The sequence below is a fragment of the Chelmon rostratus genome, chromosome 1 (genome assembly GCF_017976325.1).
Source record: "Chelmon rostratus isolate fCheRos1 chromosome 1, fCheRos1.pri, whole genome shotgun sequence".
NCBI classification, from domain to species: Eukaryota; Metazoa; Chordata; class Actinopteri; order Chaetodontiformes; family Chaetodontidae; genus Chelmon; species Chelmon rostratus.
The window spans coordinates 31,158,101-31,228,088 of NC_055658.1; the positions used below are offsets into that span (position 1 = coordinate 31,158,101).

Below are 69,988 nucleotides of genomic sequence, written 5' to 3' on the forward strand. Positions count from 1 at the left end.
TTATGTAGCCATGGTGGTGTTACAGTGCTGATGTTTGTCCTCTGAGACTTTGGCTGCAGTCTAATGTTGATCACATTCCTGAAACCTTTCCTGGTAATCCAGGTGTGATAGTTTCAAAAACTGAGGAAACATCACTGCAGTTCTCTGTATGAAGCTCATCATCATCAAGCCTGTTTATGATCAGCTGTCTGTGGGTGTTTGTGTCTGCGTCAAATGAAGCCTTTTAATCAGGCCGTGCTCCGTCTTGTCTTTGTCTTGCAGTGTACATGAGGTGCACAGGAGGAGAAGTTGGAGCCACCTCAGCCCTGGCCCCCAAAATCGGACCTCTGGGTTTGGTGAGTATGAAAATGTCTCAGCACAAGCCGAACCAGCCTCCCGCCACTATGCCTGTCTGTCACAGTGACCGAGTATAATCCAGTGGAGGCTCAGATTGACCCGGCTTTAGGAAACAGGGCTGCCCCAAACTCATGGACAACTCTGTGCCGAAAAGCCCGGAACACAAACTGAGGCTCCTGTGTGCTGTTCACCTGCAGGTTTAACTCTCTAAACAATGATTATGGTATAAACAAAGATCGTAAATGATAACATATGGGATCTGTGAGTCGCAGCTTCGCTCTGAAGTCAGTCAAGTCTGTTTCCATCTAACTGCTGATCTCAACTGATCACTTTGTTTTCTCAACAGTCTCCCAAGAAAGTTGGTGACGACATCGCCAAGGCCACCGGTGACTGGAAGGGCCTGAGGATCACCGTGAAGCTGACCATCCAGAACAGACAGGCAGTGGTACGTTTCTGTCCAAACCCAGTCACCTGCACCACGAAGCCCTCTGAACTTTAGTTGGCTGTGAGGAGAAATACTCTGTGGAGGCGGGAGGATGACGTGACTTTGTTTTTCAGGTCGAGGTCGTTCCCTCTGCGTCCGCTCTGATCATCAAGGCTCTGAAGGAGCCTCCTCGTGACAGGAAGAAGGTCAAGAACAGTAAGTGACTGTGGCGTCGTGTGGAAACAATCACTTTTTCAGAAAGGAAGTTGAAGTTGTGTGCTGACTGTTTTTCACCTTCTTCAATCTTCAGTCAAGCACAGCGGGAGTGTGTCCTTCGATGAGATTGTGAACGTCGCTCGCATTATGAGGCCTCGCTCCATCGCCAGGGAGCTCTCTGGTAAGAGTCTAACATCAGTGTGTTGGCCTTCTCGTAGCTCTTCTCTCAATGGACAGATGGTCTTCATCGCTGCCGTCTTGTCCATTAATATTGTTCACTCACCGCTCAGCCTCCCGCCACTATGCCTGTCTGTCACAGTGACTGAGTATAATCCAGTGGAGGCTCAGATTGACCCGGCTTTAGGAAACAGGGCTGCTCCAAACTAATGGACAACTCTGTGCCGTAAAGTCTGGAACATGTCTTCAGTGATCAGATGTGATCCCACATAAAGTTGCAACGGGATTTTAGCCACATGGTCATTTTTTAATCAGACGTTAAACCGTCTCAAATAGAAATGATCTTAAACACGACTCATGAAACTGTCTAATTTTAGACTTTAAGTGTTTCTTTTGGACTGTAACTAAATCAGCATATGTTCTTTATTTTCCCCTTCAGGAACCATCAAAGAGATCCTGGGAACCGCTCAGTCTGTTGGCTGCACCGTCGACGGACGTCCTCCCCACGACGTCATCGATGACATCAACAGCGGCAAAATCGAGTGTCCATCTGAGTAAACTGAGGACGGAAATAAAATGTTCACAAAAAACGAGTACCTTGTTTTTCTAAATGTCCTTTTTGTTTTACACTCAGTAAACATTTAATACAAAGATCAGGACTGTATCATGAGAATGTTCAGTTAACAAAGTCGTTAATTAAAACTGGAATATTTGAACAATATGGGGTCAAAAGTAAAATACCGAACATTTTTCTTCTGTGTTTTTGCAGAAGTACCATATCTGAATGCAACATGCTTTATGTAATAGAGTATTGTCCAAGTCCAGACATCCAGACATTGTCCTAAATTGGCCATTTTTGGAAAATGTCTCATAATGTAGAACTGTTGATTCAGGCATAGTGGTCAGATGAAATGAGCTAAATGGCTCAGATGAAGTTTACAAACCCCTGGATGTTTGACCTGATGATATACACAAAGGAAAAAGCTAACTGAACTTTACAATCAGGAAAGGGACAAAAAGACGTCTGGAGATTTGAAAATCAGTGGCATCCAAGCTGATGCAGAAGTGGAAAAGTTGGGGCTCTATTGATGAATGATTGACTCGGTCAGGTGACCACAAAGATTTCAGCCACAGCTACCTGGAAAAATGATGAGGACGCCAACTAATACCCAGAAACAACTTCAGCTGAAATACAGGGTGCTGTGAAGCTGGTTTTCCTCAGGGTTTGCTGGATTGAGCAGTAATAGAAAAACTGCTGATCAATCATGATTTCTTAACAACGCACATTTTCCAGGAAACCATCAGAAAGGAAATACTATATACATCATAAAATTGTCTAAAAAAGTAGAACCAGTATATGAAAGGAGTGAATCCAGGGTTAGTTTGGGATATTATCCAGGACAGATTATTGGTAATTGAAGCACCAGAATCTATAAAGTGTATCAGAAGTATTAATTATATGCATTTTTTATGCGTTTCATAATTTAAAGTAAAAATCTTGAAGATTGTCATTGAAATAAATGTTAAGTGTTTCTCTCTGGATGAGGTAACACAGTGGTGACTGAGCCTGTGACCCACGAACGAAAGTATTGCAATATTTCTGTAGTTGCAGTATTCTGAACTGAGTATCTGTGACGTTCCCAGAAAAAAGTATAAATTTGCTGCTGATGCAAACAGACTAATTTCCCATTGCTGCAGCGTCATGTTAAAAGCATGTGAATGGCTCAACATGAGCTGACTCTTATTATGAAGTGGTCACAGGAAATGCCATGTGTTTGTCAGTGAGCTTTACACTGACTGCTCTCATTAGAGAACAATGGTCACTTTTCAAGAACAGGTCAGTTTGAAATATTCCAGGAAGTACCAGATTACAACTTCAAACGAGTCAGATTAGTTAATGAACACTGAAATCTGCTGGAAATGTATCAACCAGTTTACTTTCTATGGATTTATCTGCTTTAAGAGAGATTTTAGCAGGTTTGTTTTCAGAGTTTGAAAATGATTAATGTGGTTCACCTGTTTTAAATCACTGAGTGTGCAGCAGCAGTAAACCTGAGCTGTCGTGTTTGAAGGGTGGAGCCCTGATCAGCCGGAGTCAACCTCAGTGGTGTGACGAGTCTTTACATCAGTCAAGATCCAACAAAGTTCTTCTTTTTATACAAAATATTTATTGAAAATCTCAGCCAGTAATATACAATTCTACAAAAGTATAAATGGTTCAAAAACTCAGCAGATAAGGAACAAAAAGGCCTACGAGCTCTGGCAGCTTTGTTTTACTGGGTATGAAGTCATGTGGTCCAACAGTTCGTTACAGCCATCAGAGTCTTTTTAGGTGTGAAATCTGATCTGAGAGGATGACGCGTCCAACACAGTGTTTCTCACATCCAGTCGTTACACGTCTGGTATTTGTTTCTAGTATTTTGTCAAATATTATGTGTGTCACAGGAAGAAGCACAGAGGTTTCAGAACAATCCACAAACTCAACCATGATCCTCAAATCTTAACTATCGTGTGATTTCGTAGCATCAAGTTTCCTTCAAGAGCTTCCTGCTTTAAATCTGAACGTTTCTGATCTCAGACTCCATTCAAGCTCTTCTTGTGTTTAGACGACGCTTAACATTTGAAAATTCTGGTGTTAAATAAAAAAAAGGGTTTTTATAAACGTCACAGGGACTGTAAGTGTGCTTCTTTTCAAACGTTTCAAAGCCTTTTTAATAACTGGTCTCTGGTCAGATTGCTGCCTGTGTTCTCACTCCCTCCAGTGGTAAACTACTGCATGTATGCTCAATGAGGACAGATCAGTCAGAATCAGTGTCTCTGTATTTCACTTCCTGTCAATGAACACTAACTACTGAATATTATTTACTGTCAAGAAATGTTGGAGAAAAAACAGAACAGTGTTTGTATCAAAAATTATTTTAAAAAAAAAACAAGAAAAAAGAAGGGAGGTGCATGATGGAGCTGCACTCGTTCGTTGGCGGGTTGGAAAGCAGCAGCTGCACCTCACCGGCGCTGCTGCTCTGTAAACCTGGATGACCTGATTCATGGTGGTGTGATGACCGAGCGTCACCGAAACGCATCGCGTCCAGCCGGCAATGACCTCAGACGAGGCGATGGGAGTGCATTTCATTCATCAGTCATCAGAGCTTAATCAGTTCTCCACCTCCTCCTCCTCTGCTTCGTTCTCAGCTTCTGGCTCCTCCTCCATGCGCTCCTCCTCCTCCTCCTCTTCCTCCTCCCTGCTCTTATCATTCTCAGAGTCGGTCTTCTTCTCTTTATCTTTGCGCTTCTGCTCCGACACCTCCTTCTTTCCTTTCTGGCCCTTCTTGTACACTGTGGAGGAACAAACAGCCACCGTCAACGTCACATAACTGACCTGAAGGTCAAACTGAGCGAGTTGTGGTTTACAGCGCAAATGTCGGCACATAGATCGAGGAGGAATAACGTGAGGAGATTCACTGACCCTCCAAAGCTTCTCTCAGAGGCTCCAGGAACCGTTCAAACTCCATCTCCTCCATCGCAGCCAGAACGTCTCCTGCGTTCAGAGTTTTCCGCTTGGCTTTCATGGCAAAGTTGTTTGCACTGTGACAGGACAGAGAGAAAAAAGCCATCCCTTCATTCACAGAGTTTCTTCTGCGTTTGAAATGTGTTCAGTCGTGACGCAGCTTGAACCAAACAGAATTTTATGAATCAGGACTCGACTGTGAGATTTTTCTGGCTGGGTTTTTACTCTTACCACGACGTTGCGTACAACACAAACACGCTGGCAGCTTGGGATATGGCTCTCCGTGCTTCTTTCGACACGTTCACCCCATCTGGAAGCTGTTGAGAAAACAAACGGTGCGGAGGAGTTTATCTCAAAGCTGCAGTATAGAAGCACTTTATCACAAAACACAGGCAGGCTGAGAAAAGAGATTTAGATACTCAGGGAAAACAACATGAAAACACAAAGGAGAACATCAACAAATAAATGAGTACAGTCGTTTTTAAGAACAAGAGCCATTTATTAAGTCTCTTTAGGTTTTATTTATTTCTTTGATAGAAAGACTGAAGTTTGGTTTGCCTGGAACTCACTTAATTCTCCTTTTAGCTAAGAATGAGTTAAGTTTGAGATAAAGATTTACACTGACAGCTGTTTTCTGACAAAGACGCCAAATGTCTGTTTGAGAGAAAGAGGAGAAACACAGTGCGGCTGTATGAAGGCAGCTGCTGCAACACTGCAGCTGCCTTTAGAAGATCAATAAAGTACTCTCTCATATCTGTCTGTCTATTAGTCAGGCTGTCGAAACAATGAAACACAGAAATACTGAATCCAAGTATATGGACTGCAAATCAGAGAATATCATACTTGAGAATATGAATCAATGGTTTTGAAATATGAACTACAATATGATGACTGGGCAAAACGTATATTATATGAGGAAGTTAATGAAGACGCTGATGAAAAACTGAAAAGGCAGATGAAGTGATCCCTGACTTCCTGAAACCATTCAGTTTTCTCAGAAACAGTGTGATTATTATTATCTTTTTCATTTCAGTCTTTTCAAGGGAAATTTGTGGGGGATATCTGAGTTCTAGAGATTAAAAAAAGGAGGGGTTAGCATGTGTTTAGTGATGATGGAAGTAACTTCACACAAGTACTCGCAGGTAATCTTGTGGTACTTTTACTCTACTTAAGTATTTCCATTTCATTCTACTTCCACTCTACTACCTCTCAGAGGGAAATACTGTACTCTATACTTATATTCCAGATTACAATTTTACAAAAAAAAAAAAAAAAAAAGACATGATAATCTTAGAACATTGGTTTGTTAAAGGATTAAACTACGAGTTTAACGGTTTGACAGCCGGGGCCTGCCGCATTGTTTCAGATGTCAGAGTTTATCATCATTTACACCAAAGTAATGTTGAATTTTAACTTGGATACAATAATAATAATAGGAAAGAACAGTCGATAACAACCTGCACAGAGAGCTGGTACAGAAAAAAAATCACTTAACATACCAACACGTTTGAAATAATGGTAATAGTAATTAATATTATTTTGACTATTCTGAAATGTTTTCCCTATCATGTAGGCCCATTCGTTATGTGTTCATTAATTCAATGTGGATCTTCTTTTTAATTGCTTCAGTGCTTCCAATACTGCCAAAGGTATAACTAACGAGATTATATTGTTTTAAAAATGCAGTATCAAAAAAGGACCACAGTATCAATATTTTTGAGAACCTTACACCAAAGACACATTTTCTATACATTATTAATTGTGCCAACTACTCAGACTGTCTCATTTAAATAATTGTTCAAAGCTAAAAGAGATAAAAGATTTAACTATTTTACATAAAACCACAAGGAGAAGAAAAATGTCCAAAAACTACAACATATATCTGCTTTTTCTTCTTTCCCGTTAATCATCTCACGACCCCTCTCATTCATCTGCTGACCCTCTGGAGGGGCCTGAACCCTACGTTGGGACCCACTGGGCTAATCTAGCTAACTGTATATGAAGCAGTTGAAAGCAGCTCCACCTGCAGCAGCTCCACCTTCCTATTTTTAGTTTTAGTTAGATGATGAATGATGCTCTTCACTTGTAGTTAGTATTTGTACCCTGCTGTGCTGGTACTTCTACTTCAGTACCGGCTCGGGGCGTCTCTCCACACTCACCGCCTCCTTGATGATGCGGGTGATGACCGCGTTGGGAAGGTTCAGGTCTTCTGGCCTCTCTGCCATCTCACTTGTTCACCGAGTCCTCAAACCCCGTCCGAGGTGTGTTCCACGCCGTGTGTTCGCCGCCGGCCGCACGTCAGTCTCGGCTAACGGCGGTCTCTCTGTACCGCTAGAGAGCTACTCGGTGCTAGCTGATTAGCAGCCGCTGACAGTGTCGCGTTAGCCCGAGCTAACGCAGCAGCTAGCCGCTGTTACCAGCTCGCTCGCTCTCAGACTAATGTTCAGTTGTTGCGAGCTGTGACCGTCAGTTACAACAGGGGACGCTACTATTGATCTGATCGATGAGTTTCGCTGATTGATCAGTTCAAACTCTTTCAGAAGTTGCTCGCGCGTCCACCAGAACCGATTTGTTTTGAGACGTTTCCCGCGAACCCTCCGAGCACGAGCCCTCCTCTGTCAACTTTCAACTTCGACCCCTGACGTATGCGTGACGTTGGTCGACGATTTACATAAGAAATAATGAAATACATTTTTGATAACTAAAAGGAAATGGTATTAAAACAAGGCGTACATCGTTTGATTTTCAAGGTTTGGCAGCGGTGGGGGAAGTACTCCAACGCCACACTGTAAAAGTACTCCGTTACAAGTAAAAGGGCTGCCTAGAAAATGTTAATTAAGTAAAAGTATCTAAGTACAAACGGGAAAACTTATACTATACTTAAAATAAAAGTATTGAGTGCAGTAAAACATCCCTGTGACTGTTCTACTGTTCTATCTGATCTCATTAGATTATTGTGACTCAGTCGTTCATGTCAAAGCAGGATTTTACTGTTGGAGCTGGTTGAGCTTCATTTGACTCTATTAGTATCAGACTACAACTAATGATTCTTTTCATTCTGGATCAATCTGCTGATTATTTCCTCCATTAATCGATCAATCGTTTGGTTTGGAAACATTGTGAAAATAGTGAGAAATGTGGAGATGATGAGGCCAAAGTGATGCCTTCACAGTGTTTGCTTAGTCCAACCAACAGCAAAAACCTCAAAAATATTGCAAATATATTACATTTATTTAAAGAATTTAATGGAAAAGCAGAATATTTTCCTGTCAGTCAATTAATTGATTAATCGAGTAATCGAGGGGTCAGCTGTACTTGTAGAAATTGTTGAGTAGTTTAAACCTCAACATTATTTGAAATATAATAAAGTGTCTAAAAGGAAAAACAGCAAATCCTCAGTTACATGAAAAATCACATTTGTTAGCTGTGAGCTGATCGAAAATGTCATGTGTTTAAAGACGACATCTTTAAATCAGTGAGTCATATTGAGACGTTGCCCATTACAAATTTATTTGGAGTATAAATCAACTGGAAAAAAAAGGCTGTGATTCTTGTTTCTCTATTTCTCTTTTTGTCAACAAATCTCATCAAAAGACCAAAACCAACAATGTGTGTGTGTCCATCTCTCAACGCTGTCTGACTTCCTGTCTGCGGCTCTCAGCTCGAAGCCCATTGGTTCCCACTGAAGCCATAAATCTTTTAACATGAGTGTCCCGACCAGCTCTGTTCATCACAGCCTGATGGATCTTCTTCCTCTGAGCCGCAGAGCTCCATTAAAAACACATCAGTGAGCCTCACACATGTTCCTTCATCACCATGAACACACACACTGTAGTTTGTTCTGACTCTCTCTCACACACACACACACACTATCCTGCTGCCACAAACACTCAATACAGCACCAAATGTAGATTAATCCGCCGCTGAAAATAGTCCCCAACAAATTGCTCTTTCCTCCTGTTCGTTTTATGAACCTGATTTAAAACTGACAGCACATATTTGTGTTTTTAAAGACTTACATCTGCTGTAGGAACCAATGAGCCACATGCAGGGAGAGTAGTGAGAGACGCACTAACACGATGTCGGTCTGGGATTTGTTGACAGGAAGAAAGGTAAAGAACAACATCTAATAAAGCCCAGTGATTATTTCTGCGATGGCGAGACGGCCTCACCTCAGTGTGTTTCTCTGGACCCTGAAGGCAGAGATGAACTATGAACATTAAACACACGCTCTGCACTGACAAACTGACCTGAGATCAAGAGGCCACACTGAAGTGATGATGCTTTCACTCAGGTAGTCACACATCACCTGCGGTGTACAAATGAATATTAAAAACCCTGCCTGGGCAGACCTCCAGCTCAGCTTACGCTTCATGACAAGCAGAATGGAGAAGGTCAGGGTTTGTTGGGAGAAAAGGTATTTAGGTGGTTTCCATGGTAGCAGGCTTCCTCGCAGATGCAGGAGGCGATGCAGCCCACACATTGCAAACCACTCTGTGGAGTAGGGCCACGCAATGAAAGGCAAATTTCTACACCCACCAGGTTCAAGCGTCTGTAGCTGTTTCTGCAGCGCTCCAGGATACTGAAGTTGCCTCAGCTGAGCTTTCAGTCGATGCTAAAGTTGACGAGTTAATGTTGTGTTCACATATATTAAAAAATACTGAATGTTACATCTTTGCTTTCTTCACAACGGCCGCCAACAAATTCTGATTAATTTAAAATATATCAGGTGACACTGAAGAGAAAGAGATGAAACTCAAAAAGCAACTTGTGTGCTAGCTGGGACTTAACCAGCTTCAAGGTTCCACCCTCTCAAATGCAGATACAGATGTCACCATGTCATGAATTGGAAGTAGTAACAGGGCGCAATAAAGTTGTTGATCCGCGTTTCAATTCACCAAAACACGTGTGAACGCACACAAAACAGAAGCAACTGAAGAAAATGTGGTGACTCCAACAAAATCTGAACTTAGAGCAACAATAAACATTTTTATAGCAGAGAGGTGGAACATGTTGGCCGTGAAGGAATGTAATTAAATACATTTACTCAACTGTACTTGTACTTGTACTTGAGTCTTTTCTTTTCATGGCACTTTCTGTATTTACCTGTCTGCTGGTTATGAGCTATTTGGCAAGTTAAGATTTTTGCACACAAAAAAGCTTCTATTTGATGGAGCTTTGTATAAATTAAACTCACCAACAGTTTGTACAAGCATAGCTAAACAATTAGTTGATTAATCAATAAGTGGAAGTCATATGAATGTATTTGTAATAATGTGGAGCTTTGGACTGTTGGTTGGACTAAACAAACACTGTGAAGGCGTCACTTTGGCCTCATTGTCTCCATTATGATTATTGGAGAAAATAATCAGCATATTGATCCAGAATGAGAAGAATCATTAGCTGCAGTTCAGTTCTACAGTTATTTTACATGAAAGCATGAGAAAGTATAAGATCTCCGCTGGGTCTGGCTCAGGTGGGGCAGGTGGGTGGGGGACAGGAACTGTAGGACAGATTGTGAGTCCAGCGTGTTTGTGTGTGAGTAGTTGGATGAATGAAGGTGAGACAACATGCAGGTTCAGACACAGCAGCGACGAAAAGCGTCAGTTTCAACGTGACAATGCAAACAAAGAATCCGCCACGTAGGAGGTCGCGAGCGGAAACACCAGCCCAGACTGAGGCAGCTGTTGATCACGTGCGCCCCCTGCTGGCCGCCTCAGAGTGAAGATAAGATAAGATAAGATTTTCTGAATCCACAGATGGGGGATTCGGGTATTACAGACAGCAGGTAATAGCAGTTGGAAAAAAATAGAAACAGAAATAAAGAAAATACAAAATAACTACACATATATAGTACATGTGAGGAGTTAGCAGGTAGTCAACAGATGTGAATCAGTATTCAGTCAAATATTCAATTTATATTAGGCCGATGGGCTCAGGAGTTGTATGAGAGATTACCTACGGACAGACAGACAGACAGACAGACACACACACACACACACACACACACGACCAAACACAACAGGATTACCCGTGAGAGAGATAATCATAACAGAAGAGTCCAGCAGCAGTACAGCAGTCACAGGGGACGTAACACGAGTAACATTTTCAATGCAGGACTTTTTACAGTGTGTTATCAGGAGGCTGGTTTTACTTAAGTGAAGAACCGGAACACTTTCTTCACCACAGTGTCTCTCTGTGAAGAGAAGAATAAGTCAAGAAGGCTGCAGATCAGCCTGTCAACTCAAAGTCAAGGACAGAAGATGTGTTAGACTCTGCAGACCATGACAGAGTTTAATGCAACATATGAAGCTCAACAGTGAGGACCTGAAAGTCTTTCTACAAGTTTCCTCATACTGACAGCCACAGTCAGAGCTCCACTATGTTTAAAATCAGCAACAACAGTTCAACAACAATGCTGTCGAACTGTCTGGTTCAACAGTGCTATAATACAATCAGTAAGAGACACACAGCCTCTTAAATCATTCTACACTGAGAGAAGTAGTATTCAATATTCACATCTGTTTCTTAAGTAAAAGTAGAAATAAAAAATAAATAAAATCATGACTTGAAAGTTGTGTTCAAAATCCTACTTAGGTAGAAGTATTAGCAGCAAAGAACTGAAGCAGCAGAATGACCGTCAGTGTGACAGTCTGTTAATGTGTTGTTATTATTATGCATATCTTACTGTGTTCATCAACTATAATATTTTATGTTATAGTTGAAAACTAAACTAATTTGAACAATGTTTTATCGTGTGGATGTTTTAATCTATAAGAATTAATCTATAATCAGTTATAATGCAGTGAGTGCATGTTTTGTATGTAAAGCCTTGATGATCAAAAGTTGCTATAGCTGTCAGGCAAATGTGGTGGAGTAGAAGTATAAAGTAGCATTACATGGAAATACTCATGTAAAGTATAAGTACCTCAAAATTAGAATTAAGTGCAATACTTTAGTTACTTTCTACCACTGCCCCTCCAACACTAAGAGGCATGAGGCCAAACAGATAAACACTCAAGTCTGAAGCAGTTGATTATTTTTGACGTGTCAGTCTGCAGAAACAAACTGCAGAGGCTGTTTTTTTTTCTAAATCTAAAATTATTGTTTCTATCAGGACATGTGGTTCATGCTGACTGAACACAACACAAACATCTGCAACATTAGGCCGTAATAACCTTTAATCATCATTTAATTTCAGATTAAATAAACACCCAAACTGTGTTCTTATTGCAGCATTGCTTCAGTGGTGTGTTGACTTTTTTGTGGTATGAATCGTTTTGTGCTGATTGTAGATTTTATTTCATTACTTGTTGCTGCATGTTTGTATTTTCCTCTGTTCCCAGTCTGTCTTTTTTATTCTTTTCTGTCGCTGTCTCTTAAAATGTCATCTTTCTCCTCACTGTTTATGCTGCACAGAAAGGCACAGCTCTTCCAGCAGATCTGTAATTTCAATGGAAACTGTCAAACAATCAAATATTGTTGTGCAGCAGGTGGCAGGTGGGCGTTGCACCATTATTCATGGCGTTATTGTTTTCAACACACTATGGAAACAGCAGAAACAGAACTAGATGAGTGTTTGCATTCAGTCATGGGTGACTAAGGGTGAGATTTTCCAATTAAGCCCTTTCCCTCCACTTTGACGTGCTGTCGATTGTGCAGCTACACTGAAGCATTTGAGGAGTAAATGTCTGGTTCAGAGGCTCAGTGCTGTCCTGTCATTTAACCAAACCAGAGTTACCAAGCCTTGATGAAATGGCAGCGAGCAGTCACAAAAAAATATACGATAAGATAAGATAAGATAGGATAAGACAAGATAAGATAAGACAAAACTTTATTTTATCCCCAGCCAGGGAATTTGGGCATTACAGCAGCATGTAGTAGCAGTTGGAAGAAAAATAGCAACAGAGATATAGAATTTTCAAAAAATGAAATACAAAATAAAAAGTAGACTATTTTTTGTACATATTATACAAGCAAAATGACATTTGTGACTATATAAAAGAAATATGTAGAAAAAATACATAAAAAATATGTATTGCCCCAATAACTGCGAGGAAAAAAAATTGTGGAGCCTTTTATGTAATTTAAAGATTAAAATATATTTCCAATGAGTGTACAAAGAAAAATAATGACGATTCAAAGTGCAAATATGTAACAAAAATGCATTTAAAGATAAATACAATAGACAAAAGTGGAAGAAATTAATCTTCTGTCTTATCTGTCAGCAAACTGCATGTTAATTAAAATGAAGCCAAATCACTTTAATCACACAATTAAAGTGGACTTACAGTAAACTGGACCACAATGCAATGATCTTGTAATAATGTTACATTATTTGAATCCTCATTACATGATATGAGCCTCAGAAATGTCGGACATTAATAGGCCACATAACATGCATAAACAGTGGCGTTCACAAACGAAACGGGTGGTACTAATTCTACATTATTCACGTTAAAAAAAAATAACAACTCGCTAAGTTAATGTCAAAGGATAAATCGATGATGTGGAACAATTACCGATAGCTAATATCGTCTGGTTCTGTAGAAAAACTGAGGAAGAGACTCTTTCCGAGGCAGCTCCGGCCACATTAACAAGTGATGAGTGAAGAGGAGGGACATTCACGTAAAAGTGCAATGAAAGAAGAAGTGTGAAGGTCTCCTGTCCAGTTGTCTTTTTAAGTTTACTTGTTCTCGCCTGTTCTAGTGAGGTTCTGCACAGAACAGCCCGGCAGAACCTCACTGTTGTCTGCCCACTACCGCTGGATTCTTTAGGAAGCGTAAAGAGGTTTGTTTATGCAGCACTACTTTTGTGTACATCCGACAATTACTGGAACACTAACTGAGATAACAATTTTCGACATCCTTAGAGAAAAAACTTCGAAAAGTCGACTACAACGTCCATTTTTGACGTTTCAGACCATATCTTCAAGTACTGTTTCACATTTCGGCCCTGACGGACGACAACGACTGCGTATTTATAGGATCTATTTTCTTTTGGATGGCTGTGCTGCGCCTTTCTCTCCCTCTCTCCTGTGCAAGGCCGCCATCTTGAATTTTAATGTTAATATCTAAAAAAAAATGGGTTTCCTGTGATATTTTCGTTTAGGGTGTCGTGCCAAATTTGGATTAGTTTGAAGGAGTGGTGTTTTATTCCTTGACTGTTTTACTGAACCACCTTGTGAGTATTCTGTGTTTGTTCTCTTTCCGATGTCGACTCAAGACATTTAACTCTACCAACGCGTGAAAATGCTTTCAGCTTAATGCTATTTTAACTGCTAGCTATCATGATAAATAACATTGCCTGCACCGAGACACTAGTTATTCGCTTGCTCTGATGGCTGCCGTAGATCGTATCGACAACGGTATCGGCACGCAAACTAACTTTTAATTCGCTTTCAAATGGTAGATTTACCCTGTTAAGCTAGCTAATGGCTTCCACATCAAACAACCCAAGCTAACGCAGTGTATGTTAGCCAGCGTTAGCCGCTGTGGTCCAATGGTTTGCAGGTAGGTAGCATAACGTTGGCTAATTACTCAGTGGTACATGTGTGAGTGAACTATCGGCTGGTGTCGGCGAATATTTGATGCACATCTTAGTCAGCGTTACATCGTTAACGGGAGAAACGGTAACGGCATTGTGTTTATATCGTCTGTTGTGTTCTATTGACTGCTAGCTAACGGTGGACGAAGCTAAGTTAGCTGAAGTGAAGTTTGATGCTAGCTGGCATAGCTAACACAAACTAAGAAGTAATATATTTGGTTAATTCGACCAGGTCTGTACTCTTGGTGTCAGGAGACGAGTAAACGTCGACCACTCGGATTTTATTTGTTGACTGTTAGAGGTTTGCGTTCATAATGGGACTGAACGGAGCCGCTTGAGATGTGTGTTATGGTGTAATACTATCGTTAAATATCAGAATCGGTATTTGTGACTATCCGTGCAATATTCTGTTCCCGTATTTGTGTTTATTTACTCGTTAACTGCTACTGTTTCGAGGTTGGTGGGCGGCATTAACTTGCTTATTGTAAATTGCCGTGGCATATTGCCGGCGTTTGCTGCAAGCTAACCATCACGGCCGGACATCTCTGTAGCGTCGCCTTTGGTGGTTAGCTCCATGCTAACGAAGTGTATGGGTGGAGAGACGACAGTTAGCAAACAATGCAAGCTATATTGATAACTGATACAATCTCGGCCTCAGCTGTCGGTGTGGCCTTCCGTGTTTCCACAGTCTTTCCTGATTACTGTGGCGTGTAGTGTTTGATTGTGGCTAATGGTAACCTCTAAGCTAAAACTGCGAGGCATTTTATGCATCGATTACAAATGAGATGATGCTCTTAATGACGCGTTTGCGCTCTGGAAACTACATTACTTGAAATACAGCAAAAGAAACATTGTATTATGTGTTCATGCAATATTAAACGTGTACGTTATTTGACGTGTTGATGTGATTGTATGATCCATAAATGAACAAAGCAATACTTTATGGGTGATAGCACCGAAGACGTTTATGTTGCACTTGACAGTAAGCCAGTGCATTATTTGGGGTTACCACTAAGGGGCGCTGCAGGATCATTTCAAACTTCTTTCTTCAACACTACTTTCCTTGTTATCTTAAACCTGTGTTAGTGTCAACAACACCAGCCATCACTGGATAAATTGTCTGATGCTTCTCATATTTTGCACTTCAGCAGCTAGCAGATGCAGGTTGTAATGGTTGTTGAATATTTACTGGGTGATCACTGTGACCCATTGGTACCTCACTACAGGTAAAACCTTGTCCAAGTTGTCTGGCAGACTTGAATGAACTGTTTCTAAAAGTTCTTTGGACAGTCCTGTGGAGTGGTCAGAGACATATTTGCATTCACTGCACTACATGTGTGAACCCCTGACCTGATTGTATCTCACTGCGTCTTCAAGGCGTTTTGATGCAATCTCTTATTTGTGTTTAGAGATGTCTGTGTATGATCACAAGGATGTAATGTTGTATTGTGATAGAACAGGGTAAAATATTCCCAATTAAGAGTATTGTTAATTAATTGAGAAAAATGTGGTTTCTTTTCCACTGATGTGTGGTGAATATATCTTGTTAGCTTGTTAGTTGTTTATTCATAACAGTTTATTCTTTGTTTGTTTTTTGATTGGCAGTCTTTGCGTTGGCAACACATCCGCCTGGCCATTTCCATCCCACTTTGTTTTGTATTTTGTCAGTCTGTGTTAACTAATTAAATTTCTTGGCTGCATATCTAGTAATGTTTGTTGTTTCTGCTCTCTCTTCAGGTTTCAATCTCTAGACCCCAGTCTTCCCCACTCAAGAGTGTTTCTTCATCTCGGAGACTAAATGCAACTGGACCAGGGGGCTTGTGGGTATGAAGTGGTTGGGCGAATCCAAGAACATGGTATTAAATGGCAGACGACACGGAAACAAGTTGACCAGCGAACAACCGGTGAGCCAGAGCCAGACTCGCTCTCAGCATTCACAACGGGCATCCCTGCGCCACAACAAAAACCGAAACCGAAGATGTAGCCGCCGTAAGTTAAATGTGTTTATGTTACCATCATACTGTACGTATGGATTATTAATAAGTCACATAGACTAGCATCGCTCTGTGTTTGCTGCTTGTTTACAGGGTTTAATACAGCCAGTCTGGAGGCTGAGAGGCGCTATGTGCCCTCCTCAGGAATGACTGCCAAGGAGTTGTGTGAGAATGATGATCTGACCACGAGTCTCATCCTGGATCCGTACCTGGGCTTTCAGACTCACAAAATGAACACCAGGTCAGCAGCTTTGTTACAGTGGAAATGATAAGCCTGAAGTCCTTTCAAACTGATTTATAAGCATTATTATTGATACAAAATGTGTACAAATGCCTTCTTCTTAGGTTAAGTTGTATTTTATTTCTGATTTTCACTTTTGTGTTTTCTTTGTTTTTTCCGTTAATGTGGCCCTGCAGATTTCGGCCAATTAAGGGCAGACAAGAGGAGCTAAAGGAGCTCATCGAGCGCTTCAAGAAACATGACAACTTGGAGAAAGCATTCAGAGCTTTGACAACCGGAGACTGGTCCCGAAATCTTTTTCTCCACAAGACGAAGGCTCAAGAAAAGCTTTTCAAGCAGCATGTAAAAATGTTATCTAAGATCTAGCCTGTTTTTCTGTCAGCATCATGGTTGACCACACAATCAGATGACAAACTTTCTCTTTTGCACAGGTATTTGTGTATCTGCGGATGTTTGCCACAGACAGCGGGTTTGAGATTCTCCCTTGCAATCGCTATTCATCAGAGCAAAATGGAGCAAAAATTGTGGCAACAAAAGAATGGTGAGGACATAACGCCAGTGGTTATTTCTGGTTATAACTGCACCGCTAGTCAACACACCGTGTTCGATAGCTGTCACCCACTAGCTGCATAGACCTGTTCTAAGTTTATCTTTGTTGGAAGTTCGCTTTTGTTTCCACCGTTGATAAGTTTGAGGGCTGAATATTTACTGCATCACTCTTGACATATGTAGGCTGTTCTGGATACACGGCGGCTGTATCACTGGATGTGTAAATGCACTTTGACACAAGGTAGCTGTGTGTTACAAACCATTCTGCCACGTGTTGTTTTACAGGAAAAGAAATGACAAGATCGAGTATCTGGTGGGATGCATCGCTGAGCTCTCAGAGAGTGAGGAAAACATGCTGCTCCGGCACGGGGAGAATGACTTCAGTGTCATGTATTCAACCCGCAAGAACTGTGCGCAGCTCTGGCTGGGGCCAGCTGCGTTCATCAATCACGGTATTGGGCCTTAGTCTAGTGATTGGGTGTCATTAGCGCTGTAACAACATAATTAGATTTCTCAATCTGGCAAAGTGGTTTCTCCACTAGCCCAGTATTGGAAGAGAATACTAATTTCATTGTTTTGTTTTGTTTTTTGTCGCTTCTTCTTCAGATTGTCGGCCAAACTGCAAGGTAGGTTCTTTAAAAGGTTTCTCATAAAAACTAGGAAATCATTGGATCAGTTGCTGTTCAATCTGGAAGCTCAGTAAATGAACACTTTTGTTATTCTGTTTTGTTTAGTTTGTATCGACAGGACGGGACACAGCCTGTGTGAAGGTTTTGAGGGACATTGAACCAGGAGAGGAAATCTCATGTTACTATGGAGATGGTTTTTTTGGGGAAAACAATGAGTTTTGCGAATGCTATACATGTGAACGGTAGGTACAACAAGTACACTATAGAAAGGGTAAATGTGTACAGACTTCTACAGTATGAGTTTACTTATGTTTGATGCCATAAAACAAGACATCAGTGTCATTGTTCAACCTAAATATGATCCTTAAGGTACAAATAAACTGTGTTGATTCAATATGAACGTTAAACATTATTATTATTCACTCACAAGTAAAGCTTGACTGTTTCTGGCAGAAATGTCTTCGCTCAACTTTTCAGTGATGTTTTATCTGTTCATTTATGTTGTCGTTGTGCAGGCGGGGCACTGGTGCTTTCAAATCCAAAGCTGGACTGCCCGTGGAAGTGCCGGTGATCAACAGCAAGTACGGGTTGAGGGAGACAGACAAGCGTCTCAACAGGCTGAAGAAGATGGGGGAAGGAAACAGGAGCTCAGATAGTCACTCAGTAGGCTCCCACACCGATGTAGACTCTCAGGAAATGCCAAAAACACATCAATGTAAGAGTCCTCTAAAACTTTAATCTGTCTCTTCGTGTTGTTGCCATAGTTACAGTCAGAACCCAAACTCAAAAACTGGGGAACAGAGAAGTCATCCCATGTGGCAGTGCAGTGTGGTAAAGGTAGCATCCCACAAGTGTATTGGTTTAAGCACAATACAGCCGGGCAGGATGTAGATATGATACTGTAAATCAGTGTCTTTAATCTTATGGATCTTAAATATGTAACTATGTTTTATTAATCTTCTTTAGTCATTCTCAGTGGGGATTTATTATTGTTGTTTTTAGTAAAAAGTACCAGATTTAATTTTGTAAATATCATCCAGCCAACATATGTGTAGATGCATTTCTGCAACTGTTATAAAAACATAATGTGCTATATTTCATCTTTTCCACCCAGCTGCCAGAAAAAGAACATCATCATCATCTGGCCTGAAGTATAAAAACAGGACTCAATCCAGACAGACTTTGTCAAGAGCCCTTACTACCTCATGTTCAAAACAAGGTCGTGTAAACAATAACAGGGTACCAAAGAGACTAAAATCCCAATCCAAGCCTTCACTAAGTAAAGTCCAGTTGCGGAGTCGCAGGAGGGGTGCAGAGCCCAAGGCGTTGGCCAAAGGAGAGACTTGCCAGCTGGGTCTCAGGGACTCAAAGGTGTCGCTGTGTAAAGGTGTCACCGTCAAGAAGGAGAAGGATGGACAGGAGCTGGTGCAGCAGACACTAGGCCAGCGGGGCTGCCTCACCCGTCACGCTGCCAAGGAAAATGGCAATCTACCGCATGTGCAAAGCAGCGATGGCAGCCAGTGTTTGACGTACAGAACTCGCAGGTCCACAAGGACCCTTGTAAAAGCCCAGGAAACGGCAGCTGGTGTTAAGCTGGAGCCCAGTGCTATGGACGGCTTGAGCCCAGTCCCTGGTGGAGTGGTCATTAAAACAGAGCCAGCTGACATGGAGGAGTACCTCCGCCATGGAGTCGGACTAGAGCAGCCGGCATTAGACACTGGCTATGCCAGAAGAGGCTCGTGCACGAGGCGGAAACGGCTGACGCGGCTCAGGACCGAGCGGACAATTAAATGCGAGGACTCGTACGGCGAGCCGTTCATGCCGGTGGCTGCTGGCCACACTGCTAACTTCTCAGACTGCGGTAATGTGCTGTTGAGCTTTGCAGACCGACACAGGGACTACAACGGGGTTGCCAACGGCAGCAAATCCCTCCGCAGGGACAAAGGTAAGAGTAGCTGCCGGTCACAGGACAAGGGAAAGAAGAAGCGCCGGATCACACGATACGACGCTCAGCTGATCCTGGAGAACAACACGGGCATCCCCAAACTGACGCTCCGCCGGCGGAGGGACAGCAGCAGTAGCAAGACCAATGACGCCAACGATCCCATTGGCTCCTCCAACCTCTCTGCCTCTACGGTCAATTCGGCCTCTTCCAGCAAAATCAGCATCAAGTTCAGCAAGGACCACGATAAGGACAAAGGCAGCTCGTACATAGCCAAGCTGAATAACGGCTTTGCCCCCGTGGTCCACAGTAACTCCACCAAGCTGAAGATCCAGCTGAAGAGAGAGGACGATGCACGGAGAATATCTCAGACAAAGGCGGACCAGATGTCCTATAATGGGGACATGGGTCAAAGTCTGGAGGCCAGAAATGGTGGACATCGGACCCAAAAAGTCCTGGCCGACCCTTCATCTGAAGAGGACGACGATGAGGAAGGGGAGGAGGAGGATGATGATGATGACTACTTCGACAATGAGTTCGAAGACGATTTCATTCCACTTCCTCCAGCAAAGCGCCTCCGACTCATTGTGGGTAAAGACTCCATAGACATCGATATCTCCTCCAGGAGGAGAGAGGATCAGTCTCTGAGGCTCAATGCATAAGCTGTGGAGCTCATCACTCCCACCCCCCCCCCCCCCTGTAAATACAGATGACTCACTAATCAACTGTTGTGTTGATGTAAAAGAAGTACAGTAATTTAAAAACAAAAAAATTGCTGAAAAAGTAAGACTCTGAATGAACATCACTAGAGGGTGCTGTTGACCTAAAACAAATCTTTGTTATTCACTGAGCGTGTTGATTCCAGCGGGCGCGGCGCCGCGGCATCACGTCTGTAACGCGGTTTTATTCCACTCTCCACAAACCTGAGCATTTTGCCTGTTGATTTGTGTACTTGCTCAGATTTTGTTGAGACAGACTTAAGACAGATTTTGTTGTGCTTCAACCATGATAGGCTACGTAGTTAGATTTTATTTAAAGTCGTTTCCCCGTCTGTGTTTTTTTTCTCTACGCCAGTCCGCGATCAGCTCCGTGCCCGGTGGAATCAAGCCGTAAGTCATGTTCATAATCCTCATTTTGAGTGTAATTTGAGTTCTTATAAATACAAATCACATTGATTAAGCAGAAGTTTACTCACCCGGTCTGATGTTGGCATCTTGTCTGCATACTATGCGAAACTAAACTGCAGGAATTTGCCAAGTTTGTCCTCTTATGGTTTGTAAGTGATCTGGCCGGATCATAAGTGAAAAATGAGAATTTGTTTTAAGTTCAACTATTCCTTTAAGTGAATGCACTTGTTATATTCATAATGGACATGGATATTGTAGAAAGTGTACAGTATGGTGACTATCCCCTCTGTCTCATAGGCAGGTTTTTATGGAACTTTTGATTTCTGTCTCATAGTTTGTAATTTCTGTGTGGCAAACCATGCTGAATGTACAGTGTGGTGTGGCTGGTCCAGAGGCATTATCAAGATCAGTCAGTCGGTTCATTTGGATTCAGGTGCCATGTTCTCATTATCCCAGTAGTTTTCCTGGTAAAGCCAATTGAATTTCAATCATTTATTAATTGTCAACCTTATTTACTGTGTAAGTTCTTCATGTCTCTGTAGAGCTCAGTGATGCAATGTTAAATCTGTGCTGTCATGTTATTCACTTTAGAGTCATGGAAAGAGCTGTTGAAGCAGAATTTACAGTTTTATGTATATTATGCATTTAACGTGCACCAAAACCAAGTTACTGTGCTGCACACCACTGACACAAAGCTCTCACCTGAAAGAAGAACAGGTAATTCATGTCGGCAGTAACCGTGTGTATGTGGAACTTCAGTGTGTGTTTAGGTCGCCTGCAGTTGACACACCATCATGACATGAACGATGGAGTTGCACAATTTTTTTTTTTTTAGTGAATCTACTCCCTGCAGTTTATTCTGAGCGCTGTACATAAATTCCAAGAAATAAAAGCACACAAGGTTTTATAATCGGTTTAAAAATGACGGAGAATAAATGGACCAGTGTTTTTCTTTTTGGAGCTGCTGTATAATGGCAACATGGCACATGTGGTAGTTCAACAAGGCAAATTAAACCAAATCCATATTTAAAGGCTACCTACATGCTTTTTAAATCTGTAATTCTGAAAGTAATGTACAGAAAGACTGGCTAATGCCCCTCTGATGAATTTTGACTTTTCTCACAAGTCCAGTCTCTCATTTATTTACCTGATCTGATTTCTGAAACCAAGTTAACAAATGTCCATCGACTCAAGAGTTTGGGGAGGAAAATCATGTCTGAAACCTTCTTACTAGCTTAGAATCACGTGTTCTTTTCTCTATGGTGCTACTTTTATTTCCTCACCATCAGTTTGAACTTCTGTCCTGTGGAACTCGTTATTGGTAGATGATGATGGCAGCATTAACTCAACAGGCCCAAATTCTATAGAAACCACATTTCCTGTCAGTACTGCACATTTCATCAGTTGTTTGTGGCTTTTTAAGTTGTGCTTTTGTTTTTGAAGTTTTGTTTTCTTTACAGGAGCTTGTGCATGTTCAGTTTTTTAGTTTGCAAAACATTTTCTGTCTATCCTACAGCATTAGGTGCCTTAACAAGAGTTTTTTGACACATTTAGACCAAATTTATTACGTGACTAATCAATGAAGAGTGAAAATGCCAAGCCATCTGCTTCCCCCTCGTAATATGGACACTTCAACACAAGTCCACCGTCAGTCCTTCTGTATATTATTTTATTTCTGTTGTGTGGAAGTAAATTAACTGTCCAACAGATCAAGGGATCAACTGAGATTGAATGTTAACCCACTTTTCCTGTGTTAATATGTACTGTTCATATCACCAGCAGCTAATCGCCGTTCTGAAACTGACTCGGTCTGTCCTTCCCCCTCGTCGGACGTCTCCATCCTACACTGTAAACTGTTCCAGGTGTACCGTCTGTGTGGTCTTTGTCCAATAGACAGCTGTCACGATTCCCAATTGATTCAACAAGTAAAAGGAGAAAAAAAAGCAAAACAAATGTGAATAGTTTGCGGACATTTTAGCGTGTTGCGTGGGTAGTGGGAAACATGTAAAGAGAATTAAAAATGGGCAGTGTGTATATTGTCCGATATGTAAATCATGTGAACACATCTTGTACTTATTTAACAGTTTTGAATACTTGAAAACTATATAAAGTTTCTCTGTGACTCTTGTTTCCTGAGCCTGTTTTGAGCTCCGCTGGATGTTCACATCAGCGTTTTTGTTTGTTTCTTTCTGTCTGTGTGAGTATCTACTGTTCAGTAGTTTGGGTTGCATCTTCCACATACGGCTACTTATTTTCTAGATTTTTCTTTTTGCCAACAAATTCAATGAAAAGCCTAAAAGCAGCAATGTGTTATTCCTGTCAATAATGTGATTTCTTTACCCTTTCCGTAGTGCTCATCTACAAGCCCATTGATTCCTAATGTAGGCATAAAAATTTAAAAACAGCTCACAAATATATACTTTCATTTTCTAAAACACTTAATTTCCTCAAACAGCTGCTCACTGTAGTTTTTAGCAAATGTTAATCAAACAGGAGGAAATAATGCATTTATTGGGGACTATTTTCAGTGGCGGATTAATCCACATTTGTTGCTGACTGAGTCAAAATAAACCACAGTGTGTGTGTTCTCGGTGATGAAGGAGCCGGTGCAAAGTGAGGCTTTGATGTGTTTTAATGGAGCTCAGAGGTAGAAGATCCATCAGGCTGTGATTCACTCAGAACTGTCAGCAGACACATTCACTCTTGGTTTGGGTCTATTCATGGGATTTGTTGACAATAAGAGAAATGTATCTTTTAAATTTAGTTAAAAGACAACTGAATTAATGACATCATGAGTAGATTCAGTTTTATGCAGCGATTTACTTTGAAAAAACAGACCTAGTCTCCTGTTCAGAAGCCGTTTCATCAGACGTGGCCCCTCCTTTTAGAGATGACAGCTGATTAATGTAAGCTGTGTGACACATTTTAGATACGAACAAATCAGATTTTAATCTAACAGCTGCTCTAGTCAGTGTTTTTGTATTAACAGCGGATTAAATGTAATGTCAGATTGATGGCTTGGATTGACAAACTCAGATAATCATCACTCATGGCTGCAGCTCTTCTGAGTATTTTAGAGCCTTTCAATTCGTTTTGGTTATAAGGCATTTATTCCAGCTGCAACAGACAGCTGCATTAATCACCTGTAAACCACCTGTACACCACCTGTCAGCCTGAACAAACAGACCGAAGACTGACTTCCTCTGAGCTGAGCTGAGCTGGTCGAGCCAGCAGGAACCAGTTCACAATAATAAACCTTTTCATATTGTGTTAAGGCTCATTGTGTGGAGGCAGGAAACAAAACCACTGTCATGAAAACTGTCGTCATGAAATAAAGACAGACTTATGAATAAGGACAGATATTCGGATGTGTCAGATTGCTGCAGGTGTGCAAATACTAGGTCAATAAATCTGATTCTGATCAAACTTAAAAAAATAATAAAATAGTGAGTTTTAACAATTGAATCAGCGATTTCACAGTTTTACACGATTTATTCATATGTTTATTGTCAAAATAAATCTATATTATTTTCTAAATTTAAATATCACTCCATTTGTACCTTTAACCTCATTGGTCGTCAGCCAATCAGGAGTGTCCTGTCTATGCGGTATCCAATCAGATTTGACGGAGCGCTATTTGAAAGCTGCTCGTCGTTGTGTTGTTTACCTGCAGAAATCGGTGTTCTCGGATCTTGTCGGTAAATTGTGTTGGTCGGTACTAAAATAAAACTCTGTTAGTTGAAGTCGCAGTTTGTTCTCGTTGCTGCCCACGTTAAACATGTCGTCTCTGGAAGTCCTTGCTGTGGTGAGTAAACTGAAATCATTTCTCTTTCACGATGTTTAGCTGTTAGCGACGCGGCTACAGTTAGCTTCGCTAGCTAGCATCGTTAGCTAACATTTCCGCCTGCGTCCTGCTTGGCCTTTTGTTCGTCTGTGCTTTCATGAAGAAACTTTACTCTGGGCAGCATTTCTGAAGCTTCTTGTATGTTCTTGAGTTTTCTATCCTTTTCTTTTATCAGCCTCCAGCCGCAGAAAACCCAGTGAAGATGGGTAAAACCACGGCAGCAGGCCAGAGGAGAGCTGCTCTTGGAGAGATTACCAACTTTCCTGGAGCAGCAGTCAACACAAAGGTAACATTACGGAGGAACAATGCATGTGTTGTTTTCACTTGAAATTAACGCTGTGAATCCCATAATAATCCAAGACACACTTGAACACAAGCTACAGTATCTGGCCAAAAGTATATGGACTCCCTCGTCCACAAAGCCAGGATCCTGTGGACAGCCTTCCCGGACGAGTGGAGGCTGCCGAGGCTGCAGATTAATGCTCATGTTTTTGGAAAGACAACCACAGGTGTGGTGTTTGGGTGTTAACATGCCTCTGGCCTTGTCCTGTACACTTGCGGAAGATTTCTGCAGTTTGACTAAAGTAACTCAGTTTGTTATCTCATATCTAACAAACCTCACATCCCAAAGTACAGATTTCTGAGTAAGCGCCATGTTTCCTCAGAGAACAGCACGAGCCAAAGCACCAGCCAAACCATCCTGTGCCCAAAAAGCTAAACCCACCGCGGTCCAGGTGGTGCATCCAGTAGACCAGGTCCAAGCACCCGCAGTTCCTCTCCCCCCAGCCTCAGAGGAGTCGGCCGACGTGTCCATGAAGGAGGAGGAAGAGGAGCAGCTGTGCCAGGCTTTCTCTGAGGCGCTGCTCACTGTGCAGGACGTCGACGAGGAGGACGGAGACCTGCCGCAGCTCTGCTCACAATATGTCAAAGATATCTACAACTATCTGCACGTCCTGGAGGTAATTCATCCCCTCCGTCGTTAAACTCTCACCCTGCGCCGGTTTTGCGCTCATCTCTGTGTTTCCACAGGTGCAGCAGGCGGTACGAGCCAACTACATGCAGGGTTATGAAATCACCGAGCGCATGCGAGCTCTCCTGATCGACTGGCTGGTCCAGGTTCACTCCAGGTTCCAGCTGCTGCAGGAGACTCTCTACCTCACTGTCGCCGTCCTGGACCGTTTTCTCCAGGTAAGAACAGTTTGGATGGTCTTCCTCCTCGTTGGGTTTTGTGAGCTGAGTGAAAACCTTCCTCGCTGTGCTGCAGGTCCAGCCGGTCTCTCGCAGAAAGCTGCAGCTTGTCGGTGTGACCGCCATGCTGGTGGCCTGTAAATATGAGGAGATGTACGCTCCGGAGGTCGGAGACTTTGCCTACATCACAGACAACGCGTATACCAAGTCTCAGATTCTGGAGATGGAGCAGGTGGTTTTGAAGAGCCTCAATTTTCAGCTTGGACGTCCTCTTCCCTTACACTTCCTCAGGCGGGCCTCCAAGGTGGCCAGTGTGAGTTTCTGCATGTGTTTACTTTTGTCCTCAGAGTTACTCATAAGCATGCATACATGTTCATATACGATAAGTCAAGAGATCTGTAGGCCACTTACTGACAGTAATAATGGGTCGAGGTTTTACGTGAAGTATCCTGCTTGTGACGTCCTTCAGTAAAGCTGGCAGGTTGTTCAGAGTTGTTTTTGGGAGTTTGTGAAATAACAGAGCAGGAGTGGCAGTTTTGTGTGACCACATGATTTAATTTATCTGTAATTCACCGGGGCTGCACAGACTGAAGTGACACATGTTTCACTGGTGTTGTGTTAAAGTGATCATTGGCAAGAATTCATAGTGTTTGTCAGTGGACTGGATGTTGTTTCTGTCTCAGTCTGACGTAGAGAGACACACGCTGGCCAAGTATCTGATGGAGCTGACCCTCATCGACTACGACATGGTGCACTATCGGCCGTCTGAGATCGCTGCTGCTTCGCTGTGTCTCTCCCAGCTGCTGCTCGACGGGCTGCCGTGGGTGAGTTCGGTGGACGTCGAGCGGTTTGATGGCTGTAATTTGCCTCTCTGGTAAAGTTGTTTAATTGGTCTCCCTCTCGTCTCAGTCTGCTACACAGCAGCACTACTCGACTTACGACGAGGCGCACCTGAAGCCCATCATGCAGCACATCGCCAAAAACGTTGTGATGGTAAACGACGGGAAAACCAAGTTCCAGGTGAGCTGGCTGACAGAGCACAAGAACTTCTGATGCTGAGCACAAATGAAACTTGATACTTTGTTCCTCTGCAGGCTGTGAAGAACAAGTACTCGAGCAGCAAGCTGATGAAGATCAGCCTCATCCCTCAGCTGAAGTCGTCCACCGTCAAACACTTGGCGGCCGCTCTGCTCGCGTCTTGAGGGGAACCTTCACGTGTTGTCGGTGCACCTTTCTCTTGCACTTTATTTTTGATTTGGATTGTGACCTGTGGAGAAACACTAGTTTTTAATAAAATGTTTTTATAGTTTTTGATCCAAGCTTCGGTTTGTTCTGTGCACTTTTTAAATCGGTGATTTGTTTTCGGTACAGCAGATTTTATTCAGCGCAGCTCGACGTTAAACAGCCTGTCAGTCAGTGCTGAGCTGCCTGAACATCAGCTGCGTTTTTAAAGCAGCTTTCAGCAGCAAACTTTATTTAAACAGACGTGCTTTTGGACTGATGGACTCATTAAAACTTCTGCTTTACTCTGAGTGCATGTTTCTTCTACTTCAATGTGCCTTTTTTTTCTGATTTTTCTATCTGAGCTTTATGTTTTTGTCTCATGTCTCTAATATTTCCATTTACAGGATTTGTACAGTTTTGAAACTTTGGAAAAGGTGTTTTCTAAATTCAGAATATACTCCTTAAATGCTTGTTTTTCATCATATTCTGGTTCATCTACAATCACACATGTAGACTGGAAATGATCCTGATTATTTGTCTTCTGTCAAACATTAAATCAAAGTTAATCATGAACAGCTGCTCATAACTGACATTAATTGCGGTGGGGATAAGGGGGCTTCATGTTTTTCTTTTAAGTCGTCTTTAACAGTTTAAATGTGAAAGGCTTGAGTCTGGAAAGTTTTTGATTAAAGTCCCTTGGAAGTGCTTGAATTTGCTCTTTAAAAGCTGTACTTGTCTGTGTATATTGTGGTTTTCAGTCCATGAATGTTTATCTTCTGAAATCTCAACCTTGTTCAGATTAAACTGTTTTAGTGTTTTATATATCAAACTGAGTTTTATTCTTTGTGTTGACCAGCAGAGCTGAAAGTTCATTATGTCAAAGTAAACTTGGTGCCTACATTACCCACAATGCAACTCACTGACAGTTCATTCAGATGTGTTCTGCCAGTACCAGCCAGTGGTGGAATGTACAAGTACATTTTACTCAACTTCTCAGGTATAAAATTGAAGTACTTGTACTTATTTTATTCTCACACCACTTTCTACTTCTATTCCATTTCAGAGAGAAATATTCAACCTCACATTTATCTGACGGCGTTACTTTACAAATTAAGATTTTGGCTAAAAACAAGATTTTAAAATATGCTTTGCTGGAAATGAAACCAACTGTTTATACAAATACAAGAAAATTATAAATTTGAAATCATTCAAATCATTTGATGTTTGAGCTTATCAGGTGTTTGATTTGCTGCTTTTCCTCTGAATGATCTGAATGTGTTTGTAATAATGTGGACAAACACTGTGAAGGCGTCACTTTGGCCTCATCGTCACCACATTTCTCACTTTTTTCCTGATTATACTCACTTTTACTAAAGTAACATTGTAGTAATACTTTCACTCATACCAGAGAACTTTTACAGTGTGGTATTAGTACTTGTACTTAGATGAAGGATCTGAACACTTCCTCCCTGGTTGTGGTTAATGCCGCCTACAGATAAACTCACTTCTTTCTCACTCCACACTCCTCGTTTCATTTTCAAACTTGTTGTCTTGAACCGACGCTCGCTTGAGGTCATTTATTAGACTTCACGCTGTTCCCTCTGAAGCTGTGTTAATCAAAGTGCGGCCTGTGGGCCAACAGCAGCCGCCAGAAACATTTTGCGCGGACCCCAAACATGACATGAAATACATTAAATATACTGTAGGTTAATCCATCATCTCAATACATTCAACAGCCTAAATTTAATGCAAAATATGATACAAATCCATAATATTTAATAGTAACGATGTCTGTCAGGAGCAACAACTTGTAGGAAGCTACTGGTTGCAATGACAACTAGTTACACCTTGTGAGTGTCGTGGGAATTATAAATGCTAATGCTGTTGGCTAAAGTTAGCGACTTCTGTGGAAAAATCCACAGTTTAATGTGGACGTCAGGTAGAAAAGCCACCACAGAAAAACTGCTGTATGAGGGGAAACGGAGGTTTACTTCGTCAGACCTCAAGGGACAGGTCACGTGATCCACAAACAGGTGAATGTGGTGCTCGTTCCTGCACCTTCGACTGATGCTCAGCCATTAAAACGCTGAGATCTCCGCTCTGAAGCCTTTAAACAACACACACGTATGTGGCAGTTCAGTAAGATGACGTGTGAAACCAGTGACGTGTCCCTTGAAGCGAAGGATCTGAGTTCTGACAGAACGTCTGACGTTTGTCTTTGTGGGCTTGTGGAACAGAAATCAGGCCACTGGGCTGCGACGTCACTCTGATGGCTGTGAGTCAGAGCTCAGCAGCTCGCACCGCGGCATCAGTCCCGAGCGTCACTCGTCTGTTGAAAAACCACCTGAAGTCCAGTGAGAAAGTGTGTCCTCTGTCCCTCTTTGTCCGTGGGACAGTGAGCTGTGCTGGGAGTGCTGGGAGTGCTGGTCTGCGCTCTGTGATCACAGAGCAGAATGACGCCTTGTGTTCGAGGCTCATGTCCCCTTATGTATGTGCTGTGGTGTGTGGAGGAGCATTGTACTCTTCAGACTGAGCCTGACTTCACCACCCTCCTCCTCCTCCTCCTCCTCCTGCTCCACACAGTGCTGGATGATGTGAGCTGCTGAGGCAGGACAGGACTTCTGAAAACCTCGATACCAACACTGACGTCCTGCCTTTAGCTCCCCGCGCATTCACCATCTACTGCTCAAAACTTTTTATGGGCTGGTTCCAGTTTTTCACTGTAATTAAATTGGACTTCTTTTAAATAAATAAAGATAATTTAGCAGCTAGCAGAATAAATTAATTGTTAAATTCATGCTAACGGCTCTGTGAGGCTGTACTCAGACACAGTGGTGCTTTGAGCTAAATGCTAACGTCAACATGCTAACACACTTACAGTGACAATGCAAACATTCTGTTAGCATGCATAATGTTTGCTAACATTTGCTAAGTAGCACTAACCACAGAGTACAGCCAGTGCTTTGAGCTAAATGCTAACATCAGCATGCTAACATGCTCACAATGACAATGCTAACATGCTATATATATCTTTATGGCAGTAGTGTCGTGTAAATGTACATGTTAGAAAGGTTCATTAAAAGGATTTATTCTAAAAAACAACAACAATGATGGTTCAGGCTTCCTGTCATTAATGTAGCTGATAAAAATGCAGCTCAGTCTCTAAAATCATCATCATTACAAATAATAATCATTATCATAGTAATAATAATAGTAATCTTCAGTGTGTCAACTCCACTTCACACCGTGTACTTCAGCTTTGTTGTTGCAGTGCAGTATTCAGATACTTCAGTATTAGTACAGCAGATACCTCTGCCAGGTCTCTGCTGCAAAAGAGATTTTAGAGCTTAATGGGACTTCCTGGAAAAATAAAGGTAAAATAAATACAAGAATAAATATTACCACACTGTAAAAATACTCCGTTAGAAGGAAAAATCCTGCATTGAAGGAAAAGTATGTAAGTATAATCAGGAAAACGTAATTTAAGTATTAAAGTAAAAGTATTGAGTGCAGTAAAACGTCCCTGTGACTGTTCCACTGTTCCACTGTTCCGCTGTTCTATCTGATCTCATCAGATTATTGTGACTCAGTCGTTCATGTCAAAGCAGGATTTTACTGTTGGAGCTGGTTGAGCTTCATTTGACTCTATTTTGTATCAGACTGCAACTAATGATTCTTTTCATTCTGGATCAATCAGCTGATTATTTCCTCCAATAATCGATCGATCGTTTGGTTTAGAAACATTGTGAAAATAGTGATGAGGCCAAAGTGACGCCTTCACAGTGTTTGTTTAGTCCAAAGCTCCACATTATTACAAATACATTCAGATCATTCAGATCAATCAGAGGAGAAGCTGAAACATCAAATGATTTTACAGGAAATTTAAAATTTTAACTATTATCAAAATAGTTGCTAATTAATTTCCTGTCAGCTGACTAATTGATTAATTGACTAATTGTTTCAGCTGTACTTGTATAAACTGTTACATTTTGTGATTAAACATCCCTTTTTATAAACTCTTCATGTTTTGTGTGTAAAAACATTAATTTGTAAAGCAGGTACAGCTGTCAGATGAATGTAGAAGCAGAAAGTAGCTTGAAAAGAAAAGATTCAAGTAAAGTAAAAAGGAAAGTAAAGTCCTTCACATTCGTACTGAAGTGTCCTGCAGTACTCGAGTAAAGGAGTAACGTTGGGCCGTGTTTTAACACTCTGGCCCCGCGATGAGTGTCGGGCTCTGCGGGGATGGAGGGGTTAAAGGAGGCGTTTGACTCGTTAATTCCCATATCTGCCACACGGTGGCGCCCGCAGGAGCCCGTCCGTCTCCGCTTCACTCCGCAGACTCGCTGCTTTGTTACTCCCGTCGAGCAGGAGGTCAGTCAGTCCGAGCAGCAGCCCGCTCACAGCGCACACAGGACCCGCACCGGACCCGCACCGGACCCGCACCGACCGCACTTCTCTCCGCAGTTTTAGCGCAGAACACGTGAGTAACCTGCAGTAACCTGTGAAAGCTGTCCTGCACGCAGACGGAAAACTGCTTCTCCTTCTGATTCACGCTCCTCTCACACGAGGCGCGTGCGGCTGCTCGGCTGATCGGCTGTAGATCGATGAGCGGCTTGTCGATTGATCGGTGCTCGGTGAAAACGGCCGCGTTTTGAGGCCGTTCGGTGAATGTGAGGGGTGGACAGCGCTGATGGTGATGTGGCGCCTGTGCGACTCGATGAGGAGCTGCACTTTCAGACCACTTGTTACTTTGTGAGCTGCTCAACTTCCATCAGATCGTTGAAATCAGACTGAAATGCTCGTTTTTGTTACAGCTCAGGTGCGCTTCATCTTTTAGAGGCTCTGATGGAAAAAAAAAAAACAGATGAAGACTTGATGTGAATGAGTCAAAGCGTGTCAGAAGTTGTTAAAAGCGTTGGAAACGCAGCTCCACTGTTCTGCTTAAAACTGCACTTTGTTGAACGTGATTTGGTGCAAACAGAAAGTGAAGGTGAAGCTGATAAACTGGGCTGAGAAGTCGGACTTTGAGCCAGACTTGATTTTGCACACAGAGCTGTTGACAGACAGCAGCTGATCCACTTAGTATCCAATATCTGAAACCAGATGATCATTTTCATGGAAAGGATTCAGTGATTTAAAGAGTTTTATTCCCATGAAAGCAGCACTGAGATCAGCAGTTTTCAGCCTCTCTTGCTTGTGATCGTGTGTCTCCTGTTTGTGATCTGATCTTTTCATAAAGGGGCCTCCAAAACCTGAAAGATGCACATGATTTTGTGTTAACCTGGTTCCTGATGTGGGACACGAACACTCTGGAAACTTAACTCAGTAAAAATCTGCATCTTTAGTTTCACCAGAATAAAGTTAAACAAGTGGGTGAAGTGGAAGAAGAAAATAAAAGTTCACTACAGGACTTTCAGGCTGTTTTAGCTGATAAAGTCAATCAATCAATCGATCAGTTTAATGCTTAGTCTGTAAGGAGGGATTCACAAGGACAGAAATAAATGCAAAGTAAAAAATAAATGATTGGAAATATTTAAAATATTATATAGTCATACTTTAGGAAAACATTTGTGCGGACAGTAGGGGGCGCTGTCATGATGCAACTTCATTCTTCTTGGAAAGTTTTCACATAAAAAAATTGTCTTGAGAAAGATCAATTACCAATCAATTGTTTGTCTACTTCAAGACCACAAACAGTAAACACAGATCTACAATCAGCTGATATCACCTGATCAGCCTGATCGATTGACGTCTGACCCGTCTGTCTGACGATGATTAACGAGGTTTTTTATTGAACCTACCTCTGATCTTTATGGATAATTTAGTTTTGTTTCAACTTGAAGCAGATTTTCATTTTGTTTGCTTCATCGCTGTCAGGAGGTTGGAAAAGAGTAAAATGTGCAGAATAACATCGTCCAAAGTCTCGAAGCCCAAAGATGTTCAGTTTACATCGATTGAAATGAGAGAAAAGCAGCACATCTTCACACCGGAGGAGCTGGGATGGTCGCCGTTTGACACCGTTGAGCCATTAATCAGTTATCGACGCCTTGATCAGTTAATCGACTAATGGTTCCCGCCCCGGAGCCTGGGGGGGCCTCCAGCACTCAACGCTTGCCCAGTATTTTGTCAAACGCACCACAGCCAGCTCCTCTTCTTCAGGGCTTTCGAGCGAGCTGTGGGACTGTAGCGTGTTTACGAGGACGGTCTGTGTTACAGATGGGAATGTGGGTCAGTGTTGTGCATGGTGGCATCAGCGCTCAGTCAATATTTCAGCTTTCAGCCCCTCCTGCCCCCCCCCCCCCTCGCAGCTCTCCCATCGCTGGATCCTTTCCTCAACATGCGAGGCTGTAAATCAGTTCAGCTGCAGGTCATGCCCCCCCCCCCCCCAGCATGACCTTAATTACCTTTCCATTCACCGGGAACAGAAGAGCGTGTCTTGTCGAGGGGATTATGTCGCGCTGGAGCTAGCAGCTGTTAGCGGTTAAGTTTTGGAAAAGAGACGAGAACGTTTCCAGAGTCTCCGTCAGGAGCTCAGTACCAGTTTGACTGCATTCTGTTCAGTTTAACCCGACACCCCGCATTCAGATCCTTTACTCAGATAAAAGCACAAATGTTATGACACTCCACTGCATTCAAACCCTCACTGAAGTAAAAGTATTTCTGAAAGTCGTCATGTCGCAGTAAAATGTTCCTGTCAGTGTTTCTCTATCAGCTCTGATGTTTGCTGCTGCATTAATGCTGCATTTACTGCTGCAGATGTTTCAGGTTGAGCTCATTTGAACTACTTTATATCCTGTTGGCTGGTTTAATCTACAGCGATGCATCATTTTCTATAAGATCATCATATGTTTGTAGCCTGGCTGTCCTGTGAGAACCTCGTATCTCAGAAAAACAGCCTGTTTTCAGCTTTGTGATGATGCATTTTCAGCTGATCCAAGAGGCTTTTTAAACAGTTTATTTAGCTGAAGAAGGACGAGAATTTTCTCAAGACATGAAGGAAAACTTCATCCTTCAGTTTATCACAAACATTCAACAGCAACACATCTGGAGATACGTGGTTTTCACTGGACAGGAAGGGTATGAAAAACTGTAATCTGAGAAGTAACTAGTAACTAAAGCTGTCAGGCAAAGGTAGTGGAGTAAAAAGTCCAATATTTGTCTCTGAGATGTAGTGGAGAAGAAGTATACAGTTGCATAAAGTACAAGTACCTTCAATTTCTAATGAAGTACAGTACTTGAGTAACTGTACTTGGTTTCACTCCACCTCTTTGTTTAAGAACATGTTTGAGACACAGTTCTGTGTGTTGCTGGATGAATTTCCTCTGAAGTTACTCACTGAGACTCACCCACAGCGAGTCCATAACCTGTTCACCCTGTTTAGTGGAATTGCCCTGAAGGTAATTGTGTGTTAAAATGGGCTTTAACCGGCGTGAGCTGCTCACATTTCTCCTCTGCAGAAAACAGTCTGCCTGACAGCTTGATAAAAAAGAACCGTCCAGCCCTTAAAGGAATAAATCTGGTGATATTCCACATTTTCAGTTTTGCAGTGAATTTATCTACTAACAAGTGTTCTGAGTGTTTATCTCAGCCTGATGGATCTTCTTCCTCTGAGCCACAGAGATCCATTAAAACACATCATCGAGCCTCACACATGTTCCTTCATCAGCATGAACACACACACTGTAGGTTATTCTGACTCAGTACCCCGTAAAATGTCTCAAAATAGTAAAAAATCCTAATCTGACGTCTTTAAACTGCTTAACTGACCAAAACCCAAAGATATCCAACGTACCATGATGGCAAAGGTTTTGTTCACTCATGTTGATCCATTAAGTCCAGTTATTGTTTCAAATGTTTAACACTGGTGCTGATATGACATCAAACGTAGAGCGTGAGCAAGCTCTAGGGCTGAAAGAGACAGGCCTCTAATTACTGATTATACATCTGTTCTGTGCCATGAAAGCACCTAAATGAGCTTTATTCAACAAAACTGCCCTAAAAATCAATCAATACAGATGGAAACGAAAGATATACAGGAATATAACTGTGTGTGCGACAGGCTGCACTGCTGTTAACACGGCAGATCATTTACAGTCTCAGAGCAACCGTAGTTATTATCTTTTGTACGAAGGAAGGAAGAACTTCACATATTATTTTTGCTGAGTTTACAAGAGAGGAAAAATAATTCAGAATTTGGAATAGATGGCGTTTCTTAAAGTTTTCTCTCACTCATCAACTCACAAAGCTTTATTTTATTTTTTTCAGGCTGATTTGCCGCCACCTCAAGTTACTCTCATGTAGGTTTCGCTGCGGAGAACAAAGATCTGATCTCTACGACGACAACGACAATCAATCCTGCACACTGTTGTGGACTCACGTCATTTAAAATGACAGTCTGAAGGACTGTTTCAGTTCTTTCAAAGAAACGCCTCCAGACGTTCACTGGCTGCAGCTTCCTGCTCCGTCAGTCGTCTATCACAGTAAAGATCTGGGGGTTCACTGTGGGTCAGACCCGACAACGTAACAGCGGTGGAAGAAGCACTCAGATCCTTCACTTCAGTAAACGCAGCACAATGAAAAATACTGTTACGAGTTAAAGTGGTGCATTTAAAATCCTGAGTAAAAGCATGTTTATAAAAGCAGCAACCCCTCCTCTGTCAGCGGGGTTGGGTCAGTCGGTGGGTTTGTTGGTGATGTGTTCAGGGGGAAAAGGATTCTTCAGGTTTGTATCTTGTAGAAACAAAGCAGAGGTTTCTTCCTGTTTACATGCTTCATGTTGTGGGAGTGAGTTTGACTCTAAACAAGCATTAAAGGTTTGAGCGACTCCATGTTCCCACACCCCCCCTCCCCCTGTCGCAGCGTCGTCATGGAAACCTGCACAGCTTGCTCCTTTGAGCTGAGAGGGATGGAGTTGTCTGGGAGGCCCGAACTGGTTTTGCCAGCGAGTGGTCAGACGTTGAATTAATCATGGCGGACGGGGTTCACGTCCCGACGAGCTGAGGCACAACCTCGTTGCTCTGGTGACTCTTTCCTTTTTTCTCCAGCTGAGCCGCCGCCGTCACAGCGGCGAGTAAATGTACTTAGTTACTTTTCACCACCGGTCAGTGTATCTAACTGAGGGCTGAAACAGTCACATGATTAATAGATCAGCTGGTCGACAGAAACAATTATCAGCAACTCATTATCAGCATCATGTTAGTCTCATTTAAGCTAATTATAATTATGTTGTCAGGATTTTGGACAAACAGTAATTTAAATATGTCAACTGGGAACTGTGATGAGCATTTTCAACTATTAATCAAGAGAACTGGTAGATTAATTGATAATTTTAATACAACTCTGGTCTATTTGAAGCCAAATATTAGCAGCTGAAGCTTTAAATGGAGCGTTTGTTGTCATTTAAATCTGTGTAGATTCACTTTTTAGTACTTCCTGTCAGTTTTTCTTTGACAGCTTGTTTACCCTGAGGTGCAGAACTGGTCCTGAAGCTCAGGATAGCTTCATGTTGTCTGAAAGGAAGCTAACAGTGGTGTCAGGTGTCTAAAAACGAGGTCTCACGCTGAGAAAAGGGCATCTTTCAAACGGCCGCGGCGTTTTTCTCGTGAGCAGGAAATGTAAGGCAGGAGCGAACGCATGCGTGTCGAGTTTCCCCTTTTGTTGCTGGAGAGAAAATTGTGTGTGAAAGCTGCCATTGTTGAGAAGAACCCTGTGGGGGAGTGAGGGGGACACTGAGGGGGAGTGCGGCGGGGTTGTTGGGTTATTGAAAGAGCGTGGAAGTGGGGTTGTTGTCAGGTGTGAAGAAGATGGGAAGGCGACGTCTGTGCAGTGTGTGTGTGTGTGTGTGTGTGTGTGTGTGTGTGTGTGTGTGTGTGTGTGTGTGTGTGTGTGTTATTTCCTGGGAACTAGAGCTGCAACGATCAGTTGATGTTATTGATTGCCAGAAATCAGTCATCAGATTATGATGAAGTGATTAATCAAGAAAAAACCCAAACATTCGCTGTGTGAAGCTTCTCAGTTGTGTTGACTTTCTGCTTTGCTTTCACCCTGTTTACACGTTTAAAATGTGTCTTGGCTGATCGGATCACAAGTGTAAACGAGAACCAGGACGCCTCGGGATCCGATCTCTCAGACCACTTGCCGAGCTGGTCTGGGACGCATGGGACCACATATCCTTTGTAGTGTAAATGCTAAAGCGTCCTGATGAGTACGTAACAGGAACACCTCGTCAGTGCAGGACGTGGTGGCGGTTTTGGTTACAGCATGGAGAGGAGCGCTGATCTACCTGGAGCACAAGATTCGTTTTAGTCTTTTTTTCTGTCATTTGCTCATCTGCAAGTCTCAAATGACTTTGTCCTGTCGATCACAACAGCTGGAAGGCATGTGTTTATTAGCTCTTGACACAGTTTTGTCTTCATTAGCTAGCTGTTAGCCAGTGCTAAACAAACATGGCAACACGTGATAACTTCTAGCTGAAGTGACGTGGGCAGTAATAAAATCTGCACACAGGTGGTCAGCTGGGCGCTTGATAGACAAAGGCGTGAACGGTGATGTGTCTCGGCTGTCCTGGTGTGAACAGGGCCTTTGTCATATCTGATAGAACTTTAAACTTTAAACCAAATCCTCTTTGATGCTTTTAAATGTTTTTTACTTGACACAGGTGTTGCAGGGCTAAGGTTTGCGACACTTCAGCAGCAGTGTTGCTTCTATAATTGTGTGGGAAGCCAGTGAGGGATTTCATCCATGCTGCTGCACTAGAGTCTACTGGTTGGGTTGGAGCACAGTAACTGGTAGAACTGGGATGATGACATGAACCTCCCACAAATCGCAGCCTCACTGATCGCTGCAGAAATACTCTGTGAACCACAGCTGGTAGGTGAGAGGCTAGCTGTTTCCCCTTACTTCCAGTCATTATGCTAAGCTAGTGGCTCTAGCTTCATACTTACAACATAAGCATGAGATCCTTTCATCTAACTCTCTGCAAAAAGGCGAAGAAGCATGTTTCCCAAAATGCTGAACTCCTTTAAGAGAGAAAAGGCTTGTTGTTTGACAAACACCAGCAGCCTCCGTCAGTTGGCCAATATTAAGTTTTAAATGATAAACACGAACAGAGGCCTCTGACGAACCCTGCGGTTCTTCGTTCTGATGTGAGATTTCAGCTTCCGGCTACAAATAGACTCTGAGCTGTTTGTGAAAAGAGCAGCGACGGACGAGTTGGAACAAAAGAGTGTGTTGTTGCTGCTGTTGCCCCACGCACCTCCTGCACATTTCTGCATGAGTCAAAGAGTGTGTAAGCGACGTGGATGAGATGTACGACTAACGCTGCACACACACACACACACACACACACACACACACACACACACACACACTCAATGCACGACGCTTTCAGTCCTGTCTGTCCCGTCATGGCGCTGAATCTCAGTCCCGCCCGTCAAAGGAGCTTCAGCAATATGAGCTTACAATAGCAACACAATGCAAAGCTCAGCCCCCTCATAAATGCCAGTTTTATTATCAATTAATCTGTCATTATTTTCTTTATTGAGTGCTTCAAAGGTTTTTGGGTCTAAAACCCAAATGTCAAAGTAGCAAGCCCTCAGATTTGAGAAGCTGGAACCTGCATGTTTGGTGCTTTTGTTTGAAAGATTACTCAAATTATTAAAATATCCTTAAAATAGTTTCCATCGATTGAGTAATCAATTAAGTGACTAATCTAAAGTTTCACCCTCTTCTCATCAGCTTTAATATTGCCATTAGAGTCAATCAATCAATATCCAGAATTTGTGAGGATGTCACTTGCTGAATCAGTCGAGTAAGAGAGCAAGTCCCTTTATTTTAAGCAAAAATGCAGAAAATTCACTGGTTTCAAATGTGAATATTTGCTGCAATTCAAACATGTCAGCCTGATGAATATGAATATTTGTAATGACAGTGATTACCAGTCATCATCATTAGCTGTTAATATCTCTTTGTCCATTTCAAGCCAAATATGTCGCAGATTAAGACTTTTAGTGGAACATCTGTTGTCATTTGACGTTGGAACATTTTTCAGTTATTTCACAGCTTTTGTGTCGGTATTTGTTCGTGACGATGCGTTTTTTTGTCGGCACACGGTGAGTTGTCAGATCGAGTGTGACGCTAACTGACGCCGCGGCTTGTAAAGAGCTGTAAACAAGAAGAAGTGAAGTTTGCCAGGGAAGGACTTTATGAGGGATTATCTCCAACAGGGGAAAAAGAAATCCGAGTGTGACACAAAGCAGCTCAGAACAAATGAAACAGGAAGTAGATTCATGTTTACTGGGATGGATTATTTCGCTCTTTTCCTCGTCCCTGCAGAAGGAATGAACAGCAGCATTCGGCCTCTTGTGAGATGATATCTGCAGCTGTGTGTCTGACTGTGTGCACAGTTATACAGACAGACTGAAAGGACCAGTGTGTAAGATTTAGGAGCATCTATTGGCAGAAATGGAAGATAATATTCATCAGCATGTTTTCACAATCACCTGAAAGCAAGAGCAGTTCAGAATGAGTCTTTATATCTACAGAGGAGCAGCGGCATATCACTACCTGAGAATACGTAAGGAGGCGTTTGATGACTAATTTGAACACATGGAGGAAGCTCATATGGAAAGTATATTACTTTCCATTTGACAAGGGCAAAGTAAAAAAAACCTGGACCACAAACTGGCGAACTCAGTCCCACTTTCTTTACATAATGTATTTGATTTTTATGTATGTACAGCTGGAAACATGTGATGGCGGCTGGAAACCGGATTAACACTGACGTTGAAATGCCATATTGTGTAGAAATTTCACCGCCATAAGAAGCGGATGTTAAAATAAACGTAAAACTCTTGACCCACTTTAACATTTTCTCTCTTGAATCTGAATCCACATGCTCAGAAACTTCGTCGGTTGGCTTTCCTCACCGAGTGTTGTTGTGTCATTCAGCAGCAGCGAGCTGTGTGTTGCTGTGCCTGGCACAACCAGGGGCTTCAGCTGCAGGAGGAGGACGGACATGAAAATGAAGGAGGGAGGAACAGGCAGAGGAGTGGAAGGTTTATTTATTACAACTCAGCACGAAACCAAAAGAGAAATGAAAGACGACGGTGATACGAAGGCCTGTCAGTGCTGTTCCTGCTCGTTGGATCTCTTTGGGAGGAAGCTTCCAACAGAATTTAAAAAATGCCACTCAACAATTATCTGGGTTTTATATCCCCAGTTTTTAGCCTTGCTGCCGGGCGTAATCTGACTTCATTCCCAAAAATTATCCCTAAACAAAACTGTATTTGTTTACGGGAAGTTTTCGCTTCCTAAACTGTCGTTTTTCTGTCATTTATGAAACGTCTTCTGGTCCCTCTGGACCGGATACGACCCAGATTTCATCACTGCGAACACTGTGCTTGTTTTCTCTAATAATCTGATTAAAATCATACAACTGATGCGTGTGATCAACTGTGTTCTGCGGCTGTGAGTACTGTGATCATGACCTCAGCAGGCAGTTAGAGATCCACACTAAACTAAAGCTTGTAGAGTGTGATTGGTTATATTACAGATAACCTTCACTGAACAGGCTGAAGCAGTTTGAAGAACACTGAGGGGGCGCTGTTGTGTGTTTTTGGTCTAAAAACTTGTCTCAGTCTCGACTTCAGTCCTGCCGCAAACTTCCTCTTGCTTGTCATGAAAGTAGTAATTTAGTCACACATCTGGTGTAATTAGCGCAACACTTTGGCGCCACTTGCAATGTCAAATGTTTTGTGTCTGGAAAAAAAACCTTTATGACCCCTGAGGTCACACGAATCTGATGAAAATCTCTCCTGACTTTCTTTGGCTACATGAAAGTCAGAGTCGGCTCTTCTCGGTCCAGAGAGGTCCGTTACTGCACCTTTAGTTCAGTTACAATCCCTGTTCATCTGGACAACGACTATCCACAAACATAACTGCTGCCGTTATCACAGAAATCTGACGACACGAACCAATCATAGCTTGTCATCATTTAATCACCTGTGTGATGTCATTGGGAAGGAGGTGGCCAGGCAAAGACTTCTGGGAAAAGGAATGTGTGGTACTGGTTGTCACAGATCCACCTCGCGACACCAACATCATCATTCCTCTTCGTCGTGCTCGTCTTCTTGTCGGGGCTTCATGAGGCATTTTGGATGCTATCGGGATGGTATCGTGTCGTCTGAACCCAGAGTTCGATGCGTTTAGTGTAAACGTGGTCTTTGGCTCTGAGAGATCAGACTTCAGAAAGGTCTCGTGTCGGATGAGAGATGCTGTTCTTCTCTGCACTCTCAGCAGAGAAGAGCTCAGTCTCGCTCTTGTGTTGAAGTATTTTCTGGTCATTGTGAACCAACTGGCAGTGTGTCAGGCAGCGAAGTGTGTGTGTGTGTGTGTGACGGCTGCATCGCCTCGACACACAGCAGTCAATAGCGATCTGTGTGTGGTAACTGGGACTTGCTCCCTCTGACCTCTGAGGCAGGTCACCGTGGGCAGACAACCCAGTTTCAAAGTCTGTGTGAACTGGGTCAAAACTTCTGGCGGCACAGATTCGACCTGCGCTGCTTCTGTTTGTTTCAGTTTATGAACATCGTCTGTGCTCCCGGCAGCGCATCCATGACACTTACTGCTTCACAATGTGCTCCAGACAGTGTCCAAGGCTCTCTGGGAATAATTAGCAGAGCGTGTTTCTATTTTATTTCTATGACTTGTTGCACATTTTTGCACAGACATGATTTTGGTGTGAAAAGCAGCTGTTAATCGTATCATCTCCATGGTTTTTATACGAAAGACGTTTTAGAAAACACATTCAGCAACTTCAGGATGATAAGTAAAGTGAAACATGATGCACATTCCTGAAGCAGACATGTTTCTATTCATTCAGCTGCTGCAGCACAAAGTGGCTCCGTGGCACTTCTAAATTTAACAAAGCTTTTCCTCAGGAACTCTTTTAAAAGTTCAGAAATGCTTTAGCCAACCTCTGGGGAAACCTTGACAGCACCATAATGCCATTGAATGTAATTCAAAGGATAAGTCTGGTGTTTTTATGTATTTTTCTTGTAAACAAATTTCATGTAAAGACCAAAACCAGCCACGCTAACTCTTTTGTCTGTGTTTCCAAAGCCTGATCTTGTTCCTCGCTGCCACAGACGTCCATTTTTTTCTCCATGAAAACCACATTAACAAACTCTTTCCACGGCGCACAGTGAAATTCATCCGCACGACTTCGTGAAAGCCTCGGTGATGTAGTGACGCCTGCTAGTCGGTGAACTCCGGCTACAGCTAGCATGCTATCAAGCCACAAGCATGCTAGTGCTATTCATTCACATAACCCGAGCTACTTTGCATTTCCTCTGTACTCTCAGTTTATTCAAAGACATGTTTGTACGTGTTCACACCAGTAAAGCCAGTCGAGCAGAAATTATACTCTGACAGAGGAGGATGAAGAACAAGGTGACACACAGCTAATTAGCGACAATAGCTTCTTCGATTTTGGAGTCTCATTCCCTCAAAGGACCGCTGCGTATCTTTTGCGATAATATGGGTATAAGTTCAATATCAAGCAGAAACTCACAGTTGGTTGTAAGTTTTTTGAGCTCGAAACCAAGTAGATAAGCTACATTAGCACAGCATAGCATTGCAGAATCTTTGGCAATAAGCTGTACTCCGTGTTCTGTCAGATCGTCAAGAATGTTATTATCGCAGAAATATTTTCGGGCCAAATCGCCCGCCCTTACTATGGAGACAGTTTGCTCCTGGTCTGTGCCGTCGATTCTCTTCATAAGAGGATCTACAGATTGTTGTGTTTGCACTGAAAATGGTTGATTTTGTTTAAATTCTACTATGACTGAACCTTTACTGAGTAGAGTCGATCCCACGTACGCCATCTTGCGCCTGTAAACACTCTGTAGTGCATCAAAATGTGGATTAAATCTGCAGCTGAAAGTCCTTAATAAATGCACCATTTTCTCCAGTTTGCGTAACATCTGTTGAAAAACTGCTGTGAGCAGATGTTTTCAGAAATGTTTTTTTTTACAATCTGAGTCTTCAGTAGAGACCGGTGGGTTTGGAGCTGAGAGCCAGGAGTCAGAAAGTGATGAGAGGTGAACCAACACATCGTTGGTTTTGCTCTTTTCATGGGATTTGTTGTTGTTGAGTAACAGAATGGAAAATATTGCCAGATGTATTCCTGAAGTTTGAATAAAAATCACACATTCTTTGTTACGACTTTTTCCATCAGGCATCTTTTGTTTTATTCCTTTTCTGCAGTGGAATCCTCACCCAGCAAGTTTTCATCTTAAAAACAGAGCTGAAGAAATGATGTGTAATTTGGGTTTGTCAGTTTTATAACGCAGCCTCTCTGCGTTCAGGCTCCTTTGTGCCGTATCACAGGCCGACCTGGTCTTTGTTAAGGTTTCAGCCTGCTCTGTTTATAGTCTGTAATACCTTCCATCTGGCTTTCCTTCCACCGTTTGCCAGAATGTCTTTTCTATTGCATATTCTGTTCCCTCTGTCATCCCTGCAGGTGCCCCCCCTCACCCTCTAAACTGGCACAGGCAGCGTTGTAACAGTAACCCATTTACAGTGATGGGAATGTGGGTCGGGCACACGGGCACCGTGCTCACGCTGCAGGGCTCCACTGCCAGGAGGAAACATCGAGCCGGGCCTCCGTGTTTCACCCAGATTTTCATAGATTTATTGGACAGTAAGAGGCCATTACTGTACGGAGGGGATGAGCAGGAGAGGAGCGATGGCTGCAGGGGGGGGTCAGGTGCTGCGTTCACGTCAGAGTTGGTTTTCTGGAAATATGGGCCACCACACAGAAGGAGAAAGGTCATCAACTTTTTGCTGGTGGTGAAATCGAGTCAGATGCATTTTTGGTGTTGGATTTGATAAATTAAACTTGGATCATGAACAAATTCATCACTGACTGCGCTCAGATATAATAATAATAATGCAAGGGTTAGCAGCAAAATGTACTTTAAAGTATTGAACGTGAAAGTAATTACTACGCAACATGGCTCAATTCAAAGTGTCACATTTATTCTTTCAATTAATTGGAATTTATTTCTTGATTCATTACCGTCCAATCAGCATCTGAATGTTGTGAGGGTTGAGTTTTGGGTAGTTTCGTCGACAATATTTTAGAAACTGATCGTACCTGAAAAGTAACTACAGCTGTCAGGTAGACGTAGTAAAGTACAGCATTTCTCTCTGAAATGGAAATGTTCCACTTGGACTCAAATACAAATACTTGTACTGAAGCACAGACCTTGAATAAATGTACTTTAACTAAATTCCACCACTGGGTTGCAGTTAAGATGGAAATGGAGAGTTAAAGGTCTTAGATATGTGGCTTCTAATCTGCAGATATTAAAAGTAGATTCTTTGAGTGGATGTCAAATTAATCTCCAAAGGACAAAATGATGTCAACACCACATAAATCTGCATTTTTGTGAGGGTACCTTCATCTGACTGTAAAGCTCTTATTACTCTTGTTACAGTAATATTGATGCATTGATCTTCTATAAATCTGGATGGATCTGGATGAGAGACAGACAGACGGTCAGAGGGGGTCACAAAGCGTTTGGCCTCTCTTCCTTCTGTGCTCAGAGATTGTGGTTGTGATTGTACTGGTTTTGCGGGTGTAATCCTGGAGGATTTGAGCCCCCCCAGTCCAGATCATGATCAGCCAGGCCAGCTTAACCGCAGAGGTCTGTGGCTCTTTAGCATCTGTCACCACTTGTTCACATGACGCCCATCCCCAAAGCAAATCTGGATCCCCCATCATGCTCTGCTCCCATAGAGAATAACCTCACCTGCACTGTGTTTATGCTAATCTGTGACTGTCTCGTCTCCTGTTTACAGAGCCGGCATCATGGGGAAAGGCTGCATGACAGCAACCAAGTACTTCCTGTTCCTCTTCAACCTCATCTTCTTTGTGAGTGTTTCACCTTCTACCTGTTGTTTATATTTCTGTTTTTAGTGGTCTTTTGTTAGCTGTAGGCTAGCCCTGTTTGAAGTATTTGTTCTTCACTTCACACTTAGACAAAGCCTCTCAACCCGCCGATTTTATCCGCTTTAGCTAGGTTGCTAATTAAGCCAACATTAGCGCTATTAGCTAGCTGAAACTGCTGTTTCTGGCTGACTTTGTAATGTTTCTAGCTGCCTGGTCTTAAATATACATTTTTTAAAGTAAATGAAATACTTTACAAGTATACTTTACACTGTATAGTACACAACGTGGCCTCAACATATACAACGTGTTGTTAGAGATGTGAGGCGATGTTAGCGGGTGACTCAGCTAATGTAGTTTGTTGCTGATTTGGGCCTTAGCGCCAGGTTGTAAGCTAGTTAGCCGGACGTGTTAACGATAGCGGCTTTGGAGAATAAAGACACTGTTTAATCTATTTCTTGCATTCCTTTTCCTCTGTTTTTTCAAGTTTTTGTCTTTGTTTTGGTTGACGTGTCAGTCGCAGTGGATATTGGTAAGATATTTGAAATATGCTAACGTCCTGCCGTCTGCTAAACCAGCGCTGGGGTAATGTATTGTGCGACTGTAAAGAAAAAGTGCACAAGGCAAGTTGGAAAAAAGCCGCTTCAAAATTCAAAAATTGGATAACAGTGTAAAATGTAATTAGGATTTTTGTGTTTTTCAAGCGTTTCTTGCTGTAAAGTGGCAGTAGACTGCAGCTTGGTGGACAGCTTGAAGGGACTAAATGTCAACCATTCGTTCATGTTCTCTCTCTGTGTCTCTGAGTTTTAATTACAGTGCAGATGAAGTGTTGTGGCCTAGTTACCAGGGTGATACGCACTTTCTCGTTTCCTCTCTCTCGCCCTCTGTGGAAATGAAATCTGTGATCTGAGGTTAAGAGCTTCTTAGCAACCTCACAGCCACATATACACTGTGTGCGTGTATTCCTACTTATTCCTAACTCCTCTTATGAGAACTGAACACATGAAGCAGGAGAGCACAGCAGGGAGAAATCTGTCTTCTTACATTAAGTTACAGCTCTTCAGTCCTCTGAATATGTCAGCAACTCAAATTGTGCTTAAAGATCTGCTTCAGTAATGTTTGTGATGAATATAAAACAGTGTACTGTGCCTAAAAATGTGTTTCTGATATGTCTTTTCCACAAAAAGAAGCTATTATTATCTTGTTAAAGTCCTTAAAATTACAAAAAATCACGAATCTGTTTGTCGTTTTAAAAGTTAAACTTCTTTACAGACGCCTATTACTTCACGCTAAAGTTCATTTTTCAGTGTTTGTGCAGTGGAGGCTTCAGGTTCCTTCATCACACTCCTCAAAGCTGAATATTGGACCAAGACTGGCTTCCAAACTTTTTGTGATGTCACAAATCTTGCTCGCAGGCCTCTTTCAGTGAGCTCAGAGAAACTTTCCACTGTCAGCAGGCGAATGTGAAAACAGCCTTTCCACTGTTAGAACAAGCAGAAAAAGCGTGTTTTTGACAGAGGGCCACTTTAAATAGTTTGTATTGAACATTGTCATCTGGAACTTAAGACCGAGTGTCTCATGTTACTGTCATTCTTTAGGATTTAGTGACTTTTGAACTCGTGATTTTATTATAATCAGATTACTGTTCAAATGTGAACAGACAGCATGTACTGTACATACTGGATGTCCTGCCAGTACAATAAATTAAGCTATTAAACAGGGACTGTAACTACCACTGAGTCATGACACACATAGAACTTAAACAGGATGGCCAATTTGGTGGTTTATGAGGCTCGCATTAATATTTTTTGAAGTCCTTGAATCTTGGACTTTCACTGCAAGGAGACTCTTTAGGTCTTTGGTTTTGACCTTGTAAAATCCTAGAACAATAAAAGATTATGAAGTGGAAGTGACACAGAAGCACTGAAGTGAAATGAAGTGATTTTGTCTCAGCTTTGTAAAAAACTGCTGACACAGGTGTAATTTTAATGTTCAGCACCTGAAAGACTGAGAGTGTCTCTGTCTTTGGAGTTTAGTTTCACTCTTTCTTTCCTGTTGGTGCTCTCAGTTATCAGCTGCTGAGACAGGCTTACAGAACAAAATCTGAACATTTTGGTCCCTTTTTTGGTCATTAGATCAGTTTTAAATAACACGGGGAACAACTGAACAAGCTAAAATAGCTGCGGTGTTCGATGAAGACCTGCAGACCTCCATCACATCATCAACGTCTTTTGAATCCACTCCTTAGGAGTCTGAAAGCACAAACTGGTATACAGCAGTACTCATACAACAGACCAGTAGAACCAGTATAATAGCAGTCTGAGAGCTCAATGTGTTGTCGATCCTCTGCTGTCAAGGAAGATCAGTATGAGAAGAAGTTCGAGTATGAAAAACATTTACAGCATGTCTGGAGTGTTTAATGTGTGTGTGCGTGTGCGTGTGCGTGCGTGTGTGTGCGTGTGCGTGTGCGTGTGTGTGTGTGTGTGTGCGTGTGCGTGTGTATCCTCCAGCTGTGCGGCGCCGTCATCATGGGCTTTGGACTGTGGCTCCTCCTGGACAATCAGAGCTTCATCGTGGTCCTCAGTAAGTGCCTCCATCAGCTTTAATCTGATTTTCCTTTCAGTGGAAGTGAAGAATGGACCGACTGAATCGTTCGTTTCCTGATGATCGCTGGCATGCAGAGTTTGACGTTTACTTCATATGACCTGAATCTTTTCATTTGAATGTTCTGAGAGTTGTGTTTGTCACCCCAGTGGAAGTCAGTTTTCCGTGTCTGTTATTGTCGACTTACGATGGGATAAAAGCCTTCGATGGAGCTCTGCTGGCTGGATTTCAGCGTGATTTCCACTAAAGCACAAACAAAACACAAAGCCAATATGTTTTTTTTTTTTTCCCAGTGAACCTTTTACACCACTCCACTTGTAGAGCACATGTAGGCCAATACAAATGGAGGCATGATTAACAGGCTGGAAACAGGCCAGGCTCTGGCTGCAGGCTCCCAGTGTGTGAGCATGTGTCTTGAAGTGTGTGTGTGTGTGTATGTGTATGTGTGTGAGCTAAAGAAACAGCACACACGGGGCACAACTCTAAACTGTAGATGAAGCGGAGTTGCAGGCAGAAGCGTGAGCTGCCGTTAAAAAGCGCTGCCCTGGTTGACCTGCGTTTAACTCTGTGATTTATGTAAAAGATGTCACTTTTTAAGTAGTTTTGCTGTCAAGTAGAGCCAGTTATTTGTTGAAAAAGGGCCATTAAACCTGTTAAAATAAAGGTTATAATGTACAAAGATGGATGCTTTTAGTTGTTAGCTGCTCCAACAACAATCTGAGACTTTGCATAAACAGGAAGTTAAAGTCATAAAACTCCATGAAACCAATGAAACTTACCTAAATCTCTGTAATTAAATACGTTGTCGATAAAGACGAAGCGATTTGGTTACGTGTGCCGATGGCGAGCTGCCAACCAGCTGACCTCCTGCTAGCTTGGTTGATTTCTGGTCTGGTGTCTGGACTGTGTTTAAAAAAGAAATTCCCTTTAACCACATAACAAACATCTCTCTCGCTCTCTTCCTCCATAACTTTCTCATCATCTTTCACTCTCGCGTTCAAACACTCGCGTAGCTCATCAACCTGCAGCTCGTGAGAATAAAGAAGCAGTCTGACATTTTGGGAAATACGCTTGTTCAGTTAATAACTGAGAGAAAATCATCTGTGTGTTCAATATTGATCTAGAGCCAGGAGGCGATTAGCTTAGCACAAAGACTGGAAGCAGGGGGAAACTGCTAGCTGTGTGCGACTGTTATAACGAATTATTCACCCTGCAATACAAGAACCACGCTGCTACATATTTACATGTCTTCTACATGGATCATAAAAGCTTTTTAGGATCACATCATCAGTTGCATTTAAGGCTCTTTTTGCATCGTTCTTGTTTTATTCTGTGTCAGGTGGAAACATTAAAGTCAGCTGGACATTCATGGCAACAGCGATCGTTGTTATTTGAGCTACTTCTGCTTTAAATCAAAGACTGTTGATTCAAAGATGAAGCTTCAATAAGTTTTGGAGGTAAATCTGCCGCCGTTCAGTAGAAACTGCATTCATGTCATGTTAGAAGCAGACACAGTTTAGGCTCAGATTGTTTTTAAATTTTCTTTTTGTGTTCAGATTAAATAAGCAAATGTTAATTAATGAGCTTTAGAGCTGTTGGCAGGTGTATTTTTTAACTAAAACCAGAGCAACGCTAGCTGTTTCCCCCTGCTTCCAGTCTTTATGCTAAGCTAAGCATGTACCGACTCCAGATCTGTATCTAACGTGCAGACTTCACTCATAGAAAGAAAGCAAATCAGCTAATTTCCTCCAGTTTTGGAGCTGCTGAAGTGGAAACAGTTGAAGAGTTTATCAGCCTGAAAGAGAAGAGACGAGCAGTGTCAGCAAGACAGAAAGACACAGAGACGACTGAAGAAATATAGACAGACATTGAGCTAGTGTAACAGAGAGACAGCCTGTGTGTGTGTGTGCGTGTGTGTGTGCGTGTGTGTGCGTGTGCGTGCGCATGCTCTCAGACCAGTGAGCGTCACTGAGGACATTTGTCCCTCGTCCGTGGCCTCTCTGCAGGTGTCCTCCCCTCAGACACTGGGCTCTTTCTGCTCCGTCCAGCATCAGCATGCATCACATCAGCCCAGTGCGCTCACCGCCTTACTCATCACTACACACACTCATCTCCACACACACACACACACACACACACACACACACACAGAGCCACGCACTACATCACCGGTCTGTCCGAGCCGAGAGGCAGGGGGACCGATGAGTCCAGGGATTTCGTCGAGGAATGTGGTCATACGACAGAAACGCCGCAGAGCAGACGGCTAAAACTAGCGGCGGACAGTTTAGCTTTGTGTCTGCACATAAATGAGACGTATTGATGCTCAATGGAACATTTTACAAGCCGAGCCGGTGGCCCGTTAGGGGCTCACAGCGGTTTTGAGGGTGAATCAATGAGCTGCCTGGTGCAGCGTGTGTGTGAGAGATGAAATCAGCCGGGTGCTGCTGTAACCTGACTGAACAAAGGCTGCGCCGAGTCACAACAAGACCTCATTCCTGCTCTCAGACGTAGATTTATTAGAACTCGGTTGGAGATCTTGGATCCATTCAAAGAGTCAGGGAGAGGATTTTCTACCAGATATCACATTCCCAATCAAGGTGTGTGTGTGTGCATGTGACAGTTACTGAAACACATCCGCACAGGTACACACATTCACACCTGGAAGCTGCCCAGTACAACCACAGTCTCATCAGCGGGCTGCTGGGCGGCCCCACTGGAGCGGCTGGGGTTCAGGGCCTTGCTAAAGGGCACCTCAGTGGTGCTGCTTTTTTTAACCTGCCAGTCTGGGGGATTGAACCGGCGACCTTCCGGTCACAAACTTGCTTCTCTTTTTTAGGGCAACGCTGCCACAATAAAGATGTAACAAGCATTAACTACACCAGCATATGAAAGTTGGATTCTCCAGATGTTCATGATTACCCACAGGTGCAGAGTAAACGTCAGCTGGTGCAGCTGAACCACCAGGTGTGACCGTCTGATTAGCAGCTAATGGCTGCAGAGGGTTTCAAGCTCTCCAGGTCAGCCAGATTTGTCTGGGGGACGGAGACAGACTGTGCGTTTTCAAAGTCCGTCAAGGTTTACGGCTGACTTTCAACACGCTGACCTGCAAGGTGAAGGTCAAGTGACCAACCGGGTGGAGCTGATTTTCTAGCTAATCTCTTAGCATGTTTGCTGCTAGTTTGCAACCAGTAAAAACCAACAGAAGGAATGATTGATGGTAATGAAAAGCATTAATTTATTTTATTGGCTAAACATGGTAGTTATATTGTGATCAAGTATTTTATATCATGGTTTTGATTTCAGTCATGTTTTTGAAAACTGGTAAAATAAAATCTTTGAGGGATCCAGAATATTGATCTGCTTCTGTTTTCCAAAGGTGAATAACTGACACGTGTGTGTGTGTGTGTGTGTAGAGCTTCACCGGCCTCCTCGTCTTCATATTTCAGCATTGATCTGTGGTTGCACTGCAGGTTGCAGGTTGCATATAAAAACCTGCATGTGTGTGTGGGCCCATAAACACACACACACTCACGAAGGTTGGTTTTCATTTCCTGCCACGCAGCCTCTCCACCACCGCAACCTAATTTTCCATCATAAACTCCCCTCGTTTGCCTTTGTCTTGGTTTTGTGATGCATGTCCTCGTTCACTGATCCCCGGGGGGGTATCCCATGATTCCTTGAGGCCAGGAGGGCTCTGCGAGGGGGGTCCGGTCTTTAAAACGGTGCTCTGGCAGACGTCTTACAGCCTGCTGCTTGTTCACAGTCTTGAGCAGTTTTTGTTGGACTCTGTTCTCTGTCACTGTGTCAGACCCTGTCAGGTCTTCATGAGTCAGACTCCATCGATAAAGAGGGTCCCCCCAAATCCCAGCCTGGACTCTGAGTCGTAGCTAAGGCCCAGTTTTAGCTTCCTGCATTACAGTGGAGCACTGCGGCTACACATGTTTAATGATCACACATGTTGCTGTGCTGACTGAGCTGCTCTGGTTCTGGTTTGTGTCCAGAAGATCCTGCAAAACTTCAATAAAATCAAAAATACAATACAAAACGGTCAAACATAAAACATCCACGATGTGTGACGTTTTAATATGAAATGAATGTTCCAGATTTGTGTTGTTTCATTGTAGTTGTGAACTTGAACACAGCCAGTCGTGTATATTAGATTACATACAAGCAGGAAACAGCGCTGATTAAACCTGGACCTCGGCGCTGGTGATCACATGTTGAGCCTGGCTGAATCCGAGATGAGTGTTTTTTTTTGTCTTGAGATGTATTTGTAGGAGAGTCGAGGTGGGAAACTCGAGACAAAGTGCACTACGTGAATGTTGAGGTAACGTGCGGCTTCTGATCTGTACTCAGATAACTCCACAGCTGTAAAGGTCGCCTGCTACATCCTGATCGGAGTCGGAGCTTTCTCCATGCTCATGGGCTTCCTCGGCTGCCTGGGGGCCATTTATGAGATCCGCTGTCTGCTCGGCCTGGTGAGTGACAGCTTGTGTGTGTGTGTGTGTGTGCGTGTGGATCATTCAGACATGATGAATTGTGCAGGCGTGTTGTAAGTGGAGGGTTTACTGTGGAAATACAGCAGTTTGGCTTGGAGGAGCAGTAACCTCCGATCACTCCGTCACTGATGTTGGCGGCAGCTGCTGCGGCCAACAACAAAGCTTGAAAGTGCTGGATAAAAATCTCAAGGACACACTTGCACAAGATTCATTTTACTGCTACATTATTTTTCATGTCTCATAAAAGAAGGAAAGCAGCCGTGTAGCGCTGAACGAAGAGTCCAGTGTGCTGCAGTTTTAGCCTGCGTGCACACAGTGTGCCCAGAAAGCTTAAAGCCTCCTGATTGAAAACAGATAATTCACCAGGAAGTGTTTTCTGCGATGGCCTCGTTTCTAAGTTGTGGTTACAAACTAGAAACCAGAAAAATAAGAGGTGAGAATAAAGAAGAAAGCTGAAATGTGCACGGAAACATAAGAATAAAAGGAGTAAAATGTGTCTGATGGTTCAGTTTGTACTCAAACTGTATTTGTGACCATCATGTCCAACAAACAAGCGATGTGTTGGTCCGTCTCTGTCTGACTTCCTGTCTGTGGCTCTCAACCTAAAGCTAACTGGTTCCTACTGAAGACAAATCTTCAAAAACACCTCACAAACGTACAATTTCTTTTTTTAAAAGTTCAATAAAGTCATCAAACCTCACTCAAACAGGAGGGAATGGTGCGTTTGTTGGGGACTATTTTCAGCGGCGGATGAATCCACATTCAGCGCTCTAGTGAGAATTTGTGGGATCGGGTCAGAATAAGCCTCTGATCCGCAGCTCTTGATAGTGGATACAGTCAGTGTTACAGATCACCAGTCTCATCTGGTTCGACAGCACCTCTCAGTCCAGGTGGGATCCAGCTGTGTGATGTTTCACTCTTCCAGATGTTTTTGGGTTTGATGAGTCTAACATCTGTTCTTTTTTTGTCTCTCCTCAGTACTTCACCTGCCTCCTGCTCATCCTCATCGCTCAGATAGCAGCCGGCGCCCTCATCTACTTCCAGAAGGAAGTGGTGAGTGATGTCACTTCCTCATCTTCCCTCGTCTGCCTCGCGGCAGTTTGTTTGTCTCGCCGACAATCCGAACGTTAACGGGTGATTTTGACTGATGGAATGTAGAGGTTTGCAGCACACCTGTTTATAATACACCTTCTTCTTCTGATTGGTTGTGTTCACGCCCACAATGTGTCATAACATGCCATCATAAGCAGAAATATGTGCTGCGGTTGTAGCATGAAAACAACTCATGCTATGACTACAAGCTAATTCTGCCCCTGCAACAAGGACTCCACCATCTCCGTGAGAGCAGCGTCTGATGAGGCGGCATGTGGTCGATGGAACACCAGCAAACTGTAATTGAAGCTGGCAGCGCTGCAGCGCCCTCTGCTGTTTCATCTCAGACAATTTACAGATAAACAGGAGGAGAAGCAGAAAAGGTGCAAAATAAGAAGCTTCTTTAATCTGAATCTGCAAATGTGTTTTATGCATTTTTAGGCTTCAGCATTTGTGGCTTTCTGCTGAAAGTAGTCAACTGATAAGCAAAACCTTTACAGGTTTAAAGTATTTGATTACAAACTGTGCAAAGAGTAGTTCACCATCACGTTTATCAGCAGGAATTCTTTCATTTTGCTGATTTGTTTGAGGCCAAACCTGCATTTTGTCAGTTAACTTCCACTCAGTCTCCTCTCAGCTTCAGATGGAGATGCATAGTTTCTTTTTTTCATGTAAATTAATTAATTCCCAGATTTTTTGGTGGATTATTAACATGTGGAGTTTACATTCAGCCAGAAAAATGTGGCTTTTTGTTTGATCTCTGAAGGTGCTGAATATGAGCAGGAATACAGCTGAAGGTGAAACTGACGGCAGCTATCGGCTCAGAATATGACACAAGTGAAACAAGAAACACTGAAGCGAAACTTGCTCTCAGGTTTTCATCCAGTCAAATCAGGCTGAGCTTTCTGACTCCTCTAAATAACACATACAAGTATTTAGTGAACTCCTCCCCCTGGAAACAGACCAGAACTGATTTAAAACCACACAAACTGTGAGGACGGCGTCTCTTTGTGCTTGAAGGACCAGAACTGTTGATCATTTGACTGACAGAGACGTCGACCAGTCTGTTCATGTGCACGTGAACGGCTGCCGTCAGTGTAAATGCGTTATTTTTACTTTAGATAGATTGTGACTGTACAGCAGAGCTTTAATACCCAGAGCAGCGTCTGCACACTCGAATACAGACTGCTGGATGTTTATGTGGACGCTGCAATAATTAACTCCAATGCAAAACATCTGTGCTTCCCTGTGACCGTATGCTGTGTGCACGTCATACGCGCTACTGTAATTACCAGCTTCCAGCTCATAAGTACCATTTATATCAACATCCAAGGTGTAATTACGACTGGGACGCTGAGACTTTTCTGAAAGCTTTGACATATCCAGCCAGATGCTTAATAATAAGGAGGTGCCTGGAAATGTAAACAAATGGGCCTCATGCACCCAGAGACTGACGTTAAAGGGAATTAAACCTAAATTTAATAGATTTAGTTTAATTTTGTGAATGCACTGTATTCCTAATCCTCACATGACTTGGAGAATCACTCTAGTTGCTACCCTCCGAGCTGCACGACGTCAACACAACAAGTCTTAAAGGGCTGCAGCTGATTATTATTTTCATTATGAATTAAGCTGTGGATCATTTTTGTCAGGAAATAGTGAAAAATATTCTTTCCTGTATTTTATTCAAACTGCCTGTTTTGTCTGACACAAATGGATTCAGCTCACAATCATAGCAGCCAAAGAAAATATTCACATTTGAGGAGCCAGAAGCAGAAAATTTTTTTGGTTTTGTTGCTCGTCTGGTTGCTAAGACGCTCGCCAGCCATCATTTCCTGTCTTTATCGCTGCTGTCACTTTCAGACAAAGACAGAAATGACAGAAAGTAAGCTTTAAAAAAAGATGATTTGACTGTTAAAACCGTTGAATTTCGGCTCTGGGGTATGCATGAACTACAAACATGGAGGATTAGAAACACAATTTGTGAGACAAGGATGCACATTTTTAAGATTTTTACCTCGACTTTGAGTAAAGCGGCAGGACCTGAGCTCACAGCGAGATGCTTCATTTGACAGGATTGTTGAGTTTCTTGCTCTGTGAGAGGATTTTGGGGGAATGTGACTGAAAACTGCGAGCCGTCAGCTGGACATGTAGTTTATCTAACAGACGTCTACATGTGTAACAGGAATTTGGTGTGTTCCAGATGTCTTTGTTTAAAGCGTCTGAATAGAATGAAACGCCACAAAAAGGAGGAATCGAGTTCCTCAGAGTGCAGCCGGATCTCTGTTTATTGTATCTGGACTCCCGTTGGACGCTCTCACTCTGTTGCTCTCTGCCAAACAACGACCTTCTGCTCAGACTATATCTGCTTTTCCAGTATGGAGACTGCTCACAGGGGACCTTCGGTGTCTCAGTGTTCAGGTTTGAAGCTTTTGAGAAAGGTTTAGCAGCAGTTACTCACAGATTTCCTGCTGGTCTGGTCTCTGCTGAGTGCATGCAGCTCTTGACTATAATGTTCTGGATGTCTGAGAAATTTACATTTTACAGATTTGACTGCCAAATTGTTGACTGTAAGAATTCACGGCTCGTGACGAAGTGATCATTCAGGAAGTGAAGTCGACCGCGGCTCTGATGGATTCACTGATGTCGTTAAAGATGCAGCAGATTCAGGAACATTCGGTTAAAAACAGGACTAGTCTGACATTTTGGGCAACAGTTAAATGAAAAGATCAATACCTCTCATGTCTGTGGGGTTTATAAGAAGCTAGCACCAGTTATCTTAGCTTAGCATAAAGTTTGGAAACAGGGATCAGCTGTTTCTCTCCAAACATGTTGTTTGTACACCGTGATGTTTGTACTTATTAAACAAACCAGATATAACATGTTAACCTTTGAGCTTTATAGGTGGTGGTAGATAGAGCCAGGCTAGCTGTTTCCCTTTGTTTCCAGTCTTTGTGCTAAGCTAAGCTAAGCTAAGCTAACCTGCTGGCTCTTGGGTCAGGGAGGCTGTACAGACATGAGATCTTCTTCTGTAGCTCTCAGCGAGTCCTGATGGGAAGAAATACTGAACAAACCGCTTCAGGCTCATCACTGAAGTTAAATGTGTTCAGACCATTTTCACAGCTTTCATCTCATTTCTCATCTGAGTTTGGACACTAGAGTGTCCTGGATGTCCAGGTTTATGCTAACAGCCCCTGCAGCTGTGTGGGATGACTGATTTGGTTTGATTCTGACATAAAACGAGCTGCACATAACACACAAAGTGTCTCCAACGTGGAACACGCACATGCAGAAACACACAACGTGTCTTCGCCTCAGTTTGAAACAGCTGGAACAAATCTACCGTCTTCACGCTGAGCCTGTGTTCGTATCACATGACGCATATTTCATCGACTGTTTTCTGTCAGCTAAACGAGGAGATGTCCAAGATCGTCACCAAAGTGCTGGACGGCTACCCCGGCAACAACTCGACCACAGAGCAGGCCTGGGACTTCATCCAGAGGAATGTGAGTAGGAAGCACTGATCTGGGGTCAGATTCGTGCTATTTAAATCTGTTTTAATCTGTTCTGTCTCAAATACAAACTGCCGTTATGGAACGACAACAAATACAAACATGGAGCGGACACGAGACGCTGAAGTGTTCCTGAAGTTCAGCCGTTACTGTTCGCTCTGCCGCTCACTCGACAAACCTCTGCTGATTCGTTGATTTATGCATAAAATTAAATTAAAGTAGCTCAGATTAACAAAAATATCCAAAGCAAGATGAGTGAAGAAGACGTAAAACTGACAAAATGAACCAAAACACTGTTGATTGTAACAGTAAAGCCCATCAGATCTGTAACATGTGAAAAACACCGCTGTCTTTACTTTGTTGATTGTTAAACCACAGAACACTCAGTTTATAGCAAAGTGTATATTCTGATCACCACGACTTCGACCTTCTGCTGGAAAAGCTTTTATTTACTTTGTTAACAGTTAACGTCCAGACTGATCGAGTTTATTAATGTGTAGTTTTAAAGGAAAACACATAAATGAGTCACATGACCACAACTTCCTGGTTCAGTTCCACCTCTGTTGAATATGAAACCTCCCTCTCTGCCTCTTCCTGTCTGCCTCTTCAATAAGGCTCAAAATAAGACTTTCACCTTTAAATTAATCTTTTTAATGAGAGAGTGTCTGAACAGGTGGGGTTAAGGTTCAGTTTGTGTTGATAGTCTGACCTGGTCCTCCTGTCTGTCTGTAGATGGAGTGCTGTGGCTGGACCGGCCGTCTGGACTGGAACGGTAACATGGTCATCGTCAACAGCTCCCAGCTGCTGTTTCCCTGCTCCTGCCAGAACATCTCGCTCGCCTCCGGAAACTTCTCCGACAGCGGATTCTGCGAGGCCCAGACGCCCGACTGGCCCGTATACGATGTGGTAAGCGGCGTTTTGCGTTGTTCTCTCACCTGTTGACCGTCCTCTGCCTGCGCTCCTCACCCGCTGTGCTGTGGTCTGTCCCCAGGGCTGCGCTGCCAGCGTGGAGAGTTGGCTCCTCACCAACATCGGGGTCGTCCTGGGGATCTGCCTCGGAGTGGCTCTGATCGAGGTACCAGCATCTCGTTGAAACCACGCTCAGTCAGACGTCCTGTTTAATGCATCTGCTGATCACCAATAATAACCATAATAACACAGCACGGTGGGACGTGCAGTAGTTCAGAGCAGGGCTGCAGCTGATCAGTTGATTATTGTTACCTCAGTTAATTGATTCACTGATTACAAGTTTTTAAGTCTTAAAAACTGCTTGTTCTATCTGAGCAACAGTCCAAAGACAAAGGTTGTGTAGTTCACAGTCACAGAGGACCAGTAAAACCAGTAAATATTCATATTTGAACAGTGGAGACCAGTGAGCTGTTTGGCTTACAAAACAACAAACATTTAATTGATTTATTGTGTTTTAAGTGAAGTAATCGGTTTGATTGCTCAGAGGTGAGGCCTGTTTGTTCCATCAGGATTCAGACAGAAACTCAGAAATAAAGACGACCACAAATGTTTTTGTTAACGCGCCTCCAGACCATAATAACCCTCCAGCAGGAGCTAATGAGGCGAGTTTGGTTCAGTCCCATCATGTCGTTTTATTTGTGTTGATCTAAACGTCTGTGAGCTCATTTCATCGTTTCCTTTATTTCCACGTTTAAACTTCATCGTTAGACGTTCTGTTAATGAAGTCTGAGGTTAATTTAAAGACGTGTTGCCCCCCCCCCGAACATCAATCCAAGACACACAGTGGCCGAGGGAGCTCTGATTGGACAGCTGCTGTGGTGGAAAGTAACTGAGTACATTTACTCAAATACTGCACTTACGTACTTGTACTTTAATTGAGCCCATTTTTATACTCCTGCCACGTTTCAGAGGCAAATATTCTACTTATACTGCACAGAGTATATCTGATAAATTCAGTTACTAGTTACTTTACTCAGTCAGATTATTGATACCAAATATAATCAATGAATCGCTGATGACGTACTGTTATAAGTTATGATCTTGGGGGTCAGCTCTCCTGCTGAGAGACATTAATACATCAATAATTAAAATTCAGTGATGAAATAAACATGATGCTGAAATGGGCCATTCTGCATTATGAGTATTTGTACTTTTGGTACTTAAAGTAAAGTTTGATGCTAATACTTTTGTGCTTACTTGTAACAGAGTATTTCTACACTGTGGTATTACTGCTTAAGTAGAAGTCTGAGTACTTCCTCCACCTTCCTGCTGTTGTGTGTTGGCAGCAGTTTGTCCAATCAGAGCTCAAATTTTGACATTATTAAAATGTAAAAACCTTTTTGTCGTTATCATAAAAGCAGTTTTTTAATGAAATCAATCATTTAAAGACAGAAAAAATAACTGAACGAATGTCATAAAGTTTTGAGTATATTTGTGCTTCTTTAAATTTGGTTGAAATGTCTTCTTCTGATCGGTGTCTTTACTGATCATAATTAGGGTGTAAAGGTGAAGTCCAGGCTCCACAGGTGAGGCCGGTGCTGCTGTGAAGGTGTCTGACAGGTGTGTTGTGTGTTCACAGCTGCTGGGGATGATCTTGTCCATCTGCCTGTGCAGGAACATTCACACTGAGGATTACACCAAAGTGCCAAAGTACTGAAGCCACACGGTGGAACCGCAGAAACACAAAGAGCGAGAAGGAAAACAGCGGAAGAACGCGTTTTCTTCCACCGCGTGTTTGGTGAAACGTTTGTCCAAATGTAAAATAACGTGTGTTTGCTTTATATTTTGTTAGATTCTTCTTCTTCTTCTTGTGAGGCACCTCCGTCTTTTTTTCTCAGTCCAGTTTCTTTGGAGCACTTTAGAGACTTTTGGGTCCCGTCGGCAGAACGAGTTCGGAAAGTAAGAAATGACGGATGAGGAGTGAAAAGTGAAATTTGAGGTACGAGCGTCGCCGCTTCCTCCGCGAGCCGTCGCTTCCTGGTTTTAGGAGTGTGTGTGTGTGATGACAGAAGCTAAGTGACACCTGATTGGACAACTGGAGAATCCAGCGAGTGTGGTGTGTTTTTTACATTTTCTTTTATACACCAGCGTTTTGCGTTATTGTGAAATGTTTTTAGTACCTTGTATATAATTTCAGTCGTTATTTGTGTGAATCTGAATCCAAAAAATACTGCAGTGTTTTCTTTAGCAGCTGTCGGTCTTCACGGTTCCTTCTTTCATTTGTTCTGGTAATAATAGAAATAATGAGGTACTAAAGAGGAACATTTCTGATACTTGTTTTCTAAAAGTATCGCTCCCAGTTTACAACTGTCTGTGATGACAAGCAGAAACAGGACTTTTATTAAAGGAAGCTTTAAGTTCAAGCACAAGCGAAGATTTTAGCCACTTTAACAACGAGTGTTTGAGGAGTGAAACGCTTCTTTAACCACGTTTGAACGATGGGAACTTAAATTATGAGGAAAAGGGGAAAGAGATTATTTTGGAGCAGAAGAAATATTTTTGGGGGAGATCCTTCTTGGTATTTAAATTTGTTTATACAGAAAAATCATTTTGAAATCCATTTATGTACAATTTTAACTTTCAGCCAAGATGTTGTTGTTTTTATAATGTAAAGATCCACCTTCCTGTTTTCTTTTCGTGTACAGTCTGTATGAAAAACATTCCATTAACCTTTGTAATAGTTTCTAGATGGACTTCTGGTAGCTAGCTGGATTAGTAAGTGTGTACTCACAACATTCATTATATTTCATTTTGCCAATAAACTGATTATAATAGTTTGTTTGTTGTTTGTTTTAAATGCGTTGCTGAAGCGGGCCGCCACTTCCTGCAGTCTGCAGGCATCAGTATCAGACATCAATAATCTGATCGGTCACCACCTGCTCAGCAGCAGACACACAGTTAGAGACTCACTCTTTTAATATCAATAAACACACCTCTGTTAGCAGTGTACTGTGGAGGACTTCTCCAGAGGTCTGCACTATGAATAAATAAAAAAGCTCTGATATTCATTTCTGAACCTACAGGGCGAGAAGATTTTTAAAGTGCACCAAAAAATATGTATCTATAAATATTTCTATTTCTATTACAACTGCAGATGAAGATTTAAAAAAAATCTCCAGAACAGTCACTAAACAGACCTGAAGGTGGGATAGTTCGTATAAATACAAAATATACATGAGTGGACCAATGATACTGAGCTGCACACATCCTGCAGTTCCTGCGCACACCACTAGAGGGCGAAGCCAGTCCACACAGAGACCACATCAGAACCAGAGAGACAGGAGAGAGGAGCCAGAATGGATGAAGAACTGAGTAAAACCTGACGTGTGTTAAGAAGTTGTACTTTGTTTTGTTTACTTGGATATTCGAAGCCTTTTTAAAAATGATTTCAAGCTTGCAGACTAAATGTTTATTGTTCTCATAGAAGACCAAGAAGAGGAGGAAGGCTGCTGAAGAAAACTGGTTTTCACATCAAATGACTAATAAAGACGCCACAGTGGAGCTGTTTTCATTGTGTTCTTCCACCTCGATGAAATTTCTATTATTCACATTTACATGATCGTTTACATCCTCACAACAATCCGTCGTTACAGATCGTCTTTAAGCTGAAACCAAAGAAGAGTGACGATGCGACACGCAGCAAAAGGCTGCAGGTTGATGCTGTCAGGAGAGTTAGTGATGCTCACTGTGAGTAATGACAGCAGCTCCTTCATACTGCTCACATGACTGTATCACCACACACACACACACTGAGCTTCGTCCTGCTTTCAGAGGCAGAGGGACACTCCCACGTCTGTCCAACACACACATTCACTGCTGCCTGGAGCAAAGTGTTCACAACTCTCTGCCAAAACTCTGCATGTATTATCCTACACATACGCACACACACACACACACACACACACAGACTCGTGTTTCCATCACTTTTTGGAACAGTACATTGACTTACATTCATTTCCTGCAGGCCTACCCATTAGTGTGTAATATACGTCCACACACACACACACACACACACCGTGCAGGGTTTGGGCATCACGAGCTGTGGAGAGGCTGCAGCTGATCTGTGTGTTAAACGCCTGCCTGTTGTTTGTGCTGTAATCTTACCACCCACAACGAACACAACGTGTAGGCAGAGCGGCATGGTCTGTGAGGCCCACAGCAGTGTTTGAGCTGACGCTAACAACAGCACGCTAGCATGCCTGCAATGGCAATCCACATCAGCTTAGCATGTTAGCATGCTGACATTTGGTAATTAAACACAAGCTACAGCTGAGGCTGATGAGGCCGTTGTTAGTTTTGCAGACATGAGGTTAAAAAAAAAACAGCATAAACTAAGTTTAGAATATATATTTTCTAATAGATGGTGGCGCTAGATGAAAAGTCAGAGGATGGCTACAGTTCATCCTGAGGGGAACATGAATCTGTGCCACATTTTATGGTAATGCATTCACTCTTTGTTGAGACATTTCAATCAAAGCTACAGATATGAGCATCCTGGTGACGCAGAGCAAAAGTCAGACGGTGCTTCAGGACTTCAGCATGTAACAGAGTATTTCTACACTCTTGTATTGGTAGTTGTATTGAAGTACAGTTGAAGTACATTTGTCGCTGCAGGTGTGTGAGCTGCAGAGCTGCAGAACGTCGGTCGCTCAGGAAACGACTCAATAAAGTTAGATTCAAGGTCCGACCATGCTTGATCACACCAGACGTCCTTCAGCACAGACGTGAGAAACAACAGCTGACAGGAAACTGGCAAGACACTTTGTGTCTGTGTGTGATGGTCTGCACACACACACACACACACACACACACACACACACGCTCCACAGTCCAGGCCAGTGAGATCATCATCAGCCATGTTAAACATAATGTAATTCCACCTCACAATGAGGGCCGTTGAACGCACAGAGAGGAAGTGATTAGCGATGTGGATGTGAGTCTGTGTGGGGTCGTCGTCTCATTCAGGACGGTCGGTGAGGAAGCTCAAGCCGACTTCCTGCTGCTGGAAAACGTTCAAACGGCAGCACGTCCATTACCATCCTCACTCATGTTCTGCCCTTTTGGCTGAGACTCACATCCATTTTCTGCCACTTTCTACAACTCAGAGGGAAATATTCGACTTTTTACTCATTACCGTCGTTAGTTTCTTGTAACTTTGCAGAGTCTGGTTAAAAAAACATAACATATATAAACAACAACACATAATTCTAATGTATTATTACAGATGAATCTACCCAGTGGTATATAAAGTAGTTAAAATGAGCTCCACCTGTACCAGCTGCAACATTAAAATGACAAACACATCATAAATTATTGTAATCCAATTATATCAAATACATTATTCTGAATTTGGCGATTCTGCATGATGAGAACTTTTAGTTTTGGTACTTTAAGTATATTTCTATGCTAATGTTTTTGTTCTTCCGCTCAGGTAGAATTTTGAATGAAGGACTTTGTTGCTTCTCATCCAAGAGGTTTTTAAAATTAATTTTAAAGCACTTAAAAGTACTCTGCCACAAGTATAGTCTGTGTCATAATTCAATAACTAGTTTGCATTTTGTGTTAAAGTGGAGAAGGAGAATTATTCAGAAGCTGCCTGCTTGGAGGGATGCCTTGTGGACTTTCTCCACCGTTGAGCTAATGAGTAAAATGTTAATATGTTAAAATATAGATAAATGATGGATAAATGTATGGAAATAAGGCTCCAGCTGTGAACAACACATCCAGATGTCGGCTGTTTTGATTGGTCCTTGAAATGCTGCAGGAGTCATTTTTTGTGTCCTTTGGGCTTCAAGCTCGCTGCTCCTGGTGTCTCCTGCATGTGCAGGAGGGCAGTGTAGCGTGGAGGACCCCACCTGAGTTATTGACATAGCTGTAAATGTCCACAGGGTCTCCCAGGTGTCTTTCCCAACAGCAGGCGGAGTGTTTGTTATTCTGTATGTGCTGAGAGCCAGGAGTCTTCCTCCTCCTCCTCCTCCTGCAGTATCAAGGATCACAGCAACAGGATTCATTCTGCAGGAGAGTGAAGGTTTGAGTTTCTGAATCTTTCCAAAATAATCCTTAATTACAGCGTTAATATGATGATGCAATGAGATGATTTCATCACTAAAGTAGAGACTCGTGTTTGACGCAGTGATGTGATGTCACTAAGTGCTGTACACGAGTCTTTTCCTGCTTCTACTTCACTACATTTTAGAGAGAAATATTGAACTATTTACTCCATTACATTTATCTGACAGCTTTAGTTACTTTACAAATCAAGATTTTTACACACTAAACATATGAAGTCTTTATAAAATATGTTTTAAAGTAACAGCAAATACAAGTACAGGTGAAACAATTAATAGGTTAATTAATTAGTCGAGGTACAGAAAATTAAACAGATGAATAAAAATGTAATTTTTGCTGTAAAATCATTTGATGTTTCAGCTTCTCAGATGTTTGATTTGCTGTTTTTCCTCTGATTGATCTGAACGATCTGAATATGTTTGTAATAATGTGGAGCTTTGGACTAAACAAACACTGTGAAGGCGTCACTTTGGCCTCATCGTCACCACATTTCTCACTATTTTCACAATGTTTCCAAACCAAACGATCGATCGATTAATGGAGGAAATAATCAGCTGATTGATCCAGAATGAAAAGAATCATTAGTTGCAGTCTGATACAAAATAGAGTCAAATGAAGCTCAGCCAGCTCCAACAGTAAAATCCTGCTTTGACATGAACGACTGAGTCACAATAATCTGATGAGATCAGATAGAACAGTAGAACAGTGGAACAGGAGAACAGGAGAACAGGAGAACAGTCACAGGGACGTTTTACTGCACTCAGACTTTAATACCCGAAGTACATTTTTGTGATTGTACTTCCATGCTTTTACTTCAGTAATGTTTTCAGTGCAGGACTTTTACTTGTAAAACAGTATTTTTGCAGTGCAGTATTCGTACTTTTACTTCAGTAATAGATCTGAATACTTCCTCCATCACTGGTTTTCGGTCGAGCTTCACTTCCCTCCATCAACTGGCGCTGAAAGATCAACACCGACAGAGAATTCATTCATTTTTCAAGACGAGTGTCACTTAGCATCGTTTTGAAGGCCATGAACGCTACTTGTTTTATCAAACAGCACATCCTGAATATCCTGGATACGTAGAATATTGTCTGATCACATTAAGGCCTTGTGCTGTCGCATCAATTATGTGGCTGAGAGATACCGAAGATGGAAACCTCATACGGTCCTCAACACATCAGAAACTTAACACAAACATTAGTTTTATTTTTAAAAGGAGCTAAAATAGCTGCAAAATGCAAATGAGAAAGTACTGTAAAATCTGTGTTTGAGGTCTATTTAATCTACTAATCAGTGAAATATATATATATATTATATAATAATTATGCAGAAAATATTCATAGAATTAAATCTGTCGTTATTTAACATATGAAAAACACGTCAACAAACTGTGTACAGTGAAAGCAGTTGCAGATAATCACCCGACGCTGCATTTCCCCTCAGCTCTGCGTTGTTTTAGCGTCTTTTAGCTTTGTGTTCTGGTTTTATTTCCTCTTCTGTTCTCGTTCACTCTCGTCACTCTGTTTCGAGCAGCAGCAGCAGCAAGTAGCTGATAAAAACCTTCCCAGCACACAAAGTTAGAGACTAACTGCAGGACATGGTGGAGCGTTTAGCAACAAAAGAGCTGATGGAGACCAAAACAGAGCTAAAAGAGGGAGAGATTCATCAGCTGGCCAGAAACACGATGAAAGACGGAGCTACAGTAACGTCATGTTTTACAGCAGGAACACCTGCATTAGGCAGCTTTCTAACCGAAGTACAACTAAATGCACAGCTGTCACCTGTCACCTGTCACGTATCACTGTAGATTGTTGTTTGTGAGCAGTGTAAGCAAACGGTTCAGTCAGTTAATAACAAGTTAATCTGGACAGCATAAGACACAAGAGTTCAAACGCCATTAAATCCTTTTTTTCTGCAATGTTTCCAGCTCTCTCTCAATCACAGCAGCTCTCAGACACAAATCTACCCCCCGCTAGTGTGGAGCCCCAGTGGGCGACCTTTCTTTTCCCAAAGTCCTTCATGCTTGCAGCTCCTCCGGAGGCCTGTCAGGGTTCATACATCAGGCCCCTGCAGCGGGGCCCGCTGTGCCCATCACATGTGACGGGGGAACACGCTGAGGTAATGGACAGCGACAGAGCACGCACCGACTCGACTCGCGACTCGCCGCTCCGCCTCTCTCCAACCGACAAGACGGGGAAGCTTGTGTGTCTCCGAAAATGTCTTTCTTCAGAGGACGGGACGCAGCGAGAATCTCAATTTCACCGGCGGACGTGAGATAGACAAGCTGTCACGCTGGATGGCAGGTGGTGTTTCGGGTGGTGGAATCAGAGGGAGGAAGAGTCATTTGTATGCAGAGTGTTGGTGTGTTTGACTTCTGAGGAAAGGCTGAAATGTTTTATCTCATCTGTGCAGTCTGACATTTCTGTTCTGCAAACAAAGACAGCTGCTTGGTCTGTCCACAGCGCGCCAGCCTGTGTTCGCCATGTGATTCATGACCTGGACACTAGAGACACAGCAGGAAACACACTGTGTGTGTGTGAGAGGTTTAAATTATAATCGCTTGTCCCTGAAGTGAACGTCCTGTTCGTTTGCTCAGAGACACTCGCAGCTCTGACGGACGTGAGACTCTCCACTTTGAATCACCAGCACAAAAGATGAACAACTGTGTCAGAAAATATCTGGTTCCTGTTGTAGCCTGGAGGCCACATGAGGCCCCGACTGCAAGCTGCAGTCCCCGTTTCCAGCCCGGCCTCCCCATCTCCCGTTTCCTGTCACTGTTCAATGAATAGTCACTGTTATGACCCTGCTGCAGACTTTGTAAGGAGTAAAAGTTAATGCCACACGTCAAAATGTAACAAGAGAAGTTAACCATGTGACTACTTAACAGAGCAGTTATGGGATTAAGAATGAGGCTACATAGCTCGCTAATAAGCTCCGAGCTACATCCATTAAAAACAGTGACAGGAGGTGTCAATGAGACTGAAACTGTTGTGCAAGTTGTTGTAATCCAACATATTTTTTAAGTAAAGTGAAAAACATCGCTCCACGTTGACTAAAAATGAAGTCTGTGCGACGAACAATTCAAGAAAACAAAATAAGCTCCTTCCCAAAGCTTGACAGGCTAACGTGAACACGATGTGTGATTATCAAGGTACGCTTCAAGAACTGATGGCAGAAACATCCTATTTCTGCGTCTTTTCTCCACAAACACAAATTGTGGATATATAGTTTAATAGTTGAACTTTTAGGGAGAAGAGCTCCTGGTTTGGTCTCAGCTCTTGTTTCCGAGCTTCACTGTTTTCCTGCTGGACCAAACGAAACCAGTAAAACTAAATCTGCTTTTGGAAGCAGCAGCGTTTTCATCATCACAGCTGCAACTGATTTTAGCTTAGCTTTGTTTTAACTGTGTTTCAAATATCTTTTTATTCCCGGAAGCGTCAACAAATCTGAAGTTTCCATAAAGGAGGCTGTTCCAGAGGAAGCACAGCACTCTGAGCTGAGATGAATCCTAGTGATGTGTTGTGGTTTCCCTGCTGCGACTGGCTTTCTCACCCACTGTGAGACTGGGAAGTGTGCTGCATTATTTAAAAATCATCCTCGCAGCGTCAGCCCCTGAACCGCTGCACGTTCCCTTCAGTCTGAGAGCAGAAAGCAAAGCTCTTCATCTGCGTTTAAGGACAAGGTGAAGACTGAAAACGTGGACGTCAGTCGGACCACCCACGGAGACGCCGGTGAGCCGAGGTTTCGCTCGGCTTCTTCGTGGTTCCTGATTGTGCTGAACAGACTCGAGCTCCCCGGTGTCCTCGACATGTTCTGCCAGATGGTGCTCTTCTGTCAGTGGAGGGAACAGAGGTGGCCTGTTCACACCGAGCTGGGAGGGCTGTTTCCTGAGCCCCTTCACACAGAAACACCAGGCGGGATGCTGAAATATGATGGACTGTGTTTTGCACAAAGCAAAGGAAGAAATAATAATAAACTTTGTTTGTAAAGCACCTTTTATACACACAGTGTAGATCAGAGCGCTTTACATAAAAAAAACCTTTAAACAAATAAATTCAAAGTTAAAAAAAATGAAATACAAACAAATAGGTATAATTTAAACAATATTAGTTAAAATAAGAGGACACATAAAGGTTTGATTAAAAAGGTGATTTTAAAGGAATTAACAGCTTGTGTGTGTGGAGTTGCTAAATTTAAACCTTGTAAACTATAAAACTCAGTGTGAAAATGCCAAAATACAAAGTGTTGTTTGATGGCAGCTGCAGTCTGTACATGCTGTCCAGTTAATGGAGCATCTTAAGTTAATTAAAGCTACGACTTCCAAAATTAAGATGCACTTAAAATATTAGACATTTAGACATTTGGGGATGTTTGCCTTTTCACTTTGTTGCTGAGTGTTTGGCGAGGAGATTAATACTCTCCTGTCTACGTGTTAAGTATGGAGCTGAAGCCAGGAGGCGATAGCATAGCTTAGCATAAAAGCTGGAAACAGGGGCAAACTGCTAGCCTGGCTGCATCCAAAATTAAACAAATGTGCTTACCATCACCTCTAAAGCTGACTGATTGACAGGCTGTTTGTTTTATGTGCTGTAGCTACTGGAGCTTTTAGAAAACAGCAGAGTGCAGTTACTTCCTGCTTCTAGTCTTCACGCTAAGCTAAGGCTAAGGTAAGCTAATTGCCTCCTCCATATTTTCCCAAATGTCAAACTATATGAGAGGCTACTCTCAGTTTCTTCTCTGACATTGTTGGCTATCTCTTTTATGTTTTAGTTTTTCTTTCCACGTACTAATCTCATAAAATGACGCTGGATTAAATGGCTATTTCAGATGTAAAAAGGATCCAAATAAACTAAAAATAAACTGGAGCGGCTTCATCAATACATCTAATGATCGAGCAGGAGCAGGTCACCTTGCCCAGAGGCATCACGGCTGCACTGGCCCATCAACTACATCAGCAGGAGTCAATTAGAGTGAACCAGCATCAGTGAAAACACAGAGCTCCATGTGTCTTCCTTTTTATCTCTGCCCTCGTTTTATATTCTTCAGCTGCTTCATGCAGCCTGTGAGTGATAGTTTCCCCCGTTAGCTGCTGCAGATTAGCAGACTTATCTGAATAAGTGCAAATTTGAGATCAGGAGATGAGAAGGGAATTCCTTAGAGGCTACTTTGTAGTTTGAATATTTCTGATATGATACCATAAAAAATTATTACTTTATGAATAATGGTGGCTAAAGCCAGTTTAATTAAAGGGGCTGCAAAGCTACGTACAGTATTCTTGCTGGTTGGTTGGCTGGTGAGGTGAAGTCGGGCATTGTGGGCTGGGTGGGCATGTTTCATCTTGGCACGTGCATTTTATATCGACCTGATCTAATGACTCTATACAACGAGTAAACAAAATACCAGAAGAACCAGCATCATCGAACACAATAAAGACTCATGCACAAATATTTCACATGACATGAACTGCTTCTTGTAGTCTTCAGCCCCAGCTGGCAATTTATCAGACTTCACACAGCTGCCGCAGAGGGAAAAGACAGAAAGCTTTCTCTGTCACTTTCTTCCCACAATGCAGTAGTACAACTCCTATAAATTTTTTGATGTGTAAAACTGGTGGAGTGTGGCTATATGTCCATCTGTGGGTCAGCCTGTCCATCTGTGGGTCAACCCGCCAATCCTGTACTTAATGTTCAGTGTTTGAAGAAGTACACAGATGTTTTACTTCAGAAAAAGTAGCGGTGCCACAGTGCAGACATTTTCTGTTGCAATTAAAAATCCTGTATTCAAAATCTTACTTTAGTAATAAATATACTACCAAAATATACTTAAAATATACTACCAAAATATACTTAAAGTACCAAAAAGTAGTAATCATTATACAGAACGATCCATTTCTATTTCTATGTTTATCATATTACTGGTGTTTAACTGTTATAATTAATGTTTCAGCTGGTAAAGTTGGGGCTCATTTTAAATACTTTATTTACTGCTAGCTTGTGAATTTACATTCAGGGATCAATCACATCTTATATCTTTAATAATATTACTTTAAAACCATTATTACAATTTTGCATTATTAATCTGAATCTGCAAAGGAATTAGTAACTAGTTATCAAATAAATGTAGAGGAGAATAAATTACAGTATTTGTGTATTAGTAAGTAGCAGGGAATGGAAATACTCAGGCAAAGTACAAATACGTCAGATTTTTACTTAAGTACAGAACGTGAGTAAATGTACAAAGTTTCAAAGCGCCACAGAGTCACAAATTTAGGTGTGATACTGACACGGAAGTAGTTTTATTTTGAAGCGGTAGACCGGAAGCTGTCTGTGTTCAACAGCGTAGCTT

General features: G+C 42.4%; 5 protein-coding genes and 2 non-coding genes across 7 annotated transcripts in view; 6 read left to right on the plus strand and 1 right to left on the minus strand.

Annotated features, from left to right (window-relative positions):
• Positions 1-1,746, plus strand: part of rpl12 (ribosomal protein L12) — a 3,489-nt gene extending 1,743 nt beyond the window's left edge. The window contains exons 2-6 of the mRNA XM_041936115.1: positions 262-335; positions 683-781; positions 895-976; positions 1,071-1,157; positions 1,593-1,746. Coding sequence (XP_041792049.1) covers positions 262-335; positions 683-781; positions 895-976; positions 1,071-1,157; positions 1,593-1,711 — 461 coding nt within the window. The 3' untranslated portion in view covers positions 1,712-1,746. The remainder of the gene's footprint in view (positions 1-261; positions 336-682; positions 782-894; positions 977-1,070; positions 1,158-1,592) is intronic.
• LOC121611384 lies at positions 375-502 on the plus strand. Its single transcript, XR_006007096.1, has one exon. It is a non-coding gene; the product is annotated as a small nucleolar RNA SNORA65 (small nucleolar RNA).
• Positions 1,270-1,397, plus strand: LOC121611391. The gene has a single exon (XR_006007097.1). It is a non-coding gene; the product is annotated as a small nucleolar RNA SNORA65 (small nucleolar RNA).
• A 1,563-nt stretch (positions 1,747-3,309) lies between the features above and the next one.
• Positions 3,310-7,268, minus strand: pole3 (polymerase (DNA directed), epsilon 3 (p17 subunit)). The gene is made up of 4 exons (XM_041940818.1): positions 6,818-7,268; positions 4,890-4,975; positions 4,617-4,735; positions 3,310-4,486 (listed from the first exon to the last, which is right to left on the minus strand). Exons 1-4 carry the CDS (start codon positions 6,881-6,883, stop codon positions 4,305-4,307), a joined length of 453 nt encoding a protein of 150 aa, XP_041796752.1. The 5' UTR covers positions 6,884-7,268; the 3' UTR covers positions 3,310-4,304.
• A 6,437-nt stretch (positions 7,269-13,705) lies between these two features.
• On the plus strand, positions 13,706-23,099 carry kmt5b (lysine methyltransferase 5B). Its single transcript, XM_041941993.1, has 10 exons — positions 13,706-13,841; positions 15,942-16,193; positions 16,292-16,439; positions 16,616-16,781; positions 16,871-16,980; positions 17,274-17,440; positions 17,595-17,614; positions 17,723-17,859; positions 18,133-18,332; positions 18,732-23,099. The coding sequence occupies exons 2-10, from the start codon at positions 16,031-16,033 to the stop codon at positions 20,219-20,221; spliced, it is 2,601 nt and encodes an 866-aa protein (XP_041797927.1). The 5' UTR covers positions 13,706-13,841; positions 15,942-16,030; the 3' UTR covers positions 20,222-23,099.
• A 1,257-nt stretch (positions 23,100-24,356) lies between these two features.
• LOC121627791 (G2/mitotic-specific cyclin-B2-like) lies at positions 24,357-27,757 on the plus strand. The gene is made up of 8 exons (XM_041966857.1): positions 24,357-24,491; positions 24,706-24,816; positions 25,196-25,489; positions 25,560-25,718; positions 25,795-26,031; positions 26,402-26,542; positions 26,628-26,738; positions 26,813-27,757. Exons 1-8 carry the CDS (start codon positions 24,465-24,467, stop codon positions 26,918-26,920), a joined length of 1,188 nt encoding a protein of 395 aa, XP_041822791.1. The 5' UTR covers positions 24,357-24,464; the 3' UTR covers positions 26,921-27,757.
• Positions 27,758-31,267: 3,510 nt separating this feature from the next.
• Positions 31,268-60,345, plus strand: LOC121622721 (CD82 antigen-like). Its single transcript, XM_041959703.1, has 9 exons — positions 31,268-31,422; positions 44,808-44,880; positions 47,406-47,478; positions 51,856-51,977; positions 52,977-53,051; positions 56,498-56,596; positions 57,335-57,508; positions 57,594-57,677; positions 59,151-60,345. Exons 2-9 carry the CDS (start codon positions 44,818-44,820, stop codon positions 59,226-59,228), a joined length of 768 nt encoding a protein of 255 aa, XP_041815637.1. The 5' UTR covers positions 31,268-31,422; positions 44,808-44,817; the 3' UTR covers positions 59,229-60,345.
• The last annotated feature ends 9,643 nt before the right edge of the window (positions 60,346-69,988 follow it).

What these genes read in the sequence shown, in the direction of transcription:
- LOC121627791 (XM_041966857.1), top strand. Translation starts at nt 24,465, where the DNA reads ATGTCGTCTCTGGAAGTCCTTGCTGTG. An exon ending in GAGCAGCAGTCAACACAAAG is followed by an intron (nt 24,817 to 25,195) that starts GTAACATTACGG and finishes ATGTTTCCTCAG; the next exon opens with AGAACAGCACGAGCCAAAGC. An exon ending in GGGCCTCCAAGGTGGCCAGT is followed by an intron (nt 26,032 to 26,401) that starts GTGAGTTTCTGC and finishes TTTCTGTCTCAG; the next exon opens with TCTGACGTAGAGAGACACAC.
- pole3 (XM_041940818.1), bottom strand. Translation starts at nt 6,883, where the DNA reads ATGGCAGAGAGGCCAGAAGACCTGAACCTTCCCAACGCGGTCATCACC. An exon ending in CCCGCATCATCAAGGAGGCG is followed by an intron (nt 4,976 to 6,817) that starts GTGAGTGTGGAG and finishes TTTTCTCAACAG; the next exon opens with CTTCCAGATGGGGTGAACGT. An exon ending in GTGTTGTACGCAACGTCGTG is followed by an intron (nt 4,736 to 4,889) that starts GTAAGAGTAAAA and finishes GTCCTGTCACAG; the next exon opens with TGCAAACAACTTTGCCATGA.
- LOC121622721 (XM_041959703.1), top strand. Translation starts at nt 44,818, where the DNA reads ATGGGGAAAGGCTGCATGACAGCAACCAAGTACTTCCTGTTCCTCTTC. An exon ending in GAGCTTCATCGTGGTCCTCA is followed by an intron (nt 47,479 to 51,855) that starts GTAAGTGCCTCC and finishes ATCTGTACTCAG; the next exon opens with ATAACTCCACAGCTGTAAAG. An exon ending in TCCGCTGTCTGCTCGGCCTG is followed by an intron (nt 51,978 to 52,976) that starts GTGAGTGACAGC and finishes GTCTCTCCTCAG; the next exon opens with TACTTCACCTGCCTCCTGCT.
- kmt5b (XM_041941993.1), top strand. Translation starts at nt 16,031, where the DNA reads ATGAAGTGGTTGGGCGAATCCAAGAACATGGTATTAAATGGCAGACGA. An exon ending in GAATGCTATACATGTGAACG is followed by an intron (nt 17,860 to 18,132) that starts GTAGGTACAACA and finishes GTCGTTGTGCAG; the next exon opens with GCGGGGCACTGGTGCTTTCA. An exon ending in AATGCCAAAAACACATCAAT is followed by an intron (nt 18,333 to 18,731) that starts GTAAGAGTCCTC and finishes TTTTCCACCCAG; the next exon opens with CTGCCAGAAAAAGAACATCA.